At 44.1% G+C, this 69,325-nt stretch overlaps 19 protein-coding genes across 19 annotated transcripts; 11 read left to right on the forward strand and 8 right to left on the reverse strand.

Moving 5' to 3' along the window:
* Positions 1–2,790: 2,790 nt before the first annotated feature.
* Positions 2,791–4,472, forward strand: PAAG_08951 (hypothetical protein; the record flags this gene model as incomplete). Its single annotated transcript, XM_002789076.1, has 4 exons — positions 2,791–3,081; positions 3,195–3,410; positions 3,539–4,139; positions 4,267–4,472. The coding sequence occupies 4 exons, from the start codon at positions 2,791–2,793 to the stop codon at positions 4,470–4,472; spliced, it is 1,314 nt and encodes a 437-aa protein (XP_002789122.1).
* A 2,096-nt stretch (positions 4,473–6,568) lies between these two features.
* On the reverse strand, positions 6,569–7,625 carry PAAG_12661 (hypothetical protein; the record flags this gene model as incomplete). The annotated part of the gene is made up of 4 exons (XM_015848124.1): positions 6,569–6,897; positions 7,084–7,192; positions 7,276–7,354; positions 7,438–7,625. The coding sequence occupies 4 exons, from the start codon at positions 7,623–7,625 to the stop codon at positions 6,569–6,571; spliced, it is 705 nt and encodes a 234-aa protein (XP_015702258.1).
* Positions 7,626–9,218: 1,593 nt separating this feature from the next.
* PAAG_12662 (hypothetical protein) lies at positions 9,219–9,611 on the forward strand (the record flags this gene model as incomplete). Its single annotated transcript, XM_015848125.1, has 2 exons — positions 9,219–9,461; positions 9,570–9,611. The coding sequence occupies 2 exons, from the start codon at positions 9,219–9,221 to the stop codon at positions 9,609–9,611; spliced, it is 285 nt and encodes a 94-aa protein (XP_015702259.1).
* Positions 9,612–12,708: 3,097 nt separating this feature from the next.
* PAAG_08954 (GTP cyclohydrolase) lies at positions 12,709–15,872 on the forward strand (the record flags this gene model as incomplete). The annotated part of the gene is made up of 10 exons (XM_015846678.1): positions 12,709–13,216; positions 13,333–13,743; positions 13,844–14,200; positions 14,320–14,337; positions 14,427–14,473; positions 14,527–14,556; positions 14,665–14,717; positions 14,806–14,927; positions 15,031–15,101; positions 15,726–15,872. The coding sequence occupies 10 exons, from the start codon at positions 12,709–12,711 to the stop codon at positions 15,870–15,872; spliced, it is 1,764 nt and encodes a 587-aa protein (XP_015701599.1).
* A 40-nt stretch (positions 15,873–15,912) lies between these two features.
* PAAG_08955 (40S ribosomal protein S3aE) lies at positions 15,913–17,200 on the forward strand (the record flags this gene model as incomplete). The annotated part of the gene is made up of 5 exons (XM_015846679.1): positions 15,913–15,926; positions 16,050–16,134; positions 16,341–16,847; positions 16,949–17,050; positions 17,159–17,200. The coding sequence occupies 5 exons, from the start codon at positions 15,913–15,915 to the stop codon at positions 17,198–17,200; spliced, it is 750 nt and encodes a 249-aa protein (XP_015701600.1).
* Positions 17,201–18,348: 1,148 nt separating this feature from the next.
* Positions 18,349–19,825, reverse strand: PAAG_12663 (hypothetical protein; the record flags this gene model as incomplete). The annotated part of the gene is made up of 6 exons (XM_002789081.2): positions 18,349–18,377; positions 18,474–18,786; positions 18,886–19,081; positions 19,180–19,304; positions 19,419–19,458; positions 19,590–19,825. 6 exons carry the CDS (start codon positions 19,823–19,825, stop codon positions 18,349–18,351), a joined length of 939 nt encoding a protein of 312 aa, XP_002789127.2.
* A 343-nt stretch (positions 19,826–20,168) lies between these two features.
* On the reverse strand, positions 20,169–21,438 carry PAAG_12664 (hypothetical protein; the record flags this gene model as incomplete). The annotated part of the gene is made up of 2 exons (XM_015848126.1): positions 20,169–21,290; positions 21,364–21,438. 2 exons carry the CDS (start codon positions 21,436–21,438, stop codon positions 20,169–20,171), a joined length of 1,197 nt encoding a protein of 398 aa, XP_015702260.1.
* A 342-nt stretch (positions 21,439–21,780) lies between these two features.
* On the forward strand, positions 21,781–22,339 carry PAAG_08957 (hypothetical protein; the record flags this gene model as incomplete). The annotated part of the gene is made up of 4 exons (XM_015846680.1): positions 21,781–21,825; positions 21,897–22,111; positions 22,197–22,246; positions 22,311–22,339. 4 exons carry the CDS (start codon positions 21,781–21,783, stop codon positions 22,337–22,339), a joined length of 339 nt encoding a protein of 112 aa, XP_015701601.1.
* Positions 22,340–23,051: 712 nt separating this feature from the next.
* Positions 23,052–25,011, forward strand: PAAG_08958 (splicing factor 3b; the record flags this gene model as incomplete). Its single annotated transcript, XM_002789083.1, has 2 exons — positions 23,052–23,123; positions 23,200–25,011. 2 exons carry the CDS (start codon positions 23,052–23,054, stop codon positions 25,009–25,011), a joined length of 1,884 nt encoding a protein of 627 aa, XP_002789129.1.
* Positions 25,012–25,726: 715 nt separating this feature from the next.
* On the forward strand, positions 25,727–27,938 carry PAAG_08959 (hypothetical protein; the record flags this gene model as incomplete). Its single annotated transcript, XM_015846681.1, has 2 exons — positions 25,727–25,743; positions 25,868–27,938. The coding sequence occupies 2 exons, from the start codon at positions 25,727–25,729 to the stop codon at positions 27,936–27,938; spliced, it is 2,088 nt and encodes a 695-aa protein (XP_015701602.1).
* A 746-nt stretch (positions 27,939–28,684) lies between these two features.
* On the forward strand, positions 28,685–29,957 carry PAAG_08960 (ER lumen protein retaining receptor 2; the record flags this gene model as incomplete). Its single annotated transcript, XM_015846682.1, has 6 exons — positions 28,685–28,797; positions 28,878–28,936; positions 29,039–29,122; positions 29,211–29,416; positions 29,512–29,762; positions 29,921–29,957. The coding sequence occupies 6 exons, from the start codon at positions 28,685–28,687 to the stop codon at positions 29,955–29,957; spliced, it is 750 nt and encodes a 249-aa protein (XP_015701603.1).
* A 2,268-nt stretch (positions 29,958–32,225) lies between these two features.
* Positions 32,226–32,603, forward strand: PAAG_12665 (hypothetical protein; the record flags this gene model as incomplete). The annotated part of the gene is made up of 2 exons (XM_015848127.1): positions 32,226–32,358; positions 32,440–32,603. 2 exons carry the CDS (start codon positions 32,226–32,228, stop codon positions 32,601–32,603), a joined length of 297 nt encoding a protein of 98 aa, XP_015702261.1.
* Positions 32,604–33,620: 1,017 nt separating this feature from the next.
* On the reverse strand, positions 33,621–35,239 carry PAAG_08961 (hypothetical protein; the record flags this gene model as incomplete). Its single annotated transcript, XM_015846683.1, has 5 exons — positions 33,621–34,113; positions 34,244–34,389; positions 34,457–34,514; positions 34,627–34,749; positions 34,818–35,239. 5 exons carry the CDS (start codon positions 35,237–35,239, stop codon positions 33,621–33,623), a joined length of 1,242 nt encoding a protein of 413 aa, XP_015701604.1.
* A 1,226-nt stretch (positions 35,240–36,465) lies between these two features.
* On the forward strand, positions 36,466–36,801 carry PAAG_12666 (hypothetical protein; the record flags this gene model as incomplete). Its single annotated transcript, XM_015848128.1, has 1 exon — positions 36,466–36,801. The coding sequence occupies one exon, from the start codon at positions 36,466–36,468 to the stop codon at positions 36,799–36,801; it is 336 nt and encodes a 111-aa protein (XP_015702262.1).
* Positions 36,802–41,376: 4,575 nt separating this feature from the next.
* On the reverse strand, positions 41,377–41,556 carry PAAG_08963 (hypothetical protein; the record flags this gene model as incomplete). Its single annotated transcript, XM_015846684.1, has 1 exon — positions 41,377–41,556. One exon carries the CDS (start codon positions 41,554–41,556, stop codon positions 41,377–41,379), a length of 180 nt encoding a protein of 59 aa, XP_015701605.1.
* Positions 41,557–45,095: 3,539 nt separating this feature from the next.
* PAAG_08964 (hypothetical protein) lies at positions 45,096–48,389 on the reverse strand (the record flags this gene model as incomplete). Its single annotated transcript, XM_002789089.1, has 2 exons — positions 45,096–45,793; positions 45,899–48,389. The coding sequence occupies 2 exons, from the start codon at positions 48,387–48,389 to the stop codon at positions 45,096–45,098; spliced, it is 3,189 nt and encodes a 1,062-aa protein (XP_002789135.1).
* A 1,310-nt stretch (positions 48,390–49,699) lies between these two features.
* PAAG_08965 (hypothetical protein) lies at positions 49,700–51,248 on the forward strand (the record flags this gene model as incomplete). Its single annotated transcript, XM_015846685.1, has 2 exons — positions 49,700–50,131; positions 50,232–51,248. 2 exons carry the CDS (start codon positions 49,700–49,702, stop codon positions 51,246–51,248), a joined length of 1,449 nt encoding a protein of 482 aa, XP_015701606.1.
* A 1,886-nt stretch (positions 51,249–53,134) lies between these two features.
* Positions 53,135–55,975, reverse strand: PAAG_08966 (NADH-ubiquinone oxidoreductase 78 kDa subunit; the record flags this gene model as incomplete). The annotated part of the gene is made up of 4 exons (XM_015846686.1): positions 53,135–53,252; positions 53,336–55,247; positions 55,408–55,422; positions 55,774–55,975. The coding sequence occupies 4 exons, from the start codon at positions 55,973–55,975 to the stop codon at positions 53,135–53,137; spliced, it is 2,247 nt and encodes a 748-aa protein (XP_015701607.1).
* A 1,556-nt stretch (positions 55,976–57,531) lies between these two features.
* On the reverse strand, positions 57,532–59,620 carry PAAG_08967 (DUF250 domain-containing protein; the record flags this gene model as incomplete). The annotated part of the gene is made up of 3 exons (XM_015846687.1): positions 57,532–57,554; positions 57,621–59,031; positions 59,132–59,620. 3 exons carry the CDS (start codon positions 59,618–59,620, stop codon positions 57,532–57,534), a joined length of 1,923 nt encoding a protein of 640 aa, XP_015701608.1.
* Between the last annotated feature and the right edge of the window lie 9,705 nt (positions 59,621–69,325).

The raw sequence follows: 69,325 nt of genomic DNA on the forward strand, positions 1-69,325 counted from the left end.
ATATTATTATAACTACTATATAGATATATTTTTTGATACTTATATTATATTTTATATAAATTTTTTTAATAAATTATTATAATTAAAAATTATTTATATAATAAACTAACTATATTTAATTAATTTAAAAACTTTAATTTAAATTTAATGATAATATTATATTTATTATATATAAAACTATATATTATTATTAATTTTTTTAATACTTTATTTATTATCATAAAAAATATTAATATTTATATAAATTAAAAAAATATTATAAAAAGCTATATTTTAACTTTTATGATATTTAAATTTTATTATTATATAATTTAAATAATACTATTAAAATAATATTTTAATTATTAAAATAATATTTTTATCTTATTTAAATACTACTGAAATAATATCTTTTATATTAAAATAAAATTTTAATTATTTTTATATTAAAACTTTTATTATTAAAGTTTATTCTATATAAAGTTTAATTTTTATATAATATTATTTTTTTTTTATAATTTATTTTTATTTTTATATATATTAGTTATTAGTTATTTTTACTAATTAATTTATTATATAAATTGATTATATTCAATTGATCTAAAAACTTTTATTCATATTAAAAAATAATATTATATTTATTATATATAAAGTTATATATTATTATTAATTTTTTTAATATTTTATTAATTATTATTAAAATTACTATTATTTGAATAATAATAAAGATAATTTTAAAAGACTTTATTATAATTCTTATAATATTTAAATTTTAATTTTATATAGTAAAAATAATATTATAAAAATAATACTATTAAAGTAATATTTTTATTTTATTTATATATTATTGAGATAATATATTTATCATTAAAATAATATTTTAATTATTTTTATATAAATTTTTTTATTATTAAAGTTCAACTTTTTATAATAAAAAATTAATTTTTATATAATATATTTTTTTTCTTTTATTATTTGTTTTTATTTAATTTTTTTTATTAAATTTATAATTATTAAAAAGATATATTTCTTTAAATTTTATAATATTTTTTATATAAATTTATTTTCATTAATTATTAAAATTTTATTATTTTCTAAAAAAAATTTTAATTAATAATTATTTAATATTATCATAAAAAATAATAGGTTAGAATAAAGGATTAAATAAATAATATATTATCATATATATAAATACTGCCGCGAATATCTATTTTAACAAGTAAAATATAATCACTTAATATAAAGAACTAATGTTTGCATTTGAAGACATAGCCACACTTGATGTGTATGAATCACCAATCACTATTGCAGCTGACTTGCCGAATGATCCACTCAATGGGCCTCTGAAAGAGAGAGGATGATGTGATAGGCTACCGCCTGATTGATCATAACCAAAACTTTACGCTCAGATTATTCTGTTTACACTCAGATTATTCTTCTTTCACAACCGATCTGCATAAAACTCCACACCCACCTCTCTAGCTTTTATTCTTCTTTTCTTTTTCTCTTCTAATAAATTCATCCTTTTCATTTTGTAAGAAAGTGCTAGGGCCGTATCCAGCAGCACGCCTGTTACGCTTAGTTAAGAGATCTAGATTAATTCTTAAAATCTGCGAATGTAAAGATAATCACTATCACTATTAAAAAGGAAGCAGTATCAGAATACATTTTGCTGTAAATGAGAAAGAAGAATTAGAAATATACAAAGAGATCTAGCTGTCAAATTCAGCATGACAGAGATTTCACTAGAGGAGAAGCGACTGAACATGCTGTTTGCTATTCAACCCCTCCTCACCCCCGCCAGCAGAGCGTAGGCCACGCATGCTAGAATACGGTGTCCTGAACCAAGTGCAATTTAATTCCAATCATTAACTAGCTTGCTGCTGACGGTGGATATTTTCAGGCGACAATCTAGTCGGTTGGCAGAATTCGAAACTGGTGTTTAGGGTGATCCGCTCGCTTAATGATCCCTGAGGAATCAGCATTTCCAAACTAGCGCCAGGTGCAGAGAGGCTAAACATTCAACTCTATCACAAGATGGCTAACCCACAAACTAATTTCCAATGAGCAGCAGCAGTATTTGACCTTGGGTTTCAAAAGTGTCAGGCCCATGGGTGAAAGCAGCTTGTGTCTTGTTTCCCTCAAAGTGGACACAGACATTCTGAGACAAGATATCCGAGTGTGCCAGCTTAAGGCTTCTTTGAACTAAGACCCTTTTTTCAACCCGCCGACTGTTTGAGAGACGGGGAGTTCATATACCCGCATCTGAACTGCAGCTGGACGTGGTTAAAAAGAGTTAAACTTAGCATAAAAATCGGGCCCACTTTTTAGAAGAACTCTATCACCCCTATCAGAAATAAACACAGGCTACTGGGTGCCACAGGCAGCCGGCCTCTAAAAAATCCAACTTGCCTGTTGAACGGGACAAGCCATGCGGCAGATCAGAAGGCTTGGGGGAGCACCTAGATGAAACAAAAAAATGGGAAATGGGCGTTTTTCTTTTCTTTTTTTTCCTTCTCTCTTGGAAGTTTTCTTCCCTGGGCTGACGCCCTCTTTTCATTCATTCTTCCTCTTCCTACCAAGATTGTTAACACAGGCATCATCTCTGTGTAATCGCACTCCCAACACTCTTATCGAGTGGAGATCGGTCACTCATAAATTGAAAGCTCTTTTCCTTCTTTTCCTTCTTCTTCTCTTCTTTTTTGTATTGTGTATTCGTTGTCACTGCGGTTATTCTTACGTAGCTTCTCCACTTCCCACCCAGCAAGGAGCTGCGTAACGCATGGTGGCAGCAAAAGGAACTTCACTTCCATGGTCTCACTACAGGTATTACGCAGTAGGCCTGCAGTTTTCGCTTTCATCTCCATCACCATTATACTGGGCTTGGTCAAGTTATCGCAGTCGCTGGACCACCGACCATGGACGAGATATACCTCTGCAGGCGGGCGGAAACCTGATGGTAATAGTTATTGGCCGGTTCAGCAGCAACCGCAACATGCACAACATGGAGAGGTCCTTGTTAAACCTACAAACGTCAATATCACAGGCATGGTATTCTATGGACGACGCAGTCGGGTCGAGTCGATGCATTGTTATGTTGAGGTTAGTTTTGGTTTTCTCTTATACTTTCATCGGCTCTCTCCACGAAATATACCATCGATTTCTTCTTCTCTTCTTTTCATTAATTCTTTCATATCGCTGATAAATTTGACTAGAGAAATCTAGTAGAGAATGGCGGTTGGCTGGATGAAGTGCTTTGGTTCGCCAACACAAAGAACAAAGAGGATCTCGCCTATCTCGATGAAATACTTAAGCGGTCCCCGCGTTACAAGAAAATCCCCCTGGACAAAACTGTCGGGTGGCCCGACTATGCAAAACTGTGGAGGGTGGTGAAAAGGGGTACAGTTTATGTGAAGATCGATGATGATATTGTACGCCTCCTTCCCCTGCCCTTACTCTAAGAATGATTCCCATTTTCAGTCCCAGCCCCGTACACGGCCCGCAGTCTCACTCTCACTCATTAATTCTCCAAATCTCATCGCTTACAATAATCAACCAGGTCTGGCTCGCCGACGACGCCATCCCACACATGGTCACCACCAAACTAGCAAACCCAGATAACTTCGCCGTCTCCGCCAACGTGATCAACGGACCCCCACTCAGCTTCCTCCATTTCCATCTAGGCGCGCTGCACCCATTCTTCCCGGAGCTGGAAGAACACGCCACCCACAAGAACCGCAGTGATTTGCAAAACTGGCGCCCGTCCAGCCACCCCTTCTGGGCCGGCAAGTCTGACTTCGAATGGGCGTTAGACGAAAAGCCACCATCTGGCAACACGCATCGCTGGCTCCGCCTCAAAGACGACAAGAGCCTCTGTCGCACCCCCGTCGCGAAACTGACGTATGACTTTTGGGGCCCGACGTATGAAAGTTGGGCAATTGCTGCGCAACAGCATTACTCTCTGCTGGAGAATATAGAACGTAATACAACGCATCTGTATAAGTTCCAACCGCCTTGGAATATGCAGGGGCAACGAATTCGGATTAACTGCCTTGCCATTTTAGGAGATGATGTTTTGGATACCGATGTGGAACATTGGCCGGATAATAGAGGGGATGAAGATATGATTGTTCTGGATTTGCCGAAGAAGTTGCAGAGACGTGAGTTCCCTGCCTTTTTGGTCCTTAAAAAAAGAGAGAAACGAAATATGTTTCCACAAGATTTTCACTCTTTTGGATCTCCTCTGACGAATTCGGGAACAAGAAACTAATGCTATCATATACACAGATGTCCTGGTTGAGGGCCGCGCTCTCGCTGCGCATTTTAACTTTATGCATCAAGCCAACCTCACGTCGACGGATTTACTCTCTCGGTACAACGCCTACGCAAAGGAAATGATCTGTAAGCCGCCGCCAAAACCAACACAGCAGCCGAAACCTAATCCAAATCCGGAACTGAAGAAAGAGCAGAAAAAGGAAAAAGAGCGGAGATAATTGTAATTACTGAATATATTTTTGTTTGTATATTCTATGTCTCCCTTTTCTTTTCACTTAACTCAACCCCGTTACCATCTACCTATGCAAAAATTTTCCAGCTTTGTTTTCGCCGCTTTTATTAACGGGGGATTTTATTTGGCCAAATATATTGAAATATTTTTCTTTTCTTTTTGCGAGTTCGCTAGTTTCGGTCAGACATTTGTTATGTTTTGATGATGTTACTGCACATAAGCAGAACGCCGATAAGTTACAAAAAGGCACTACGTGTTCACCGACAGATTCCATCCTATACACATCCATATTCGGGCAGGGGCATTTTTCATATTTAACGCTCTGACAACTTTTCAAGGACATCTGTGTTGATATCAGCGCAGTGACATAACCTCTTTATGAATGCGCATGCACGCACGAGCGTCCATCGTGTTTATTTTCGTACCGTGGTAATCTTAACCCCGCGGAATTGGTTTATTAGGCATTGTATAGGTATGTTGACTTCGCCCAAAGCATTTAATCACGATCTCATCCACTGAAATCTTTGAACCATGTGTGTAATATTTTCAGCAGGCAGTATGGAATTCTGTGGCTAATGACTCTACCTTATACCCTATTTTGGGGTTTCCGGCCGGCATGCCTCACGGGGATTTGATATGTGAATATACCACTTTATTTGCTCGAAACGGGTGCAACTCATATATTTTTGTATGGAATGAATAGGGCCTTGTTCCAGATTATTCCTCCAATATAGATCAGTCCGACAGGATCTATGAGCTCTCATATAGAGAAGAAGGCCCATAAAAACCTTTATTTCCGCCACATTGGTATTTTTGAAAGATCGTTGGTGAAAAGAAGGTTTGTGGTAGAAGCTGTAGTTGAAGATTCTTGATTTTCAGGTAATAATGAAGTTGATTCTATATCAACTTCTGCCTCAGAGAGCTCCGGAGCTTCATTTATCAGTGTCTCCATCATCTCTTTTCAATTTTGCAAAGAGATTAATGGAATTACTGATATTTTGAAAGCTTTCCTCAGAGAAAAATAAGGTAAATAGAGCGTAGAGACTATCAATATCAAAATTGACAGGGAAGATTGAGAACTGAATCTCACAAAAGAGGCTGCATTGGATGGAATTTTACTGACTCCAAAGATGGAATCTCTGCAATGATATCCTCAATTGCTCATTTTTTTCATCTCTTAGGTGTTTGTGTATGACCTGGAGAATAAATTAATTAGCTGGCCCATAAGATTTAATTTTTATATGGAGTATAACCACTGGGTTTGATAAGGTTTTTTGGATGGATTTCATGATGAAGAGAAGGCACTGAGAGGCAGGCAGGTTGGGCAGCTTCAAAACACGTTGAATTCCTTACGTCATCTGCCAGCCCAATGAGGAATCGCATCGCGAATCAGTGGATTTAAAAGACCAATTACCATCCATACACAATTACATGGGATCTTACTGGTTACTGAATGGCGCCGGTGCAAAATTCCATACACTAAATGAAACCACGCTAATTGAGCATGAACTTACGGACGAGGGATTATTTTGCTCCGCTCGGTCAATGCCAACATTCCGACAGACCATCACCCACTCACTGTAACTATCAGCAAACCTCCCCACTTCCCCTAGCCTTCGCCCCATAAAACCAAAAGGCAAACGGAAGAGAAACATTCATCACCGCAAAAGCGCCAAACATGCTAAACGCCCACTCATTCCCCCAGCCGCCTTATACATCGGGCGGCACAACAAGCGGGAATGCAGCGGAAGAGATACTGTGAGTAAAAGGTCTGAGTAGCCAGCGCTGGCGCTCCACCGCGGGAAAGTGTGTCGATGAGATAGATAGTTTAATGAGCTGGTGAATAGCGTGTGGAAACCGAATCCCATCAGAAAAGCGTCGTCTTATCATGGTAGCTATCCGTGGTAAATCTTCTTGTGAGATTCAATTGATGACGAAGAGACCTCACAGTGAAGATAACAGATGCTATCATCATAGATACCAGATGCACTTCTGGGACGGATTTATTTCCATTTGCGCTGCATGCGTTGTTGTAGTAGGTCTGGTTTCAAAGGCTGACGATTCCACCCAGTTTCAGACTTATTAGGAGTGCGAGAAGCCAGTTCCAGCCCCGAGTTTACGAGAAGATGACAGGGAAAGATACGAGGCTGGCGTCGAATACGCTGTAGATGAATGAAACGTAAGACGGTGATGGCGAAGCAGATTGGTGTCATTAGCAGCTGAAGGGGGCGCAGGCCAAATTTGATCGTTAACTATTAGTTCTTTGACCGAGATGGTGTTTTCTTTCCATTCCGCGTGCAATGAGGGGTTGCCAGTGGGATCGCGGGGTAGTATAAGGATTTGTAGAATCCCGTTGTCGAGGATGGTGAAACTAACTGAAACATCTGATGAACTAACTATCGAAAGAATGACTAGAACTCACATACGTCGCCCAATCTCCAATTAACACCACGATAGATCATCGCGCCGCCAACAAAGCGGGCACAAGTGCCTTGATGTCTCGATGTCTCATACATCCTTGTCAAAGCTGCTGATGGCTCTCTCTCTCCTCCCCCTCCTCCTTTGAGGCCTATGTGCTTTCAAAAATACCGGCCTACCGCAGACAACAAGTGTATAGCCAACAAAAGTATTGCCTTGTTGCGGTATATCCAAGATATCAACAACTACACTCCTCCGTACATGTAATGGGTGCCGATCCAAAGAATCCTGTGAAAAAACTGGGTAACAAGGACGGTCTGGATATCCTTTGCAGTCGCGGTGCTGGCTCCTCTACAAGCGATCTCACGTACCCCAAAATTAAGGAGACTTGTTCCAATTACAGGGGAGACATGGAATTCAGCTGCGATCTGGCTGTTGCTAGAGGCATATCTGCATATCGCAATAGTTATAGTACGAACTTCACAACTAATCTTGATAACTTCTTGAATGCCATGGGAAAACAAATCCCTTACATAGCACAAGCCCAGACAGATCCGAAACTCATCAAGCCGTAAAGCGCACTGGTAACGAATTTTTTGGGAAATGGCCAGTTGGCGGGGTTGAAAGGGTCATCAGATCCATTGAAGTGCACGACATCAGCAGAATGTGAACCGAGAATAATATCTGAGGGGGATTTCTCTGCAGCTGATGATTCGGCCATAATACAAGCGCGAGAAGGCAATTCCGCCTCTCACCCTGGAAAGATGAAGAGGGGAAGAGGGGTAGAGAGCCCTTCACAAAGTCCATAACCAGAAGTTAATTGGGGAGAAGCCGTACTTCATAGCCGCGTAACATACAGGTCAACCGCCCCGAAGATGCACTGATGCACTGTCCGTCTGGCTGCTTGCGGAATTGCTTAGTATGTGAGATAATTTGTTAGCTGACAATTGCGGGTTTTTAACCCTTGCAGGGGAGCGGCATCACGAAACAACGTGCTACAACCCTCCGGCAGAAATACTTGAGATGCCATCAGGGATGTTTTGACGCTGATATCTCACGCAGAGTGGCGAGACCGGGTATTTCGCCGGGTAAAAAAGAAACGTTGATTCCAGGTTCCCTCTCGCAAAAACGCTTCCCGAGTCTCGGGAGAGGTGCATGCATATTGTTACTATCCCATTTTTCCCTGATAAATGCACCCTACTTTCGTTTCCTCTGCGTCACATTTGACTACGATCATGTCTCTGTGTTACATCATTCAGACCTGCAATCTTTCTTCAACCTCGGGAGACGTTAACGTCATTTGCCCAATATTAAATGTAGATTCGAAGTAATATCATCTCACGTCATATCTATCCTTGCCCAATCTCTTCAGCCCACTTGGATGGGTACTACCTTAGAGCCGTTTACCGAGATAGGCCATGTCGGTATCCGATAATTTGCAACGGTAGGACTCTGCGATGCCCATGCGAAGAGTATTTGGACAGTTGATGAGGCCAATGAAAAACCAGGGGGATTTGGTAATACGGACACAAAGGTGGACAACGCACCCTTCAGACTGTTCCTCCTTCCCCTCCGACACTGATACGCGTAGATGTGTCCAGGAATTTCTAGATTCCTTGTCAATATCTCTCATCCACTTCCGGCGCCAAAGCTGATTATCTCCATTTCATAAAGGGTTTTCTTCATAATTTCACCCTATTCCTCCATCCCCCCCTTAGCCTCTCGACTGCTCCAATCATAATCACAATTCAACGACATATATCACAACAAAAACCCTGCAAATGCCAGAATGAGAAATTTCCTAAAAGGAAGTCCAAACATCTGAGGGGAGTCAAATATCCTCGGGATCCTATGGCAACGGCGAGCATGCTCTCATGCAGGACACGCTCTCCATCACAGTTTCTGACTGCATATAATCAAAAAATATATATCAACAACGACAATGACAACGACACCCTCTCTAACTTTTTTGGGATGACCGTCCCCCGCTCGCTGAAATACAAATAGATCAGAACTTGGGCTGTAACACAGCATATATGTCCGTTCAAATATGGGGTTACGCAAGGAAGGCCTGAATTTGCTGAATGCGAGATCCCATATAACTACATAGGGCTTGGAACCTCCCGCACGAAGCCCCATCGCCTCTCCCCCATCATACAAAATTTCCCGTATCTTCAAACCCTTTGCAGCAGGCTTCATCTCTCCAATTCACTCCTCGCCCGACCAAAACTCCACGATGGGCGTCATCACCTAGCCCCCCTCCATCTCCATCCAGCACAAGGGAAAGCAAGTCCCCGTCTGCTCCCTCGAGAGCATGAATCACTCGCGCCTCCTCTCCCAGGAGCCCAAAGAGGTTCAGAAGCTTCTTCGCTGCTGCCAGTCGTCGTCGTTCTTCTTCTATCTGGACCTGCAGGATATCGATGGACGACGGATCATGGGTGATAAAGAGGCATTGCTAAAGGCAACGAAAAGGATTTTCAATAGTCCAATTAAGAAGAAAATGGGTGCTGGACACCCATTGCAGAATCATGGGTATTGTATAGTACATTTTGAAAAGGTATATAAAATATTCAATGCTAAGTTATTTACAATTTTAAAAAGTATTTACAGTAGTTTATAAACTTGTTTTTAGAAACTATCATTAAAAATAAATGAATCTTTATAGACAGTCAAGCAGCAGTTGAAAAACAAAAAATATAAGATTTAAAAAACAGTAAAAAAAATTAAAATTGCAGACAAAGACATTCAGATTTACTTATTTTAAATATCAATATTTAAAAAATAAGATAGCAGATTTGATAGCAAAAAATAATATTGAAACTTGAAAAATAATACAAAATTTATTTTTTAAACTTACATGAAGAGAAAGATAAAAGAACTCTATGTCATTAAATGAACTGAGTTTAAGAAAAAAAGAGAGTTGTTCAGTATATAAAATATGAGATGTAAGTTTAAATAAAGCTTTTTTTCAATAATGTATAAGAATAAATCTTTCTTTTCTATAATAAATTGAAAGTTGAACATGACTATTTTAAATTTTATTGAAAAAGAATTAAAGATTTCACAAGCTCAAATAAATATATTTTCTATATTTTAGTTGAAAATATAAATCATATTATAATGAAATGTTCATTAAATAATGATGTTAGAAAGAAATTAAAGAAAAAATATATATCAGTTAAATATACTATTTCTTTTTAAAATTGAACTGAGAATAAAGTTTTTAATTGATTATATTGAGAAAATAAAAACTATCTCTACAGAATAGTTTTTAAAATTAAATAAAATCTTTATTTAATTTATACTATTAATAAATATCAAAGTTTGAGAATCATCTCATTTTAAATATTTTTATTATTATTATTACACTCTCTATCATTAGTTTATTGATATATATATACATATATTATTATTGATTTCTTTATTATAATTTTATTATTAATAATAAAAGTATGAAGGTTTTTTTTTTCTGAAATTTTAACACAATTATTTTTCCTACTAGTTATATTGTTTTCTTTTACTATTTAATTTTTATTTTCATCTGTTCTTTCTATTTTTATAAATTTTTATTAAATTTAATATGTATAACAATGATTTTTATAATATATCTATTATTGTATTATTCTAAAATAAAAGTATATAACATATGTTCTAAATTATATGTGTATATACTAAATTTATAAGATAATCAAAATCTAGTATAACTAAAATGTCATAGTCATTGACTTTATACACCTCAAATGAATAATAATAATAATAATAATAAATTCATTTTTTGTTTTAAAAGAAGTGCTAAAGCTGTATTTGATAACATATTTGTAATATTAATCATTGAGCAATATGAGTTATTAGATTTTTTTCTAAAACAAATATCTAAGTGAGCAATCATTTATCTACTGTAGCTATTTTAATGCTCAGTTTGATTATCAGAGTATGTTTAGCTTTTCAGATATTTAGCAGCTTTATTGCTATGATGTCATTGTCTATGGCGTTGTCTACTGGGCTACAGAAACTGCTAGCAACCGCCTAGTAACCGCCTAACGGAAATGAGTATATAAGGAGATCCATTCCCAGGCCCCTTCTTTTGGAAATCACCTTAGTATTTGTTGAAATAACTTACCTAGTTGGCAATCGAACTCCCGTTCATCTGCGCTTAGATTGAAGCCGTAACAATTACTAGAAACATTTAAGAATATATTTTATTTTCTTCACTATTTATTTATTTAAATTTTGAAATTATTTAAAATACTAATCTACATTATTATTAATTGACTTAAAAAAATAGTTTTCAAATTAAAAATTATTTATAATAAGTAATAATTATATACTCTATTACATTTAAAAAATAATTATATATTTATAATTAACAATGATAATATTATTAATAATTATTTAACTTAATTATAATTTTTAAATATCAAAAATATAAAGTATAAAAATCTATATTTATAAAAATTTAATTAAAATATTATAAAAAGATTTAAGATAAAGGATATATTAAAATAATCATTATTATTAAATATTTAAATAATTACATTATAAAATTTTTAAATTACTATTATAATTATATATAAAGTTTAAAATATTTTTCTAAAAGAAACTTCAATATTATTTATTATTTTAAAGTTTAAATTTATATTGAAGTTTATTAATAATTGATAATTTTTTTTTAAATATTAAATATTTTCTGAATATATATTATTGACATGATATGATATTTTTAAATTGATATTTTTTATAGACTTTTCGCTAATTTTACAATTAAAAAAAGTTATATATATATATAGTAATATTTTATTAATATACTGGATTTTTTATAAGAATAGAGATGTAGTCTTGTTATTAATATTATTTATCTATGACACTTTTCAAGAGTAATCTAAAATAAGATAAGTGTGCTGATAAGTGATTGTCAAATATTAATATTGAATAAATCAGAAGACATAACTTTTTAGTTTTATTGTTGTCTAACTGCAAGTAACAATTGCATTAGTTATTTAAACTGAGTAGGTTAATTTAGAGCTGACTAGTTGTAGTTTTAGCTCTTCACTTTAATTGAAGAGCATGTTTACGGGAAGAGATAAAATAGTATACAAGTGTATTTATAACTCATTAAACATTAAGAAGAGTATGTATGTACCTAACTCCGATACGCTGTGTCTCCTGTGTCTATTCCTTGAAAGGCAAGAAGAATGTCATTGATTGTGGATCGGATTAGAACTGAGAGCTTGAAACTTGGAACCCTGAGCCGGAGCTGGAGCCCGAGTGGATCCTGGGGAACTAAGTAGTTCGTTCCCGTCATTCTATTTAACTATCACATCACGGCGAATCTGGGGTCAATAAACCCGGATAATGATCCCCTCTCCACCCTCTCTACCCTCTCTACCCTCTCCACCCTCTCTACCCTCTCCACCTGTCCTGTGCTTTGAACAACAGCAACAAACACAGAAGCTAAACCTATCTAACTTACTAACCTGCTATCCTGTTCTCAAATCTATAACCACCCTTTAACTGTCTCTTCAAATAATGCACTCTACATCTTCTGGCTGTTAGAAGCTGCAACCACCAAGCTTAGGCTCCACACCGCAGTCATCGCATACGCCCGCCACGTATGTAATACCACTTACCGTCACCACTCACTCCCTTGCTGAAGCTGAAGGCGGAAATCTAACATTCACCAGTGAATCGTACCACCAGCTCGATATCCATCTCACCATTCCACACATCTGCACATCCATAACCACCGCCATCTACAAACATACATCCATTATCTTTCCACCAAACCCTCAAAATATAACTATACAATGACAACCCCCTCCATAAACCCAGACGACACCCTAGGTGAAATCCTCTCAGCCCTCACAAAGATCCAACTCGACAACTCCCAGCTCGCCAACTCAGTCGAGAACATCAAGGGGCGCGTTGCACTGCTGGCATCCTCATCTCACCGCAACAACTTCGCCGCTGCGGATGATGAAACAGATGCGGATCATGATGCAATAACAGCGAAAGTCGATGGTGGCCAAGCAATATCTAGTAGCGCCTCCGTTGCTATTGGGAATGCAGTGGAGGCGGAACAGGGGTCTACTCCAGTTCCAACCAGCACAAGTGTGAGCCCGTTGATGGGTCTAGATGCTGGTACCGGTACCAGTACCCCTCGCAAATCGACAGCATCGTCCCGTATCATCCTGACAACATACCCCGGGCAATCTGGCATAAACCCCATCGCCATGGATTGGGGGAACCCGGATCCCATCAAGCGGGGCCCTGTCGTAGTGAGCAGGCATCCCAGCACTGTCAAGAGAAGAAACGGTTAGTCCAAGCCTCTCTAAAAGCAGTTTTGATTTCTTTATAACCCTGTCTGCACAAGTGAACACCAGAATATTAGATATACATGAACTAACCCCCCCTGTGTTCAAAATCCACAGCAATCGGCGCCCACGGCGGCTGCTATAGCATCTACTACGCCCTCGCTGTCGCTAGCAAGGACATAAACATCGACCATCGCCCTGACTTCACCAACACTGAGCCCCCGGTCAACCTTGGACCATTCCTGCAATGGTCTGACCGGCACAAGATCGTCTCCATGGATCCATGGGGGCACCGGGCACCCTGGGACTTTACGCATATGATCAAGGAAGGTGGTGTGGATATACGGCCCACCATCGCGATTACAAAGGCGCATATGAAGCTGCCTGAGCTTCGTCAGAGTGTTGAGAGCGGGCGGTTGAAGGTTGATGGGAAGATTTGTCTGAATGAGAGTGGGGAGTTGGCGGTGACGAAGGTTGCTGTTGAACCCGTTTGGTATTTGCCCGGTGTTGCGGAGAGGTTTGGAATTGGTAGGTTGCTCTCTCTCCCCCCGCCTTCCTCCCTATTACGAAATACGCTGTTATCTGTCTCTCCATCTATCTGTGTATATCTAACAAACCCTCAACCCAGACGAAGCAACCCTACGCCGCTCCCTCTTCGAAAACACCGGCGGCTCGTATCCAGAACTAATAACACGGGGCGACATCAAGCTTTTCCTCCCCCCCATAGGCGGCCTAACTGTCTACTGCTTCGGCGACCCAGCTAAGATGTCTGACCCCAGCGTTCGACTGGCCCTGCGCGTACACGACGAATGCAACGGCAGCGACGTCTTCGGGTCCGATATCTGCACCTGTCGGCCCTATTTAATATTTGGGATTGAGGAGGCGGTGAAGGAGGCGCAGCGGGGCGGGAGCGGGGTTGTGATTTATTTTAGGAAGGAGGGGAGGGCGTTGGGGGAGGTTACAAAGTATTTGGTTTATAATGCGCGTTAGTATTTTTTAGCTGGCTGGTTTGCTGGCTAATTTCTGTTCCTGTCTCCGTTCCCTGGTTTTGGGGTGCTTGTTTGTTCCATTTGACTTTTGCTAATGAGGTGCGCATGTACATAGGGAAGCGGGGATCTGATCGTATGTTCCTTTTTCGGTTTCTTTTTTTACCCCTTGTCGGAGGGAGTGTGGAGTGTAATGACGGACACACGGAGCTAATGAGAGTGTAGGCGCCAGCGAATACTTCAAACGAACCGAGAATATCGCAGGCGTTAAGGTACGTAACTCACTGCTCAGTTGCAATTGCTCGATATCTAACATATCCTCCAGGACATGCGTTTCCAAGCTCTAATGCCAGATGTACGTAACTCCCTGCAAAATCTCACAATATACGAAGCATATCCACCTATATAATCCAGTCATCCATCCATTCAACCTTCCTGACCAAATTACCCACAACACCCTTAGATCCTCCACTGGCTCGGCATCACCAAAATCGACCGAATGCTAAGCATGTCAAAGTAAGTCCCGTCCCATCCCTTGCCTGTGAGAGCAGATAAAACACCACGCCACCACTATGAACACGCTACTAACTCAACCGCCCCACAGCATGAAACACGACGCCATTGTCGAACAAGGCATCCCAATCCTCGAGCGAGTGCCTATCCCTGATGAACTGATACCGGAAGATAGCCGGGTGGAGATCGATGCGAAGATACATGCCGGTTATTGTAAGGAAGGGAATATTGCATCCCAACATCCCTTCAATTTCCTTTTATGGGTTTGTTATTGGGTTCAAATTGCTAATGGCGCTGTTAATGCGCGATGATGCAGTTACCACCGGCAAAGTCATGAGTATGGAAGAGCTTTCTCAGGTGCAGGGGCGGGCGTGGGAGGATGTTGATGTAAGTTGATTCCATTTTTCCTTTGGGGTTGAGATCCGTATGGTCGTTTACGGGTGAGCTTTGTATTATTGATGCTGAATGTCTCTGTAGCATTGAGGGGGAGGAAGATCTAGGTCTAGGTCCAGGTCTAGGTGCGGTCCGTATATCGTTGCAGAGGTGGTGTATGGAAGGCATGAACCGTTCGCAGGAACAGAAGGTGTGGGACCAAGCAATGCCTCTTAACGACGCATATGCCATATGCCACTTTTTTTTTCCACTTTCCCTTCTTTCACGATCATTTGCATACCATTCGGGTAGAACTTTTTCCACTATTTGGATATCCGTGAATTCGATTAAGATACGATACCCAGGGTGTTCGTAGATGTTTAAAATGGAAATATCTGGACTTTAGACATAGGCAACTAGAATTACGTTTTAATTACTTTGGATATCCCATGCATTGACTCCATTGTCCACCAATCAATCCGCACAAGAAAGCATCATAGATATATTCATCCAACTGTTATCCCGCCCTTCCCATCTCCCGATGTTCTCTTCTGAGGCCCATGCCAAGAAATAGGGTTAGCTGGATAAGTTGCGTCTTCTTACATAATACAAACTAACCTTCTATGGCTAGCGGCCCAGGGCTCGCTTAGCGGGAAATTTGTGTGGGATTTTCCTTATTCAACATCAAGTGGACGAAGTCCTATGATTGTCCCTAATCTCCAACATCTCGACAACCCGACCCCTCGACCCCTGGCTCCATTCAAGGCCCCGGATGCGATAATCTGATCTGTCTTTGCCAGCTGCAAGATAGGCCCGAGTCGCAAATATGGCTGTCGGAAAGTATGTTCATAGTGTTTATTACCCTTTCTCTTTGGATGTGGGATTGAGCATGAGGATGAGAATGGGGATGGGAATGGATTAGGGATTAGGGATCATTGATATGCTGATGGATTGTGTGTTCAGGAACAAGCGTCTGTCGAAGGGTAAGAAGGGCCTGAAGAAGCGGACTCAGGATCCCTTTTCGAGGAAAGATGAATATTCTGTCAAGGTATGTGATGTTATATCGTGATCACCCTGGGGTGGGGAGAGTTTAGACGTGCATATGTAGAAAAATACTAATAATCTCTCTTTTCAATCCATCAGGCTCCTTCGACCTTTGCCATCAGAGAGTACAATAATCCATCCACCCCAATCCATAACACAGAAATCCACCGAAAAAGAAACCCACATAAAGGAATGCCAGGATGCTAACAGATACCCAGCGTTGGCAAAACTCTTGTAAACCGCACAACCGGCCTTAAGAACGCCAACGACGCCCTAAAAGGCCGTATCTTTGAAGTCTCACTTGCTGACCTCCAAAACGACGAAGACCATGCCTTCCGCAAAGTGAAACTCCGCGTTGACGAAGTCCAAGGTAAAAACTGCCTCACAAACTTCCACGGCCTCGACTTCACGTCCGACAAGCTGCGTTCGCTTGTGCGCAAATGGCAGACCCTCATCGAGGCCAACGTCACCGTCAAGACCACAGACGACTACCTCCTGCGCCTGTTCGCCATTGCCTTCACCAAGAGACGGCCTAACCAGATTAAGAAGACGACGTATGCGCAGTCGTCGCAGATTCGAGCTATTCGGAAGAAGATGGTGGAGATTATTCAGCGGGAGGCGGGGACGAGGAGTTTGGCGCAGCTGACGAAGCTTATTCCCGAGGTTATTGGGAGGGAGATTGAGAAGGCGACGCATGGGATTTATCCATTGCAGAATGTGAGATGTTACCGCCTGTTTCTAATGGCGCTGTTCGCTGGATGTTTGTCCTAGTTGGAGCGTTGATGCTAATTTCGTTCGTCTATCTTTGCGCTGTATAGGTCCACATCCGTAAAGTCAAGCTCCTCAAATCGCCCAAGTTCGATCTGGGTGCTCTACTCGCCCTCCACGGAGAGTCGAGTACTGATGACAAGGGACAAAAGGTAATGCCCAATCCAATCCAACCCACCAAACCAAAATTAGCATACCTTACAATCCTCCACCATTTCCACATCAGCATTTTACTCATACCATTTTTCCGTTGATCATAGGTCGAGAGAGAGTTCAAAGAGACCGTCCTCGAAAGCGTTTAAGCAGTTGCAAAATGAAATAGACGTTGGGTTGTGTGGGGAAGGGCGGAAGGGGCAAAAAGGGGAGGTGATAAAGGGGGACCTGCAAGTCGGGACATTAATAAATATAAAGATCATGTAAACCCCCCTGAGGAGCTTTTCTACCTTAATAGCCTTCTTTTTCTTCATGTGCTACTGCCGCTGTCGCTGCTGCCGAGGTCCTCTAGTCTACTTTTCTCTTTTTATTCTCTTGTTTTCTTGTTTTTTTAACGTGGAATATGTCAACTTTGTGTTTCATGTGTTCTTCCATTTCGACTTAACTTTTTTTTCCCATTCCATGATTGATTGGTTGAGATGTCCAAAAGCGCCAAAACGGTGTCAATTCAAAGGTTCTTTGTATTTCTCATATTCAATCCCCATCTCTATGTCCCATCGGTCGACCGATCAGCGAGCGAACGGAACGGAACGCTGACATGAGAGGAAAAGTATTTCCACAAAAAGCCACACCCAGATATTACCCATCGTTGGCTAGAATAGTTTCCCATTGTTTTGTTTGTTGCATTTTTCCAGCTGCTTTTCAGCCGCAATCAATGGGGTATGTGGCACGGTTTACTGATATCTTCTCGCCCTTTTTCTATCTTACCCTCAACCTCCCTTCCCATAACTCATTCTCTTCACCGAATGTCACCTGCATGACGATTTCAATCAACTCACCCAGAGATATATATAAAAGTAACATGTCAATGTCCACCGCTGTGGCGTTTAGGCTTGTTAGATGCAGCCCTGGCATCTTGATTTTATATCATGAATGTGTTGTTACTGTTAAATTAAAATGTACTGTGGACGTCTATAATCTCTGCGCACCCAACATAATCTACCTACCTAACCACGCCCTCATTTTCAGGAATGTGATGAAATTGCAGTCGCAGAACTGAACTAAATGTCTATATAGCAGAAACCATTTGCTCTAAGTAAGTATCTATCCGTACATAATAACCTCAGCTGTCTTCAAAAGCCAAAAAAGGAAATAAATTCCATATACCAACCCCCTGTTCCCAACCAGCGTCAAAGGACATATTTTATTATATTATTAATAGCCAGCCATATCTCCAACAAAACACCCAAACCAAACCCAAAATCTTCACAAAACATATTCGCCGCCATCGCGCGGTCTAATTATCCTTCAGGAACTCCGTAACAGCTAAACACAACATCCATCTGTTAGCAAAGCTCTCCCCTTTCAACCCCCCACCCCCAAACCGGAAAAAAAAAAAAAAAAAAAAAAAAAAAATCTCACCATCTTTAAACCCCACCCCATTCTCTGAAATAACCCAATGCCCCGCCTCAACATCCACAATCTGATACCTAGGAAAAAATCTCTCGATAACCGGTAGCGTGCTATCCTTGACATACCCACTTCTCGTACCGCGGATGAAGAGTGCGGGTCCTTCGAACTTCAGGTCCGCGGGCGCTGTGGCGGGGTTGTAGGGGAAGGAGGCGAGTTCATCGAGCGAGGAGGCGAGGGTTGAGAGGGGGATGCGGAATTTTAGGATGTGGGATGCTGGATTGCGGGTTAGGTTTGTTAGGAGGAATTGGCGGATTGGGAGGGACTGGACGGTAGCAAATATGGTTAGAGATACGGTGTGTGCGTTGAGAAGAGGGAGTGTGGCAATTGTGTGATAATATGTTGTAGATGTTGGTATACGCACCTCTTCATATCGCTCCAATATCTTATCCGCCTCACTCTGCTTCGTGACGCCCGCTCTCTCAATCTCCCGCATGGCCTTTACATAGTTCACGAACTGGCTGCCCAACTTCGCGGAGACGGGAGCATTGTCGACAGATATCAGTGATGAGATGAGCTGCGGGGAGCGGAGTGCGAGGGTCATTGCTGTCTTTGCGCCCCTGGTTTCAGCTATATCAGATACACATCAATTGGATATTTGCCTTTGGGGATTGGGGATGTTTGGTGGAGGGGTAGGGGAGTAGGGAGGAGGAAGTACATGGAATGCCCAATCAAAGCCGGCTTGTGCAGTTTGAAGCGCTGGATAAATGCCTCGACGTCATCTGCCATTGACATGTAGTCGTGCGGGGACAGGTGCGGGGAGTCTCCGTGGTTTCGTAGATCCTGTATGTTGAAACCGTTAACCAAAATCATAGTCAATGAATGCATATTACCCTACACCACGATGCCGGCATGCATCAAACCCCCGCCCAGCGGAAGCTAAAGAAAGACACCTACAATCGCCCAAATCCTCCTCCTCAACTTCGCCGCCAACGCTCTACAACATCACCGGTATCACGTATCAGTTTCGCATCCTCCCACTTTCCACTTCCCACTTCTCACATCTTCCTTCCCAGCCTCCGCCACATGGATCACCACGTATATTTGCATGTAAGGTTATTTGCTTACTTACTGATACTCCTATTGTTCTGTTTGGAGCCAAAGAGTCCATGCATGAACACGATCGGGCTGCGGTCTTCATCGATTGCGGCAGAGTTATCGAGAGAAGGCCAGATTTGGTAGGCGAGCTCGGGTTTACTTCTTAAGGGTGTTGATGGAATTGGGGTGGAGCTGAATTGACGATAGCAGTAGGGGATGGTGCGGCGGAGGGAGACGCCACGAGGGATGGGGATGCGGAGTCCCATTGTTGTGTGGTATGTGGGTTTGTCGCGCTGTGGTGGTGTGGGGGAGGGATATTATTCCTCTGTAGGCGGTGTTATGGTGATGGGATGGAAGGGGAGTTCGATTTCTTTTCTCGGCGGGAATGTCGAGGGGGGTGGATTGATACCACGTGACCGGTATCTGAATGGATGGATGTGACTCCAAGGGAGTATGTAGGTGGATGAATAGGGGGTAGATGCTATCTATTCGGGGGTAATAAAAAAAGAATTCGTTAAGATAGTGTAGTTTCATAGCATGTCATGGTCTACCCAAGGCATCATCATGCCAAATTCGCAATTAATCATACAGCCGCCTTCCCCCTGCTTCTCACCCCCTCCCTCCCTCCTCACCACTCCCCTTCCTATCACCAGCATGAAACGCCCTCTTCCTCTCCGCCGCCTCCCTCGCAACCGGATTCTCTAAAGCCTTCCTTGCCGCTTCATTCCCCGCAATAACCTTACTCATCCCCGTACCTGTCCCAAGACAAACATCCCGAAACCCCCACCCGTCCAAATAAACCCCCACAAAAAATGTCTGCAGTCCCCCCTTCCTCTGCACCCCCTCCCTCTCATCCACATACCTCACCCGCACCCCCTTATCCATAACCATCTTTGCCAACTCCTCCTTATACCGCAGCACAGGCCTCTCCCTCTCAACCCCCTCCAACCTCGGAATCCACAACTGCGTCAACCACTCCTCAACCATCTCCACCCCGCGCTTCGGATGCGATAATATCACCGCAGCAACATACGCCTCGAACAAATCCCCACGCACCTTCGTCCACGTCTTCGCCTGCCGCCGTATCTCCGCCGCAACCTGCAGCCTCCTATCAAGCCCATACCGCGTCGCGTATTCCGCCAACGTCTCATTTTTGACCAGCATTTCTCGAATCTGAGACAGCCGGCCGGCCCGCAGACGCGGGAAGGTATCCCATACCAGCCGCGTGGCGAAGATCTCGATGTAGGCGTCGCCCAGCAGCTCGAGGCGTTCGTAGTTTTTCTCTGTTGAGGTGGTGGTAGTTGTGGTATTTGTGGGGTCGTTGACTCCTTCGTGAGTGAAGATAGCGGTTTGGAGGGATTTGTCGGGAACGGGGGGGAGGGGGGGTAGTATGTTTTGGGCGTGGAGGTGGAGGGAGGGCGTGTAGAGGCGGTCTAGGGGGGATTGGGAGTAGTAGGACGGTGGATCTTGGGGATTGTGGGTTTGGGGAGAGGAGGAGGAGGAGAGGGAGAGGGAGTTGTTAAGCGCTGTTAGAGATTGTAGGAGGTCCGGGCCGGGTGCTGAGCCATTTATGGGTGCTTCTAAGATTTGTTCGGGGTGGTTTAAGAGTTTGCGGGTGAGCTTTTGGAGTTTTTGGAGGCGGGATTGGGTTTTTGTTCTTTGTTTTGCTGTGTTTGAGAAGGATGGGGATGTTGGAGTACTGTCCGGTTCCGCATCTGGGAAATTTTTCTTCTAGACAGATATCAGTATATTCTCCGTAGTTTAACAGTGAAGATACTAACTTATAAAAGTGTTGGTTACTCACCTTGCGTTTTTTCACGCCATTCCCCGCGGATGTCTCTTCGGAGGTACAAGGGTCCAGTTTCCGCTTAGTCTCCATTTATAGGTGTTCCTCGTAGTGTCTCCTCTACAAATGATCAAGGGTTGAAGCAGTGGTCAGTGGCCAGAGGCCAGTGGTCGGTTGCTAATAGCTGTTTAGTTGCTGGTTGACTCCAGTTGTCAATCGATGTAATGAATATGCTGTAGCCCAGACAGGACTAGCGCCCACCACCTCCCAAACATTTCCATTCCCTCCCTCACTTAACTGCGTACCTCAAAATCTAATCTCAACCGTCAAAAGAAAGAAAGAAAAAAAAAAAAAAAACCACCGCCAGCAATTTACTGTTCACTGGCCCACCGGCCCACCAGCCCACCAGCACTCAAACACAACCCACAGCCCGCCATGGCCCTCTCCGTTCCCCGCTCCCGCCTCCTAGACCTCGTCAAGGTAAATTCCCCCCTGCTACCCCGTTCCCCCCTTCCAATTGCTCTCCCTATCTACGTCCATCCCACTCACAGCAACAGGCCCAATGCCGCATCTTCTCCCACACCTACAACCCCGACCGCCAACGACTGGGCAACAAAGTCCTCCGCCAGCGCCTGCGCGGGCCTGCTTTGGCATCCTACTACCCGCAGCGAATAGGCACATTGAAGGAGCTCGGCAAGGCATATGAGCATCTGGGACTGCGGATGGTGGATTATGAGGAGGGGGAGAGGTTGGAGGTTATTGAGAGGTATGTTGTGCAGCATTATTAGAATTTTCTGGGTGGTTGAGGAATTGGTGATGGAAGATTACTGACTTGGGGAACATTGATATAGGTTGAAGAGTCGTGGGAAGGGGAATCCGAAGAAGAGGAGAACTGCTGCTGGTAAGATCACTTCTTTAGTTGCTTGTGCTTTTGCATTGACTGACGTTGGTTTCTGCGTTGACAGAGTCGAGATCGGCGAAGAAGAGAGGTTAGTTGGAGTCGGTACACTTGCCCGTGCTGGATGCCACGGGGGGATAATTGGGCATGTTATTAATATATATGTACATGTATATGGACATCGCAATGGGTCTTCTTCCTTTTTGTTTCATGGGACAATTCTACCACGGGGTTTGTTTTCACATTTGGATGGGTGTTTAAAAGGAGCATGTCTGGGATTTTTTTCTTTTTCTTTTCTTTCTTTCTTTCTTCCCTTTTTTTATTTTTTATTTTTTTCGTTTAGGCAATGGTATTTCTAGAGGGTTAATTTCTTATTGGCAGTCTTACACACGTACATATATATATCCTGAATCATCACCTACAATACTGCTGACTCCCTGCACTGCAAACTGCCTGATCTCTGCAGTATATTTCTTTTTGCACGAATATCTATATCACGTGACACTGTCGAATATCGCAGCTTTCTTGCCTCGCAAACACCTGGTTAAGACGACCTCAGGACACAGGACAACAGACAACTTAGCCCTCCCATCTATGCTCCATCTATACTCCATATACATACCTCGATTTACTCCTGGTACAGATACAAACCGCTGCTAGCTTATCCATGCGTCCTGCTTACCCATCTATCAAGCTTGCTTGACTGAGCTGGAGAGACTAAAGGGGAACCTGGCACGCGATCCGCTCCTCACCAGCCTCTGCTCCGATCAAGCCATATATCTAAACGGTAATACTTTCCGACATCATCATGCCTGCCATCACTGCAAAGCCAACTAAGAATCAGCTGAAGAGAGCGAAGCGGAAAGCGAAGAAGAATGAGGTATGTTTGTGTTGTTCAGTCGCTATATACTACTTTTAAAGTGAAGAAGTGTGGCGCTGATTTAACATTCTTACAGCTAAAACCTAGTCAAAATTCTCCTGCGCCGAAAGGCGATACGGTGGAGGAGGTTGTTGAGACGAAGGATTATAAGCAAAATTGCCCTCCGTCATCGGAAGCTCCTCCATCTGAGGCTGCTCCGCCAGAGCGCAACGACAGCGGCAACGCCAATGTAGACGGAAACACAAACACAAACGCAGACACAAACCCGACCGACCCTGAAAACCTCTACGATTCTCTCGACCCCCTCTACGAGATGTACAGAGACGTCCTCACCAAGTTCGAAAAACTGGAAAGGAACGAAGACTCCCTTTCCAAAGAGCCCGACAAGCCCGAAGTATACTTCGACGACGACAATGACATCCCAGACGAAGAAGAAGAAGCCACCGGCCCCAAACTCTCCAAAAAGAAACGCAAGGAAATGAACAAGCTCTCCGTTGCCGAACTGAAAGCCCTAGTCCGAAAACCAGAAACAGTCGAGTGGACAGATACCTCCGCCTCCGATCCGCGACTACTAGTGCACATCAAAGCGTACCGCAATGTCGTCCCAGTGCCAACCCACTGGTCCCTGAAGCGCGAATACCTCTCCTCAAAACGCGGTGTCGAAAAGCCCCCCTTCGCCCTGCCCAAATTCATCCAGGAAACCGGCATCGCCGAAATGCGCGACGCAGCCCTCGAGAAACAGGAACAAGCAACCCTAAAGCAAAAGCAGCGCGAACGCGTCCAGCCCAAAATGGGTAAGCTGGACATCGACTACCAAAAGCTCTACGAAGCCTTCTTTCGCTTCCAGACTAAGCCCGAATTAACCCGCTACGGTGAGGTGTACTACGAAGGCAAGGAATACGAAACGAACCTTCGCCACCTGCGGCCTGGTGAGCTGAGCGATGAGCTCAAAGACGCATTGAATATACCACCCGGTGCACCCCCGCCATGGCTCATTAACCAGCAACGCTTCGGCCCGCCTCCGTCGTACCCTGCGCTGAAGATACCGGGCCTCAATGCCCCGCCACCCCCTGGGGCTATGTGGGGTTACCACCCCGGCGGATATGGAAAGCCACCCGTCGACGAGCATAACCGGCCGTTATACGGTGGTGATATTTTCGGTGTCTTACAGACGCAGTCTAATGTGCAGCTAGGAGAGCCTGTGGAGAAGGAGTTGTGGGGAGAGTTGCAGGCGCCGGAGGAAGAGGAGGAGGAGGAAGAGAGTGAGGAGGAAGAGGGTGGGAGTGGGGATGAGGGAGATGAGGAGGAAGGGCGTGTGAGGATGGGACTGCAGACGCCTAGTGGGCTGGAGACGCCGAGCGGAATGGTATCGACGATTCCGTCGGAGTTTGGAGGGGCGGAAAGCGTTGTTGGTGCCAGCGGGGAGTTTGATGTGCGGAAGCATACGCGCGGGACGGAGACTGAAGAGTCGCCTGCTGCATACCATAGGTCGGCCTATACAGTTGTTCCTGAGCGGGCAGCGGCTGTTAAAGGGTTCTTTGGCGGGGATCGGGCATATGATCTTAAAGCGGCGGGTGCATCTGCATCTACATCTGGCGCAGCTGCGCACGGTAATCTCCCCGTGCTTGGTGTGGATGATCAGAGCCGCAAGCGGAAGAAGCCCGGTGATGTGGACGTTTCTGTGGATTTGGATGCGCTGCAGGGGAGCGACGGGACTGGGATTGATAAGGAGAGGTTGAAGGGGTTGTATGAGAAGGGGAGGAGGGAGGAGGGTGTTGGGGGGGTGGGGAGTGCGAATTGGGGGTTTCAGGAGGATTTGAGTGATATGATTGCTAGTGAGAGTCGGAAGAGGTTGAAGAAGGAGGAGGAGAAGAGAGGGAAGAGGTAGAGGGAGAGGTAGAGGTAGCGGTGAGAGATGGAATGTGATGGTGGCTGGGAGTTTGGAGTTTGATGGGTTTTTGGCGTTGGGGAAGGGATAAGTGGGAAAATACTATGTACCAATGTCCAATTTTCTTGTTTGATTGTGGGTTTGAGATAAATGTTTTCCCAATTGAGTTCTGAAGGTGTTTCTGACACATTTTGCTCCGTGCTGATGTGCGCATGTAGCAGGCGGCATAGAATGAGTTATGGATTGAGGAGGTCGACAATCAAACATTCTGCCTCGAAAACGGATAACCGTAAGCACATTGGATGTACATATTTCTTATCCAAATCTGAATCTTTCCTCTCATTTCATTTCATTTCTTTCCCCCTCTTTGTATGTATAAATATTACCCCTATCCATGCAAGCTCCAATGTCACGTGCCACAGACCTCCCCAAAATTTCATTTTTATTTAAACCCGAAAACCTCAACGAACTACAACCACAGAACAAAAATCAGAACACAGAACACAGAACAACAGAGAACACAGTGCAGGATCAAAATCCGGCACTGTAGGATAATATGCTCCATACGTCAGCTTCTAGATTATGAGTTGATTAAACAACACTCTGACTCTTACCCACTCTTCACCTCGCCGCCGCCGCATTCTCTCCTGCTTTATCTCATCTAGCTGCCAAAGTCCACTCTCAGCCTTGCACATCTACGCAATTAACAAACACCATGGATCGTGACAGAAGGTTTGAAATCCTCCATCCCTAACCACCCATTAAACAATGTCCCAATTTCTTGCCTTTACAAAACACCACTTCTTTTACTCTAATTACAAACAAACAACCAAACTAACATTCTCCCCGTCCCCAGATACGACGAAACCCGCCGATTCGGCGAGTCCTACCGCCCCTTCCCGCGCGACGACAACCGCTATCCCCGCTCCCCAACCCCAAGAGCCCGATCTCCCCCACCCCGACCAGCAGCAGACACCTGGGCACCCTCCGACCGTACCAATGGGAGACCACGCAGCCGCTCCCCGCCAAGCTTCCGACGCCGCTCACGAACCCCCCCGCCCTTTCGAGGACGAGATAGAGATAGAGATCGAGACAGAGACAGAGACAGAGACAGAGATGCAGCGTCCAGTTATAACCCCAGAGCAAGAAGGCTATCTCCAGTTCGCGATAATGTGCGCCGCATCTCCCCGCAGAGATTACAGAGGCGCTCGCGCTCACCACCTCCGTCGCAGAGATATACACGGGAAAGAGAAAGAGAAAGGCAGCGGAGTCCTCCCGTTTTAAAGCGGATGAGAGACCCCTCGCCACTGAACAGTTACCACCCCCGCTCTCCGAAGCGGGAGCGCCTTTCCTCCCCCTTGCCCGCGACCAGAGGCAGGTATGAACGTCCTCGCTCACCAGAATACCCCCGCTCCGCCCCACGCGCTCGTTCGCGCAGCCTAGATCGAGATCGAGATCGAAATCGAGACAGAGACAGAGACAGAGACAGATGGGAGCAACGCCACGAGCCTCCCTCCACTGCTGGTGAGCGGTCATGGCGCCGCAGGTCTCCGTCGCCCCGTACGCCGTCGGGACATAACAACTCGGGCCCGGTGTCGGCGACTACGTCGAGACGGTCGTCGCCGCCGTTACATGTGGGGGTGGGGAATATGTTGTCGCGTGCGGGTGCTGTGACTATGGCGCGGTCTCCCGCTAATTTACCGGCTAGGGTACAGATGCAGTCGCAAAATGATGCTAGTTCGCCTGCTGCGCCCGCTTCTACAGGTGCAATGGCACCTTCTCCTTACCAGGCAATTAGATCTCCGCCATCACGGGCTACTGAACCACCACGCGCGCCATCGTCTAGCAGACCAGCTTCACCACCGAGGGGGCCTAGTAGAGGTGGTCCATCACCTCGATTACCTGATAAACTACCCAGACCGAGTCCTGGAAATGGAAACGGAAACGGCAACAGCAATGGGAACAGGAATGGGAACGAAAGGGGTGAAGACGCATGTCAAAATTCAAATTTGCAACAACAGCAACAACAGCAGCGGCCCTCTCCGCCATCACCCGCGCTGCAGAATGGTACACAGCAGCCATTTCGAATCCCCAGCGCACCTCAATCTCTCACCAAGCCACAATCCACTACGCCACCGTCGGCACCTTCTTCAACAGCCCCTGCCCCTACACCTACACCTACACCTGCGTCTGCTCCTACGCCAACGCCACCAACAGGTCCTCAAGGCCGCGTGACGAATCTCGCGCTTCTTTCCGCGCCCACGCGACCAAGGGGTAGTGTCGGGGGTGGTCCGTCGCCGGTTAGTTCAGCCAGGGACAGAGACAGAGATCGGGACAGGGAAAAGGACAGGGACGGTCCCATATCCAGGTCTGGCTCCGGATCTGGATCCGGGACATCGAGACACACATCCCCGCCCATGGCAGCCCACCACAAAGCACCACCCACGGGCCCACGGGCAAGTTCGTCAAGCTATGACTCCCACCGGCCCCCGTTTCGGCATAGCAGTAACTCTCACTCGCACTCTCATACCTCCACACCACACCCGCATACCTACCTGCACTCCCACTCCCACTCCCACTCCCACTCCCACTCCCACTCCCAATCCCACACCCACCCTCGTACCCCGCACCAACCCCGCACAACAAACCACCTCTCCTCCCTCCCCCCGCTGATCCCGGGCGGCAAACTGCTTCCCCTGCCGCCGGCGCTGGATCCGAGTCGGGAAAAGAGGCTGGTGCAGTTGGAGATGGATCGGGAGAGGTTGCTGGAGCAGATTGAGGAGAAGCAGAGGGTTAAGAGGGCTGGGTTGAGGGAGTGGGAGAGGCTTAGGAGGGAAAGTGAGAATGGGGCATTGAGGAGTGAGCTTGCTGAGGGGCATTTGGGGAGGATGGTTGGGGGGGAGGGAGGAGGGGGAAGGGCGTTTTAGGGGGGGTTGGTGGGTTTCTGTGTTAGGGTGTGGAGTGTTGGTAGGTGCATTGTGGGGACGGGTGGTTGCGCTGGTTATGTGGATGTTTGGAGGGTGGAATTGGTTAGTATGTGCTTTCTTTTATTTTTATTTTTACTTTTATTTTACTTAATGTATTATTTCTTTTCCCCTATCCTGGAGTGTCTTTGAGCAAGCGATTCAGGGGTAGTTTAAGGGCTATAGATTGTTCGAATGAATTAGGTTAATAATAATAACACATCACACGCTGGCGAACAACGAGACTACGAGACTTACTTCGGTACCTTATACGTATCTCTCTCATGTCGGATGCCTACATGGATTCATAGCTATGTATACCCAGTCCTATACCATCTCCTCATGCTTCAAGTCAGGGGCTGTTCAGTCCCTGTTATCACGTGACTTGGCCTGGACAATTCCTCCTCGAGCTCTCTCTCTTTCTCTGGCTGTTTCAGGCTTCGTGTCAACAACCAGCAGCCAGCCAACACCCAGCCAACAACCATACAGCAACCAGACAACATACAGACAGCACCGCATACACCTTGGCTAATCTTCCTCGCACATCCAAACCCTGTTTCATGGCGCTCTCCTTCCCTCCCATCTCCCCACCAGAGACTGACAGACAAGCCGCAGTCTCAATTGACACGCCGGAATCAAATTGAAATACATACATATACAATATAGATCAACCGCCAACTAGCGGTTAGACCCGATTCCCACAGCCCAAGATGAATATCTTCAGGTTGGCAGGTACGTTTTGCTTGTCCCGTAGCTTGATCGGAAGTGAGGGCCGGGCAGTTTTGGCTTCGATTCTGGACCAGCTTTCATCGGGGGTTAAGATGTATAGGAGATGGGATGGAATTCGTGCAATGGGAAATGACGACAGCAATGGCTAACTGACTTCCTCTTTACTATGTATAGCGGATTTCTCCCATCTGGTGTCCATATTGATTCTCCTCCAGAAGATGAAGTCGTCCAGTGTACGCAGACCACTCTTTTTTTTTCATACATTGCAACAATCAAATTCTTTCCTGATACACCGTTATCTGCTATACCACCACCACTACTACCAATGCCACCAGCTAAAAATTCCCTCTCTCCATCCAGAGCTGCTCAGGCCTCTCTTTTAAATCGCAAGCGCTATATTTCTTCGTCTACGTTACGCGGTACCTAGGTAAATGCTCTTCTATATCCCTCTCATCCAGCTCCAAAATTCCGCATCAAGAAAACTCACTCCTTAAAACATCATAACAGACCTCTTCTGGACCTTCACCGACTCCGCCTATAACACCATCTTCAAACTCCTCTTCATCTCCTCCTCCGCATACACAATATACCTCATGGTAAACGACTATAAACCCACCCACGACCCAAACATCGATACCTTCAAGGTGCAATACCTGCTCGGCGCATCGGCCGTTCTGGGAATACTCTTCCCACCCAGATATGAGTTCTCAGAGGTATATAAAGCCCCTCCCTATCCTCCACGTCCCTGCGTACTTTCGTTGTAACACCGCTGACTTATTTTTTTTTCCCCTTTTAAAACGTGCTCCAGATCCTCTGGGCCTTCTCCATCTGGCTTGAATCCGTCGCCATCCTCCCGCAACTCTTTATGCTCCAGCGCACCGGCGAGGCGGACACGATAACGACTCACTACCTCTTCGCGCTGGGGATTTATCGCGCGCTATACATACCGAACTGGATCTATCGGTATTTCGCAAATGGGTTCTTCGAGCCTATCTCTGTGATTGCGGGTGTTATTCAGACGATATTGTATTCGGATTTCTTTTGGATATATTATACCAAGTCAGCTTCTTCTTTCCTTTTTTTTTTTTTTTTTTTTTTTTTTTTTTTTTTTAAATTTGCGAGCTCCCCTTTCTTGGGGGTATTTGAGCTCTGGCCTGTCTAGGTACCCAGTATTGATGAGTTTGAACTAACCAACCATCCATTCTCGAATGTGACAGGGTTCTAAAGGGCAAGAAGTTCACGCTGCCCGTATGAATATGTGTGTGACGCACAAAATCGTGGGAAGGATTTTTTTCTCGCTCGCTATGCAATTGATATAATTATCCGATATCCGATATTCGATATATATATATACGTGATACGTCATCTGTTGTATTGGGTATTAGCGGGAATTGAATTTATTACTATCATTATGAACCTTTTTTCTTTCTTTTTTTTTGAGAAAAGTTGGGGGGGTGGGGAAACGGGAAGGGGAAGAAGGAAGGGAGGACTCTTTCTTATCGTGGGAGAGTTTTTGAAGGTGGTGAAGTGAAAAGCAGGGTAAAAAGTGGTGTGTGTATAGAGGGAGTGGGTGTTCTCATTTGTATGCTGTACTATCAAATTGGCTGATACGGGCAGCCAATGTTGTATCAAATTCTGTTTTTTTCGGATTCGGCTGTCATTTTTCTTTTCTTTTCTTCGTTTTCCCTCCCTTTTTTCCTTGGATGGTTTGGTTTGATGTTTCCTTGGTGATAACTTTTACCTCCTTCTTTTCCTCATTACTATGCCTATTTTTTGTCCTTTTTCCTTCTCCTTTTTAGCTCTTTTATCTTCACCTTTGTCATTTCATTTAGACTATGGAAGGTTCTCCTTTTTAGTATACATTTTTATCTATATAAATTTTAATGCCGTGTCATGTCATGTCATGTCATTTGATGAGATGGGGTTAAGGTAGGTGATGATCATGATGCTGGCTTCATTTATATGAGAGGCAGGTTTTAAAAAGGTTTTATAAAAGCGGCTGGATGAAGGTTAGATATACAAATTATGTATGTACAGGACAGCTGCACTGCTTTGGCATGTTGCAATGTACGGAGGTTCAGTTAGTTCTTAACTCCTGGAGTTGGAGTAACTCAACCCTTCTTGCTATGGTTTATACGTTAACCGGGCCCTAGTGGTTGATTTCATAATCAACCTCCGGTCGGACCCTCAACGTGAAATATTTTCTTAGATACTCTATTCCATCTTCAAAATTCTATAACCAGTCAACGCAATGACTTCTTCATATATTTTAATAGAGAATAAGATCACAGAAGCTCTAGAATCCATAGCCAATGTTGAAAATCCTAATATTAGTGCATTGGCAAGAGAATTCAATGTTCCTTACTCACATTTGATCAATTGATTCCATGGCCCCCTCCCTCGCACCAAAAGAACTCCTGCTAACCAATTACTATCTTCTGGCCAGGAAAAATCACTCTGTCAGTATATAGAAACACTAGATAAGATAGGCCTACCTCCCAATCAATCAATGATACTTGGTGCTGCCCGATTTGTCCTTGCAGAGAGTCATGAAGATCTCATTGATCTTTCATCTGAGATTGGAGAACATTGGATCAAAAGATTCATCAAACATCATCCTGAATACAATATATGATGGCAGAAGACCATTGACATGGCAAGGAAGCAAGCCCACAAGTTGTCATTCATACTTGATTGGTTTAACCTTTTTAAGGAGACAGTGAATAAGTTTGAGGTCCAACTCAGTGATATATACAACTTTGATGAAACAGGGTTCAGGATAGGAATCAGACAAGATCAGTGGATAGTGATGTGAGATCCTCAAAGACAGACTTGTGTTGGAAGCTCAAATAATAGAGAAAACCTTACAATCATTGAAGCAGTCTCAACAGATGGCTTCATCATCCCTTCTTTGTACATTCTCACTGTGAAGCAGCTACAGGAGCGCTGGACCAATGAGATTGAGAAGAATGTCATGATAGACATGTCAGACACTGGCTATAACAATGATCAAATCACTTTTTCAGTGAATTCAACACTTCCATCACTCTATGAAGAGTTGCATCAAAGAATCTCATTGTTTGCTTCTATTGGATGGCTTTGACTCCCACTGCATGTATGAGTTCATGGATTATTGCAACAAGAATAACATCATCCTCTTCTATCTTATTTCACATACAAGTCATCTATTACAGCCTCTGGATATAGGGGTTTTTCAGGTGTTCAAGCATCATCATTCATTGGCAGTTGAAGAAGCAACAAGATGTGATTGTGAGAAGTTTACAAAAGTTGAATTTCTTCATGCCATCACCTCTATATGAAAGGTGACATTCAGAATTCATACAATCAAGAGAGGATGAAAAGCAACAGGCCTGGTTCCATTCAATCCATTCATCATCCTTAATAAATTATGTGAGTTTGAGATAACTCCTATGAGTCCATCTACATCTGTTTTCATCAACTCCTTGACCTGGTATACTCCTTCAACTGTTCATCAATTCAACTGATATAAGTGCAAATTCTATGGAGGACATCAAAGACCCTGAATATATTCAAATTGGGCTAGAGAAGCTCTATAAGGGCAGTATCATGATGGTCAATACAGTGACTCTTCTGCAGGATGAGCTCTCAAAAACTGCCGCAGCCACTGCAGCTTGTGAATGCCGCTGGCAAACATCCTGAAGAGTAGTACATAAGGGAGGGGTCATATCCGCATCTAATATATGCAAGATGACAGTCATTCATCAAAAGCTTGATAATCAGGAGGCATTAGAGAAGTTGCACTCAAAATGGAAGAAAGTTATGGTGGAACTTAAAAACAATATTGTAGAGACAAGGGTATTAATGTTAGAGCCACCAAATTCACTAGGAAGAGTCATAAATGGATTGTCTACTGCATAAGCAAGTTGTATTTAATGGATCTTGCTACATTCATTGATAAATTAATTTAATATCCTGGATAAAATAATTTTCACATTGAGATGGCAGTTCACGTTGAGGTGGCGGACCCTTGTATGCGAGGGTCCGACCGGAGGTTGATTATGAAATCAACCACTAGGGCCCGGTTAATAATACTCACCGGCTGACTAACTAGTAAGAACCACTCATTCCATCGTTACCAGATGCCGTAGGCAAATTTATATAAGCTTTAGATAGAGAAAAGCAATAAAAAAACAAAAAGATATAAGAATAATTCTTTCATACATAAAATGAAATGAAAGGACAGATAAATCTAGAATCATATGAGTAAATAGAAGTTCTCAAGAAAGTAAGAGGGACTTATTGAGTTAAGAGCAACTTCATCTCAGTCTTGAAGAGACGGTAGCCACATGTCATCGCCATCCATGCCAAATATATAAACTTCATACAAAGGAGAAAGCAAAGATAAAATGGAAAATGAAAACGAAAAGAAACACAAAAAGTATGCCTTCGTATAAATAAATACGAAAAGTCTTTAATCTCCCCTCTTTTTTAAGCTTTTTTTAAATTTCATTTACCCTGATTAACTACCATAGTTAACAAAATAAAATGGCTTTCAAGCATATCGTCAAATAAAAGTCGAAAAACAAAACACAAAGAACATAGGGAAAAAATGACATCAAATATGAGCATAATATAAAGAGTTCAACTGCCATATTCATATCCCATCCCCCCATTATTTGATACTCATGCCCATTACCATTACCATTACCATCGCCATCCTATGCCAATCAGATGCCCAATGCCCAATGCCCAAATGTCAATGTTCAATAATGTGATTCCCAGTCCTAATATCAATTCTCATATTCCCAAATGCCGACGTCGACGTTTATATCAAAAGCCCAAACATTCTGCTTTTGCCACAGTCGATGAACTTCCCAACGTTAAGCCCTCCTTTCAAAGCTCCCCCTCCGAACCTAAACCTTCCCCTCAACCGCCTCAATAATGCGACTCAGGAATCCCATGCCCCTCGTCATACGAGGCATGATAATCCAAATGACTTGTCGATGCCAAATGCATGCCTCCCCCAGATATCTCATCCATGGCACCGGACATCGATCTCGGCAACGTCGCCAGTCCCGTGGGCGCCAAAGGGTTGACGTGATGTTGGTAATGGCTGTGATGGAGATGGTGACCGTGGCCTTCGGGACTATGGCTGTGGCTGTGGCCGTGGCTCTGACCCCAACGCGAGCCCTGGACGTGGTGATGGGATGAGTATTTCCTCTGCGATCGTCCCGCGGTGCTGGCGCCGGCACGACTGATTACGGAGTTCCGTCTGGAGCCGGGCGGGGAGAGAAGTTGTGGGTTTGGGAGGGTTGTTAGTTTTGGGGAGTTTTTGCGGGAGTTTGGAGGGGTGAGGCGGCAGCCGCCGCGGCGGACTTGGCAGGTTGGGCAAATTTTGACGAAGCGGGAGATTAGTTCTTTAGGGACCCTGTTGGGTTATTGGATTGGTTAGTTGGGACTTTTTCTTTGAGGGGAAGTTTGTTGCAATATTTGTTTTTTTACTTTGTGCTTCCTCTTTTCTTCACTCTTGCCCCCTTTTTTCTCACGAGATGGGTTACACATACCAGGAATATAGCCTTCGAACCTGTGCTGAGGTTTTGTCTCGGCCGCCATGCTGACATTGCTGGTGTGCCTTTGTCAGAATTTTGAACAACTTCTCCCGGATTGCGACTGGTTTCCCTTCATGGCAGATGAACCGTTTTAACTAATAATCGCTTAGAAAAATACCCCAACCCATACACTTGAGTCAAAAACGGCAAAAGGGGCCATACCTCATATGCTCTGTTATTATCATTTTGCTCAAGCTTGAACATCTTCTTGACCCAGAAGCTACAACACATAATCAGTCAACGTTTACGAGAACGTGCAAGTCTGACTATGTGACTATCATCTTCCTCTTCATGGACAGAGATAAGAGTAGCAAGAGCAGAAATTCTCTTACCGAAACTGCGCCGACTCTATTGCCGTATTTTTTGGGTCAATGAGTACCGTTCTGATGTTTCGTGCCCTACTTGAATGTATCAAGGCTTTATCCTGCTTTTTGACCGATAGGTCTTGGACGTAACTTCGAACAAGGAAACCCCATCAGCAATTTGACCTTTTGAAAATACAAAATAAGGATTGGATAATCACCTGGCCACGAGCTGGTCGAACTCTCCAACGTCTGGAAACCCTTCCAGCGGCGGTAGCACTGGCTCAGAAGCCATCAAGTGCTCGTTACATGACTCTTGCCTCTCAATCTCGACATCTCGTAGAGGGTCAGGAATGGAGAGGTATCTCTGGGATGGAGGATACCTTGACTGGGCAATATAATGAATCGGGTACTGGTACCCATGACTCGGCGGAGAATGCTGTTGCGTCTGAGCATACACTGATTGTGATGTTGCATAATGAGGGGGTAACTGGGAGCCCTCAGAGGAAACGGAAGAATGTTGGCTGTACGGGGAGAGAAGATGAGTCGAGTAGGAATGCAGAGATGGCTGCGAAAGTCCATATTGACTGCTAGAACTGTAGGTATAGTCCTGCTCTTCGCTAGTGGAATACTGATGGTTCATCGTGAATGAAACCGGCTGAATATATGGGCGATTGGTTGACTCTTTTTTTTGTTTCTTCTTCCTTCCTGTAAACACGCTATTGTCAGGAGGATTCTAAAATGTCCCAGTCACAATATTGGAGCCGCAGCAGGGCTGATCTTGACAGATAGTGATGACAGAAATCCTGGCGCTCCTTGAGGCTGACGAACGAGGGCAAAGGAGAAAGGTGAGAGATTCAACAGTTTGGAAATCAGAACAGGTTTCTTCGCTTGTTAAAAGGTTGGAGGATCCCTCAGCCTTACCAGGGTATATTACAACCACCAATTCTAGTGGTTCTTTTGGAAAGATTGCAGATGGAGGAAAAGATGTGCAGGCTCGGGACCAATGGATTAAAAACCAACGAACAAGGAAGAAATAAAGAGGAACTTGGCTCTCTTCTTATAAAAATTGAAGTCACAAGTGTCTGAACTAATATCAGATGTCAGGCAAAAAAGGGAGGAAAGGAGGATTAATAACAAGTGAGAGCTTTCACGGCTGAAATGAAGTCCGAGGTGCCTCAGGGGCAGAGCCAGCAAGACAAGACAGAACGAGGGAGTATTTAAAGACAACAGAAGAACTTACTGGATACATCTAGAGCTCAACAACATGGAGGACAGTACAGGGAAGAGAAAATGAAACAAAAGGGGAAAGAAATGGAGCAATAATTGCGGACCAATGCCTGCGAGGTACCACGAAACCACGAACTGATTTGCACCGTAGGGGGGCACAAGCAGATATCCAGTGAGGGGCAGCTATTTATTGGTACGTACAGTGCATTGACAGAAGCAGCAGACTGGCTAACTGGCTAAACGGTATGGGATGTCTCTTTGTGGCTGGTGGGAGGGTTGATATTCGTCAGGCAAGCCGTTGGAAGCATTGGCTTGGTCCCATCCGTGTGCTCCGAAGATTTTTTATATATGTATTTGTGTATTGTGTTTGTTTTACTCGAGGATTATAAAATAAAAATAAAAACCAGCTGTTTCCACGGGGCTGGATCAGGCACGAGGTTCCAGAGAACAGGAAGCTCTTATGTGTCTTCTCGCTGAATCCCAAAGCAGGGCGATATTGTCGTCTTCGGTCCCTGGGATTCTGCAGGACACATACTTCCGGCAGAGAAGCCCACACAAATAAGCCGGGAAGGGGGGTGGGGCGGTGGGGCGGCGGGCTGAGGTGGCTCGCAGTATTAAGTGTGAATCGATCATAGACATATGGTTCTATGCTTGGATAATGGGCTTGCGGGAGACAGCCACGTTGAGATCTGCTCACCCAGGAATTTTTCAGGCTGGCGCTCCGGCATTGCTCGACCCAATGAAGAGCAAAAGGCGGTTGGCGCTGTCAGTTGTCACCAAGTGTCTCAAATAATAATGTGCCAGGGTTTAGCGTTGCGGGCGGACGCTGACGGTCAGTCGCCGTTGGCGGGCAGACGTGTGCATCGATCTCTGAAACCCAGCACCAGGAACGCCTTGGTTGGCCTGAGTCTTTTGTGCGTGGATGATGGGCCTGCTGTCGCTGCACACGATCTTCCTGGTGGGGGAAGTTGGTGACAGTGGTGATTTAGCTAGAGCCTTCGAGGGGGAAGAGGGAGAAAAAGGGGGTTGATGTGATGTCGTTCTGCTCTGTCCACGCATTGATTGATCTGTCCGTGTATAACTTAACCAACAACTCTAACCAGTTACATACTACAACATCGTGATGCATCTTCCTGTTCCATGAGAGCTGCTCAATGGCCTACAGCCTAAAGAAAGTTGTGTAATATCTGTGTTCATGTCATGTCCAAGGCTTTCTATTTGTCAAGAGGTCAATCCGTCTTTCTTGGAGTATTGCCCCTTATTTGACTGGAGACATGTTCAGATAACTACACGTATATCAGCAGAAGAAGCCTATAGTCCATAGCCCATGGTCCTTGCACTGTTGGCAGACAAACTCGATCCAGCATGCAGACTTGACTTTGTGGGCATGCATATCGGATGTACCCATCCATCTGTCCAGAGACGTGGGCCGCGGGAGGCTACAGATGAACCAAGCTCTGTCTATCTATTTCTGTCCTTCGAGCTCTCGCTAACTGTGATCGGTGAAGCAGTCGGCGTAGGCGCCTTCTGCAGCCCTTCGACGAATTGGCAGAAGAGCAGCCAATGAGGTGACATGATGCGCTCTTGCTGGCAGCACCCTCCGGCAAATCCCACTGATCGATCCTTGCTCCCCTTCCGGCTTCATGCCGGGGGAGACCATGGCCTATTGACCCTCCCCATGCTTCCCCGACAAGGTTTGTGGAGGACTGGGATTGCCCATCAGTCGTCACTCTTGTGTCCGTCAAAGCCTCAGCGGACATCCACGTCGGAATATGCATGTTATATCGCTTGCGTGGCTTGAAAGTATGTCTGGAGATTGAATTCAGGAAATTAATAATAATTATTATTCCTCCACATACACAGAGAATCATAAAACTCATAAGCATGGAAAATGGCTTTTTTAATATATTTTCTTTTTCAATATATTTTCTTTTTTTCTCCTCTTTTCTCCTTTTTTTTTTTTTTTTTTTTTTTTTTTAGAAGATATTAACATGCTACTTGCAAAATTGATTGCTGGAATAACTAACTAATGGGAAAAATGGCTGGTTGGCTCTGCACCATGAGGAGAGTCAGGGAGAAGACTTCAGGGAAATTCAGATGTGTCCCCACTTACCTATGTATCCTTATTTTTAACTTACATAAAGTTCTTCTCCGAAGAAATGTGGGTAATAAAAAAACTCCGCGATATGCGTGGGAGTGAACAGCGGTGTAGGTGTTCCGAGTTTGAAGAAAGATACAAATGTGACAGAGACATTTTCGGCATCATGCTGCATATACGAGACGAAGAAATGGGAATCATTCATATCCTGCAGTATCCGTTTATTTGGCGGCATGTAAATATATTCGTAGAGGGCGGAACCCTTTTCCAAGGCTCTCTGCTCTCCGGGTAATTTAAAGCTGTTGATCAATTCTTTCTTTTTTGAAAGCTCGACCTGTCCAGAGGAATGATTCTCATCCAGGCATTGGCTAGGAGGAGGAGATTAGGCGCGGTCTTTGCATTGGAGCTGCCTGCGTAATATTCTTAAAGGATATAAGCTCTGTTCCTCTCAAGAGCGATATCCACAGAGCGCTGTCCAAGTATGTTTTTTTTCGTTTGCTTCACTGATCAGACTGAAATCGATGTCTGTTTAAGCCAGTCCGAGAGGCTCGTTGGGCACTAAAAGTGACTTTGGATTTGCCTGCGTTTGCTGCGGCTGACGAGGTACACCTTACCTTTTTAGCGACTGTCCCCCCACTCACCTTGATGCTTTCTTTTTCCTCATCGTTTTTGCCCCCCTCCTTTTTGCTTATGCCCGCCCTTTTCGACTCGCCAGGGACGCTGTCCTGTAACGACCTTCCTTTGAACTTGCATCGCATCCGTAATGGATGGGCGGTGTTGTCACTGCTGCTGTTGACTTGGCCGCAACACACTGCTTGATAGCTGCTTGATTATGGCCTCCGCCTTCCAATACACACACACACACACACACACACAGCATTTTCCGTTATTAAAGATAAAATACTATGCTTGGCCTTGTTTTTTCTCCACCGAGGCGAAAGAGTCGTAGCAGAGAGAGAGAAAGACATGGCTGAGCTTCCATAGGAAGAGAGCGTGGCTTTACTGATGTGCAAATGTACACCGACTGAATGGATTTGATTTGTTTTTTTTCGCCCCCCACCTTTTTCACCCGCCTACCAAATCCAACCTTGGAAAGATATCATCGTCATCATCACCACCCTTGGAGCTGGCTCTGTGCATTGATATTGTCGTTCAGGCTGTAAGGACCTGCATGTCATATCGGGGCCTCATGCATGGACTGCAGCCGCCGAAGAGCCAGAACCTCTTGAAACTAGGCCCATTTTGACAAAGGTCTTCTTCTTCACAGGGCCAATCATAACTACTGTGGCTTGCCGGTTCGCAATCTTCCCTTGGTTCCTGATATCGCAGGCATCGGCCATTGTCTTGCTGCCGTCAATGCGTTTTTCTAACCAAGCAGCAGGCAGCACAGGCGTGGACACCAAGCACGGCGACAATTGAACCTGAGTGGCTGGGAAAGTTCAAAGTTGACGCAGAGTTGGAGACATCCTCTGCTGACAGACTCCCCTCCCTTGTTTCATTTTTTTTTTTTTTTTTTTTTTTTTTTTATTGCATCCAGTAGTTAAGTGACTGGATATTTCTTACATCCGTCCACTTTCATAAGGGGAAAATTATAGAAGATTGAATAAACATCAATCAATCTACTTGAAGACTACAAGGGAAGCCAGCAAAGCAAGTACCAAAAAAAATCTCCCTGCACGTTTCCGATGACTACCTGATATAAATAGCTCTCTGGGTGTTATTTGGGTTCCATTTTGCTCCGGAGTTTTTCTTCCAAATGACTATCTACCCTGGTCGGTTCATCACGACTACGGGGGCAGCAGTCGTGGGGACCATTTTTCTAGCAATGACCGATTATACATTGATTAACCAATCTATCGGCTTATCATTATGAATTGCTTGCTATGCATTCTCTATTACGTACCAACCAGACCGCAAGAAACATAAGTTTCTATTTTTGGGACACCTGACGTTTGTTCAAAACCGTGGCAGTTGTGTGTCTCGACCATTTAATCGTACCTGTACCCTCGGCTTTAAAAAAGCAAAAGGTACGCTGCAGGTCCTGTTAGAAGGTTCCAAGCTCCAAAGATTCGGTATCTCTGTGGAACATATCCAGCAGCACCATACAACCCGCGCTCTCCTGCACAACATCGTGCAAATCTAAACCCTAATCTGGCTCCTACAAATTTTTGCGGCTTTTGGGAGGATGCTCTGCACGGGCAATCTCAGCTATTCCTAAGAGATTCCTGCAATTCGGCCTTCTTGTCACTGGTTGGGAGGGAGTGCTTATAAATTAACTACCTCTGGCTATTGGTTCTCAGCCATTGTTCAATCCCATAGGACTTAACAAGTGATGCTTCAACGTGATGAGCAAGCATTCCAATGACGAATTGAACCACAACCATCCGAGAAGTCCGTCTCAGCATGTATTCACGTCTGCAACGTTATTCCTCTTCCCAGAGAAACCACCCACACTTCAATAGTCAGAGTTTATATCTGATAAAATTCACCTGGGTTGTTAGAGCTTTCTTAACAAAAAAACTTATGTGACTCGATGTTTCTAGTAATACTACTCAAGATATTTTTTTTTTTAAACGGCTTTATAAACTAGACCGATGAGCTGATCGGCTTCATTGTTCGGGTGGACTTTATGTGCAGATGGTGTCTCGGCTGCCGTCGCTTGCATGGTGCTATACCATACATCCCCAGGCATGTTTTACCCAAGCCAGATGACGACCTGCGCCATCATGCCTCGCAGTCAGTCAACGTTCACTGAAGTGTGACAACGGGCTACTGAGTGTTTTGGCAAAGGTATCATTGAATAAATGTATTTCGTGGTTGCCTTTGTGGTATTGAGCTTCCTTTTGAGAAGCGCTTGAAATTTATCTGGACTGTGTTTGTGGCTACTATGAATAACCTCTCTATGAATTACCAGCGCTGGATGAGATCAGCAAACTTGTTATCACGAAAAGGAAAGCTGATTTCTCTATACATTTTGTCGCACCTCCGGGAAGACAGGGCGCAAATAAATATTGAATTACTAACCTATTACGAGGGCCTCCTGACACAATCCGAAGCCCAAAGACAGCAGATTATTCGATACATAGACGGGCTAATGGAGCGTATAGGGAAGATTTACCATAGTCGCCACTTAAACGTCATCTACAAGCCTCCACCTCCAGGCTGGAACTCGACATGGGTCAGATTTCGATACGGCTGGATGTTGTGCAACACGATCAGCAGGCGTCAATGCGTCATTGTGTAATGCGCAATTTTGTTTAACCTATCCAAGCAAGGAACCATTCTCGAAAATCAGATCTTCAATTTTCTGAATCTAGGATCCTTGAACTTCAAGCTGCACCACTCTTATATACGGCATGGTTTCTCGGATTTATTCAATAAGGTCTCCATCGTGTAGGGAAATGCAACAACAATACCAATAGCCATCTGACGAAACGCAGTACAGTCACAAATCAGTCATTTCCCTTCTCCTCCATTACCACCTTCCCTTTGACCAAGTCATCCGACGAAGGAAATGAGAGGATCTCTAGCTCTTCCGAAGCAGAATGATTTTTTCGTTTAGACTGGGCCGTCTCACTATGCCCCTCTCCAACGGCATTGGGATTCGTCGTACGGTGGCCCGCGGGTTGCATATGGGGGCGCTGCTCAATTTCAATTCAAGCTCAACGCCATTGTCCAATGGCAGAAGGGAAAGCGCATTTTCGTTCCCATGGATGCCAATCTTTGGATTACCATCGTCAAGCCACTATTTGTTCAAGTGCGTCTCCCTAGTTTCTCTCTCCTCTCTATTTCTTCCCCTCTTCACATTTCTCAAGTTCCTACCTATGCCTCTCACACACGTAGATCACGGGGTGAATTAGGTCTGCCCATGGGGCGAGCTGGGTTTCCTCAGCAGTAGGGGAAATGTTGAGGGGGAAACCCAATAACAGCTCCGTCGGTTAGATTTACTGTGTTGGTTCGATTCACATCTACAACTTGATCGAAGGGGTAGTCTCGTCCCCACGGAACTGAGTAGGTCTAGATTTAAAAAGTTCAACTTAATGTTGCAGTTATTTTGGCAACACTGATATCCTCCATTCAAAGGATTCTACCTCCAGCTAACCAGGCAGCCAGCCAGCAACGAAATCGGCGCCAATATTCAGCCCTCCTCGCCGCTTCCCATAGAGGAAGGATTGGGAGCAGGCCGTAGCTGACGGTCTCGTGCTGCTCCTTTCTTCTCCTCTCTCTCTTTTTGGCGTTGCTGTGAGAGTGCACAGTCTGATGCTGATATTGAAGGACCAAATTACTATCAAATAGCATACCCACATCTCCTTGTGAAACAAACTACCTGAAGAGCCATTCCGGCAGTGATGGGACTTTGGAAATTAGATCCGGATCTACTCGCATGTGATCGCAATGCTACCCTCCGCTCCGAGCGAGTACTCCAATATACTGAAACGGACTGATAAAGTGGGAGTGGCTAAGCAGCGGTGTTAGTCCGTTGTGAGATTTCCATGCCTTCTCTCAGTTTTCTGTGGGAGGAAGCTATGCTTTTATAGATGCATTTTCTATGTAAGTAGGTAGCTTTGTTGCATAGGAAAAACGTGTGTGTGGACTCTATACCCAAGTTAGTCCCCCTGTCATTTCTGCATATTCGTGTAGTTGTATTGTAACCATCTATATGGTTAGAGAATGAGAAAAAAATCTTCTTGGCTTTGCCTTATGTACCCCCGTGCCTGAGGTTGTTTCCTGACAGTAACTACTAATGTATATCACGCAACCTCGTACATAACTGTCTTCAATGTAATATTGACATCGAGTAGGATCCGAGCCGTTGGAAAGGTGGCGGATATCCAAAGAGGAGGAAACCGGAAAAAAAATAATAAATAAAAAAAATAATTAAATAAATAATAATAATAATAATAATAATAATTAATAATTAATAATCGTAGCTCCTATTTTAAAACTCATCATAGGGATGAGTTAAATGCTAATTCATCAAAGAACATAAGCTTAAGAAATGAATCACTAAAACAAGCAAAGGATAGAATAAACAACACAGAATAAAAAAGAAAATCCCTTCCCAAATACCCGAGAACTTTGTGCATCACATAGAGCATGCATACCTTGGCTTGCAGTAGCCGGTCCGATAGAGAATGTGGACCTCTTTCCCCTCCCACCCTCAGAGAAATGAAAGCACCGCCCTGTCCTCTAAAAATTGCAGGCCCTAAATGCGTCAGCACAGCCTCCATTACGATCGAGTCTGGAACCGCTCCCTCTTCATTATCTCGGCTTCCGTCTGAAAATATTCTCTCAACTCCACTCTGGATTGTGGTCATGTCAGCGGCCTAATGGACGGAATTAATCTCGGCCCTTTGCCGATTCGTTTCTGCCGGAGATGGATATGAGATTGTTTTGAGAGGAACAGGGAGCAAAGGGGAGGGAAAGCTTGAGAATTCAAGTTGGAAATGGGGACGAGTTTTAGTTATTTGCCAGGACACGCACCCGATTTCGTTTTCCGGGGAGCCTGTGCCGAGACGTCCGCCTACCCCTAGACGTGTCTGTTCGCACGAGATTAATAGAAGATGAACATATTGTACCTCACATATGTGTAGCGTGCATCCTTCCTATCCATCCGACCATCAGTAATAGTAGAGAATCTCAGAGTCGAACGTGGAAGAAGGGGACAAGTGATGAAAAGCAAGAGGCCAACATCCCGGCCAGCTGCCCCCGCGGACCATAAAATACCCAATTATATGTATATATGCCATGCCGTCGATGCCTCGTATACATATATCCGACCACACCACTTTCCCCCTTCTCAACTAACAGCCAGCCAGCTGTCGGCCATATACCATCTTGCTTCCGTGCCACCAATATGAAAAAAAGGAACAGACGGACGTCGGATACTGTCCCATACTTTCGTCGAGTCGGCGTTTGCTTTTGAGGGGAGGTCCTCGGTAGATGTCAGTGTAATAGCCACACCTCCCCCCAACCTTCACCAGTTGCATTTGAATGGCCTGTGCTAACTCAAAGAGGGGTGGGTTTTGGTAAATCTAAATGCCTAGCTAGGTATTTAGAGATCAATGTGTGATTTTGTTTCCTGGGTCATGAAGTAGTTGTCACATCGGGAAATTCAAGACAGCCCCAGCATGCGTCCAGCGAGCGCGTTGAGATACACACAGCACCAACCACAGTCCATACGCCATGCACCGTAATGGAGATGGATAACTCGCTGATGTACGTCATTGACTAGTAAACGTAGAAGGGGGAGGGGGAATGGGAAGTAGCGGAGATGTATAGAACATACATCTGAAGGCTCTGTTGGAATAAACCCAGGCCAGAAGTGGAAAGAGGATATTTTAATAAGCGAATTGGATACGTAGTTAAAAGGGCTACTATATACAACACAGAATACACGCATTGAAGTAATGAAGTAAAGGGGGTGGGAAGCAATAATAATGACAGATAGAGAACAGCGATAACAATAGCAATGATAAATTCAAAAGTAAAGGCAAAAGCAGGACAGGAAAAAGATATCAACAAACCAACAAGGAAAACAATATATGATGACAATGTAAAATTCATTAGGGGATTATATGCGCATGGTGGATGCATGGGTGTATAACATAAAATAGATAATATACAATTATCAAAAACAGGGTACAACTTTTCTTGTTTCGGTGCTTGGAGTTTTTGAGTTGGGTGGATGGGGCGTAGATCATCAAGTCATGAAGGGTGCACGCTATGATGTGATATGTAAATCAATCATCATATTATACCCTGGAAAAAATCGTGGCGGCATGTTCGTCGTAAAAATGTCCATCGTAACCAAAGGCGGAAGGAAAACGAGGGAGTCAAGGGAATAAGATAAACAGAGACACACAGAGAGGATCCCACAGTTGAAAATGAACCCGTGCTACTATAGAGATATAGCTGGCTAGAGCCATTCTTCTCTCGGAGGGTTTTCAGGGGGGTGGGCTATTAACAGAAGGGAAAAAAAGGGAGAAGAAGAAAAGGGGAAAGGGGGGGGGAAAGGAGGTAAACGCCGTTCGTTCAACATCTATCAACAATACCCGCAGACTAATATCCGCAAACGAGGACAAAAAATGGAATAACAAATTGTTATATAAAGGGGGATTATTCCAAGAAAGAAAGAAGAAAAAAAAAAAAAAAATCAACATACGCACAATCACCCACTCCCAACCTGATGTTGTTGCTGCTGCTGCCCACCACCACCACCAACCGCCGTCTCAGCCCTCACCAAATCGCGAATCGCCCATCTCCACCCCTCCCCCACCCCCTCCCTCTCAGCACAAACCCACTTCCCAACCTTCCGCCTCCACTTCTCCTCCTCCGCCCTCTGCCTCCTAATAAACTCAGGCCCCACATCAAACTCCTCCGTAATCGGCCACTCATCCGAAGACTCCCCGCCACTCCCGCCGCTCTTATCCTCTACCCCTGCACTCCCAATTCCAATAGCATCCAGCAGCGCCTCCTGCGCACCCGCGGCAGTATTACTCGGTTTGGATTTAGTTTTAAGTTTATCCTCCAAATCATCCAGGCCGTGAAGCAATTCTTCCTCGTCAGGCGCAAGGGTGAGGTTGCCCTTGCAGGATTGGGTGGCAGAGGCGTTGATTTTTAGCCAGCACATGCGGTGGGGGTCAAAGGCCATGCCGCCGACGACTTGGACGCCAGTGGAGTTTATGTTTGTGATCAGGGCGGGGGATGGTTTGGGGGATTTGGGTTTTGAAAAATTGTAGTTTTGTTTGTGAGTGTGGGTGTGACTGCGGGTGGGGGAGGGGAAGGGGACGGGTTCAAAGTCTAGAGTTGCATTTTCGTTGCCTTCCCATTTGTAGGTTGTCGGATTGTAGCGCATGCCCTTGACAACTAGAACATCATGGTGTGTAAGCTTTATGCGAAATTATGCAGACAGCAGCGAAGGTTATATGACGCTATAAAATTAGAGATGTAGACTGCGGATAAGCAACTTACATTTCGCCTCCTGCACCCCCGTACCCAACGGTTTTATAAGATGCGGCTTGACATCCCCAGACCCCCTCACCCGCCTATTCCTAACCACACCAAACGACGGCGGCTGTCGCACAGCAGTCGTGGCCGTGGTCGCCATTCCCGATCCCGCCACCGCCGCTGGAGACTTTAAATTCGTGCTAAACAGACCTAACGTCGTAACGTCCCGACTCTGCGCCGCAGCAAACCCCGACGACGCAATCCTCTGCTCCCGCGCATTCCTCGACGCATTCGTATCACGCGCAAATCTAGGCGTAAACTCCTGCTTCGAGGGACTCGTATGAGGCCTGGGAACAGGATTGTTATTCTGCACCATAGGCATAAGAGGGGGCACGATGTTTGGCTGGCTGAGTCTAGAGCGCACGGAGCGCGGCGCGCCGTAGCGGATGGGGTGTTTGACGAATTTGCTCTCGTGGGAGGCGGAGGTGGGGAGGTCGTCGAAGATGTCTAGCTCGGAGCCGTCACCGAAGTTGCGGCGGCGGTTGGGTTTTGTGATTGCTTGCTTTACGGTTGCGGGGAGAGTGTCGGCGGGGGCGAGGTTGAAGTGGAATGTGTTGCGGCCGGGGGCCTCGGGGCGGTCTTGGTTTGAATTTGAGAGGCGGGATGTTGAGCGGGGGTGTGAGAAGGGGTCGCTCGAGCTGTCGGAGTCAGTACGTCGGTAGTGACGTGGGGTTTTAACGTTTACATGGTGAGACTGATTTTGTGAAGCTCCGGGTGGGAGGAAGGGGATGGGGGGTCGACGACCGGTGGGAAGTCGAGGTTCAGCGGTTGGTGTTTTAGGGCGAGATGAGGGCAGGGGTCTGACAATGGCCCCATCTTGGCGGGATGGGGTCCGTGGAATCGGAGGTGCTATTCCGGCTTGATGGACGTTGCGTAACGCTGGCGCGGATCGTTTCGCCTTCAGCAGCTGGGAAGTGGTAGTCGTCGGTACACCTCGTATCGTATTATCAACTGAGTTCCTATTTCCAGGAGATCTACGACTTGGAGTCTTTGGAGTCATTGAAGGTGGGGACATGGCTGGTGGGCTGGAGATATTCGACAGAGACGAATGAGCGCTGTGACCACTCAAACGTGAGTGAGGCCTTCGATATTTGGGAAGAGGCGCGCCGCTCTCTGAGACGGGCTCAAGCTGTGTAGAATGAGGACGCTCATGGCAAGATAATCTAGGAATACGAGTAGTCGGGGGTGCTGGGGGCTTATTTGTGAAAGTTATGCTGGTTGCGGTGCGTCTTGCGGGGCTTATTGGCCTGGTAGTTTTGCATATAATATTGCGGTTTAAGGTCAGTTTGCCCGAGTCAAAAACCTCACCGTCGCCAATTTCGATTCCTGAAAAGAAGTCATCGTTTGGCGGAGGCACCAGATTTGGACCCTGCTGCTTTGGCACAGAAGTTGGGGGTGAATGTGACAACTGAGATTGCTGTCTTTTCTTGATAGCCTGGTCAAGGTCCAGCGGCCCATCCGGTAAAAGTAGGCCATCAAGGCCGTCATCACTTCCAGCTGTCAGGCAACTAGAAGGGCTTGGGCTCATTGCTGAGACGGTGGAACTACGATTGGACAATCCTTCCCTTTTCGTCCCACCAAAACGCACTCCAATACTTCCCTCCGCCCATTCAGCATCGAAGTCATCAAGCGAGGGTTCTGGGGATTTGACCCTATCCTTTCTTCCTGACAGTTTCAGAGTTTCGCAATTAGTGGGGAACTCCAGATCAGCCTCGAAATTGTCATCCTCTTCGCTTGGTTTCTTTGCAAATTTGGCGAGAACAGTCTGCTGCGACCGTGATTTCGCGATCTTGATAGTGGGAACATCATGGAAGGAACTGTCATCATTCGTATCACGAAATTGTTCCAAGTTGGTAACATTGGAGGATGATATTCGTTGCGGGTAAGGACTTGCGCTATCAGAAAGAAACGGATCCGGATCTGGGAATTTAGAGGGGCTAGATTCAGGAAATGAGCCAAGAAGTAGTAGCGAATCTGGAAATGCTTCTTTGTGATTCAGTTTCAGCTCAAGGTCCCCCTCCACGCCAGGAAATTCGAGGTCTTCTGACCAATCATCTCCAATAGCCCTTTTAATCTTCCTGCCCCCAAGTCGTTTGATTGTCCCGCCAAGCAAAGCCGAACGGGGAACATTGGCAGGAAGTGGAATACCAGCGCTCTTTGCTGACGCGATAGCATCCTTCATCGCACCCTCATCATTGTCATGTAACAGGAGCTGCCAATTCTCCTCTTCGCCTCCATTGGAGTCCAGATCCGACCTGCAGGAACGGCGAGAGGAGAAGGAGTCACGATGGCCGGATTGCCGGAGGGAGGATGACCCTGCCACAGAGGTGCCGGCTGAAACGGTACGAAACTGGATGTCATCGTTACATTGTAGATCTTCGTCGTCATCCCAGCATTCAATGGATTCTTCTGCTTCTCGAGTTTGGCGCAGCCTCAGTGGAGAAGATGTCTCCATTGCTGCTGTGCCGAGCTGAGTTGGTACTTTTTCCCAGCCTGGCTGGCTACCCTTCCTTCCGTAGCTTCCAAGTAGCCTTATGTATTCAGGACCTGTTCGGACTGTCTAATCTATATAACTTTTTTTTCCTTTATCTTATCTTAGAAGATAGTTTGGGTGACGCTTCTCGCTTTCGATGGTGAATTCTGATGACGTTGGACCTTGACAACAGACAGAGGCGAGGGAGAAAGAGAAAGTCATTCCGCATTTGGAATCTCATCTGTTTGTGAATGAGATTTTCGGTGGGTGGATGGTGTAAATCTGAGGGTTGGCTGGAGCTGAAGCAAGCTTGCAAGCAATGGTGGGTTTGATGAGCAAATAAAGTTTTATAATAAGATGGATCTTAAAAATGTTATATGCGTAAATTTTGCACTACTTGTACTTTTCGAATGTGTTGTAACATGCGATAGTCGAATATTCTCAACTTCTCGATCTGGCTCTACCCATAGAGATAGAGATAGATAGAGAGAGTGTGTGTGTGCGCGCGTGTGTGAGAGTGAGTGAGTGAGTGAGTGAGTGAGAGAGTAGAAGGGTAAATAAGTGCCCAGCAAGGCAAGCTTTACTCAGGTAGAGATAAATAGGTTATACAGGGGCCTGGAGCAGATTGTGCTTTTTGTAGGAACTCGTCCTGAGACTGGGACTGCAGCTGAACTGGGATAATTGGGCAATGGAAGAAGACAGCTGGATATAGATGAGATCGAAATAGTTGCGAGGCGGACGTTGAGGAGAGAGAGGATGTTCGCAGGGAGTGGTGTAGGAGAGGGTCCGCCAGCAGTACACCTGCAGTTCACCAGCAGTATACCAGAAGTATACTCGCCGTAAGCTCTCCGTGTATATAGCGAGGTAGTGTCGATGTCCCGTTTACCCTAACTCTCTCCTCTCCTCTTCCACTCTGCGGTTGTCGTCGTCGTCGTTTTGGCTTATCCCTGACTAAGGAGGTTGGGGCCAAGCCCGGAGTTCAACGCGCTTAGGCGCCAAGCCCGATGTGGTGCGCTAAGCGAAACCCTGGCGCGTGGCAGCAACGCGTCTCCCGGGGTAGCCGAGCCTGCTGTCACGTGTCTATGTTGCAATACAGTATCCATTGTTGTAATGACAATACCATTACATATATGGGGTAATTAATTACATCACTGCTGTTGCTGCTGCCTTCAACAATAAGCCGAAGCTAACGAACATATTTGAACATTGGGCATTTGGACATGGAATATTCAATGCTGGTTATTACATTTGTAGACCTCACACCTTTATGAAATATTGGTAATCCAACGAAAATGCCCAACCAAAACCTCCTGCGCATCAAGCGCAGCGACAGTCCCGGCGATTACATCTTGGTCCACGTAACTAGGCCGGGAATTGAGGACCTCGATCTAAAGCTCGTCGCCACAGAAGGGGAAGCCCCGTACAGAGCCTCAGGTCTGTATACAATATACCCATCCCCTAGGGAATTGCAATATTCCCCAGCTAATGCCATTACTGCAGTAAAATCCGTGCGAGTAAACAAACTTCGTGCCAAAAATTATCATGGCGATGACGATGAGTGGACGGGCATTCTTGCGTATGTGCTTGGGCAGAGACAGTCAACCTCAGTGCCCGAGGAGTATAAGGCCGGATTGAAGGTCGTGGCGGCTGTGAAGCAGGATGAGGATGATGAGAGCAGGAATGAGATTGTTATTACGCTGATGAAGAGGATTGATACAATTACGGTATATAAAAAAAAAACTATATATCCCCGTCACTTCTTCACCTTCTATTTGCTTTGAATTTCAGAATACTTCCTAACAACCCACCCTCCATCCCCTTCAGCAAAGACTAGGAACGATAACCCTCAAACGAGATGACGATCAAGCCATCCAGCTTTTCGACTGGACCGGCATCGCCATATCCAGAGCAGATGAACTCGAGAACCAGCTCCTCTCTCTAACGGCCAAATACACTGCCGCCGAGAGCACCATTAGTAAACTCAACGCACAGCTGCAGGAGCTAATCAAGGAGAAAGCGGAGCATGATGATCAGCTCATCGCCAAGTTCGCCCAGTTGCTCAATGAGAAGAAACTGAAGATTAGGAATCAGCAGCGGCTGTTGGCGATGGTGAAGGTTGATGGGGGTAAAGGTGCAGTTCATATTCTTCTGAAATTATTTTGCAAGTTTTGGATATGTTCGATAAATATCCACCCTGCTAATCTTCGATATGCACCCTCCACAGAATCCCGTGTTAGACAACGCCATCCCAAGCGAAAGGCGCCTGAACCGTCCATCTCATCTGAAAGCGTGGATGGCTTTGATACCATGGACGTAGATCAGGTTGAAAACCCAGCAACCAACAAATCCACCACCACCACCACCACCACCACCACCACAAACAACAGCAATAACAACAACAACAACAACAACAACAACAACAACAACAACAACAACAACAACAACAATAATAATAATAATAATAATAATAATACAAATGACACCTCCGCCGCTAACCCCGACGCCGAAGACGACCTCTCGTCCACCTCAGAGCGCCAAGATACCCCTGACCCCCTCGAAGACGAGGATGAGGAAACTGCCACGGAAGATGAAATGGATGCGTCACAATCACCTCCAGCACCAGCAGCGCCGGCAGCCACAGCTGCGAGAGATGACAGGAAGCGAGGCGCGTGTGCATCGTCGAAGCAGCCCGTGGCATCATCACCGACGACGAGGACGGCTAGAGAGCCGATGGCAAGCCCCCCCCCGCGTCGGGAGTTGCCGTTTACGAGGAGGATGGGGCGTGGGAAGGCGCCTATGCCTTCCCGGGATGAGGATGAAGATGAGGATGATGAACTGTGATGTGATGGGCTATGCAAGTGGTGTAGCCAGCACGGGCCGTTTAACACTTCCCGCTTCCCATGTCCATTAGGGAATTTTCCAGGATTTAGGACGTATGCACTGTACCGAGGTTTGAGAGGACCTGGACGAAGGAAAATGTAACGTGGATTCGTGGTTCTGGGGGTGTGTTAGTGAGACTATCTACATCTACATCTCTATCTATACCAGTATCTACATTGCATCCATTGATGGTGCGCCGGACATGAACAGTGCTTTGAGTCTTCGGGAGATGACATGAACTGCATGCATGAGCTGCCCATGCCTCCGCCTCCGACGTATGGCTGTTAATTTTCCTTTTCTTTTTGATATCTGTTATTGGATGAAAGGGGAGGGATGGTGGTGGTTAGGATGGATATTATACCAGAAATGGATAATAGCATTCCCCCCTCCCCTTTCCCAGGGGAGTTCACTTGTTCAGTGTCTTGATATGAGAAGATATGATTTTAAAATCGTGGTTTTGCTGGGAGGAAATGATGTTTACAGGATACGCTCAACTCTCTCTCCCCTTCTCTGGGAGACAACTACAATATATAATCCATTCCATTGCTCCTCCGCTCTCACTGCTTGTTTCGAAATCCATTTCACCCCTGTACTCCATTTGAAATACAACCTCCAATCCTTCAAGACTACACACGATCCCCACTTCCCTCCCCCGCAATCCTCGCAATGCCCAGATGCAGATAGATAACTAGCACACGCAGCATAAAGGAGAAAAGAGCTTACTCTCACTCCCAACCCACCAGCAAAACAAATGCACACATAAAACCTGATCTCATACTCCGCCACCCGTCCCCGGCCTCCCTCCTTTAACCAAGACCTACAACGTCCGGACGCTCAATTCAATTTCAAACTTCATTTCCTTCTCTTAACGAAAAGGCTTTTACATATAATTTTTCACCTTCCATACAATCTCCGCACAAGCAACCTTTTCTCCACCCCGTCCTCTGCAAATCCTACCATCCCCTCAGTCTCAATCTCAATCACAGTTGCCTCATAGCATACACCTAGATGCCCCCGAACATCCCTCAACTTGTTGGTATGGTATGAATTATGTTATCTGTGAAGTTGTATCCACCCGTGAGTGGAACAGGTAAGGGGTATAGGATATAATGTTCCTTGTTCTTTTCAGGGGCTGGGTTGAGCAACGAATAGTCAAGGCCTTCTGTTTGTGAAATAGCATCTCTGCCACATAATTATCCGTAGAGGTATATTTTAATATTACTGACATTGCTTGATGTCGGTTCTAACTTGCCAATCAGCCTCTTTATCTATCTTTTAGGAATTTACCTAGATACGTCCATTCCACCCAACCAACCCTATAATGATGGCACCAACCAACTACTAACCACACAAACAAACATTTGCCCCTTTTGCCAAGTTTTCTTCGAATGTCTAGTTACGCTAAGCTTCCCTTCCATCGCCATACTGTTTGGGAAATGTTGTTTTCGGGTTTCCTGCTCCGCTTGCCGCTTTCTCTGACCCACTCTTTCTTTAATCCATCATGGATTAATATGCTTCTCCACCTTTTCCTTTTGAATATACAAGTACATGTTATATCACATGGACTTCTTATACACATTAGAACAGCAAGGGAAACGGTTCAGGCACAAGGAACAGGAAAGAAGAGAGAGGAGAAAGACACAGACGAAAACCTCGCGTGACGGAAAAACGAGGAACTATATCACTGACATGAAAAGTCACAAATGTAGAACAGAACGGAAAAGAGAAGAAAAGAGTGAGAAAAGAGATAGAGAAATGCTAACCAGAAGGGTCATTTTTAATGTTGAGAAAAGGAAAGAAACGTAAATACAAGAATGAAAAGAAAAAATAATAATAAGCCGGCTATTTTAAGCGCTTGATGCACCGCTCATACGCTCCTGTTCCTCCACTGCACTTCCGATCATGAAATTAGTATCTGGATTTCCCGTCCTCTTGGCCGCGGAGCAGCGGGCCATCGTTGGGGAGCTATTATTTCAAAATTAGCACCGTAATACACACTTACAAATTAAAAGGGGAAAAGGAGACCACAGAAATCTCTCTCAACATACCTCCTCGAAATAACATCCGTAAAATAAAAATCCTCCACAACCCTTCTAAACCCATCCCCACTCTTCCCACTCCTCACCTCCCCACTCCTCCCCCCATCTCTATTCCCATTAACAAGCTGTACCCTCCCCAACGCCCCCACCACCCCCGACACCCCATCAACAACATCATACCTCCTAAGAACCGGACTAACCATCTCCATCCGATCCCTCAACATCTCCACATCATCATACGCCAACGGTACCCCCAAGTATTCACTCGCAGCCCGAATAATCTTCCAATCCTCCCTCGCCGCCCCTGGCGCACTAACCGCCGCCCGCGTTATTTGCACCCGTCCTTCGGTATTAACATACGTCCCCGACTTCTCTGTATACGCTGTCCCCGGCAACACCACGTCCGCAAGCGTAGCACCCCGATCCCCATGGTGACCCTGGTAGATCACGAAGGCAGACTTGGGGATGTCGGACTCGGATATCTCATCCGCGCCCAGCAGCCAGATTATCTTCGGTGTCACGTTTGCGATAGCGGGAGAGGGCGTGGTGAAGCCGACTTCATATGCGCCGGCGCGCGACGCGGCACGCTGCAGCACGTTATATCCCGTCCATTCCGGAGTGAGGAAGGTAGCTGCATTCTTATCGACGAAGGAGCCAACCGTTTCGAAGATGGCGCGCGCATCGGGGTGCTCGGCCGCGGCGGAGCCAAGGATGATCATCGGCCGCTTGGCGGAGGCCAGGGTCTTGCCGAAGGCACCCGCGAGCGCGGCCTTGAGGTCCCTGAGAGAGTTGCCGAGGTGTTTGTAGGCGAAGGTGCTGTCGAATTCCTCGCCGATGAGGGCGACCTGCAGGTCTGTGCGGAGGAACTGTTTGCGGATGCGGGCGTTGAGGACAGCGGCTTCGTGGCGCGGATTCGTCGCGATGAGGAGGATGGCGTCTGCTTCTTCGATGCCGTAGATTTTGGAATTGAAGAGGTAGTTTGAGCGGACGTCTATGCCGTGGGCGAGCGGGAGGTTGCCGTTGGGCTGGTCGAGGGCCAGGTTGTCGGAGTTGAGCCTGTTCGCGAGATCTTTCATGGCGACGAGGGATTCGGTTTCGATGAGGTGGCCAGCTACGGCTTTGAATTCGTTGGCTTGCAGGGAGAGGGTGCGGAAGACGTTGCCGATTTCAGTCAGGGCTTGTTCCCAGGTTACGGGGTGGAATTTGTTGTCGCGGCGGATTAGTGGGGTGGTAAGGCGTTGGGTGCGCAGGCCGTCGCAGGCGAAGCGGGTTTTGTCGTTGATCCATTCCTCGTTGACGTCGTCGTTTAACCTGGGGAGGATGCGCATGACTTCCATTCCGCGGGCGTCGATTCGGATATTCGATCCAAGGGCGTCCAGCACATCGATGGATTCCGTATGTTGCAACTCCCATGGTCGTGCGCGGAAGGCATATGGTTTCGACGTCAATGCACCAACAGGACACAAATCGATAACGTTGCCAGATAATTCCGAATCCAAATTCTTTTCCAAATACGTGCCGATCTGCATCTCGTTTCCTCGGCCCGTCGTTCCCAGCTCAGGGGCACCAGCAATGTCATTGGCAAATCGAACGCAGCGTGTGCAGTGGATGCATCTGTTCATCGAGGTCTTGATCAAGGGTCCAATATTCTTGTCCTCCACGGCGCGTTTGCCGCCTATCTCGTGGAACCGACCACGGTCAGCACCATATCTCATCGACTGATCTTGCAGATCGCATTCTCCGCCCTGGTCGCAGATTGGGCAGTCCAGGGGGTGGTTTGCGAGAAGGAATTCCATGACGCCTTCTCTTGCTTTGTGTGTGATGGGGGAGTTTGTCTTGACGACCATTCCCGGCTGGACTGGCCATGCACATGATGCTACCGGTTTGGGAGCTCGTTCGACCTCGACTAAACACATTCGGCCTGGTGAAGGTTAGCATTGCATTTATTGAACACAACGGCTGTGGAGAGTGAGGGGAGGACCCACAGTTTCCTGCAATCAATAGTTTCCTGGAAATTTACTTAACAATCCAATTTTCATCCTGTGGTAAAAGAAAAATTGCGTTCAAAAACTAAAACTTACTCGTGATAGCAATATCTGCGGAGATCCAGCCAGTCAGTTAACGAAGAAAAACACATCCAAAGATTCTTTTGAACCTACCTTGGAATTGTAACGCCAGCCTTCTCACAAGCTTGAATTAAAGCGGAACCAGCTGCATGTCCCAACCGCCATCAGCAAACCAAGCAATTCCACATACCCATCACCAAAAGTAATATATTATCCACTGAATTCATCCGGAACATATCCAAGCGCACTAACCTTCAATCGAAACCTTCTTCCCATCTACAAATCAAAAACACAAGTCAGCCAGTCAATCCATAAAATCTATAACCAATTCAATTCTTAAATATCACAACCCATCCTCCCCCGTTCCCTGTTCCCCGTCACTCTCCACCTCCACCTCCACCTCCACCCCTCCTCCTTCAACCAAGCCCAACAAAAACATACCAATAGTAAGCTCAACCTCCGCCCTCCTCTCTCCCGTACTCGAAAACCCCCTCTTCCCAGAAACACATCTAAACCCAACCCTCCCGAACTGAACCCTTCTCCTCGCCCGTGCCGCCGCACGGAGGTACAGCGACCGGATCATTGCCAGCGGGACCAAAACCACGCACCAGCTCTCGAGGACCAATTGCAGAACAAAAGGGGGTGGAAAGAGCGAATTGAGCAGCGAATTGGATAGGGGATATTATAGGATTGGGCCCCGTGGAAGAGGGACGGATCAATGGGGGTTTTGGTTTGGAGTGTTGTAGTAGGCATGAGATGAGCTCGGTATGTTCCTCTTTTGTCTGTGGTTGTTTGGGGCTACTAGCACGCTTAGTAACGCATAATGACCGCCGCTGATTGGCTAGGTCAGCTGATATTTGCTAGCTACATATCCCGGAAGAACTGTTATTCCACACTCCAAACCTCTATTCCGTTACTCTTCTTCCTCTTTCTTCTCTTCTATTTCTCTTTTCTTTCTCAATTAAACTCATTCACGGACATGATTTATTGTAGGAGGGAGGGATCTTGACTATACTCTATATATATATATATATATGAAGTATATTCAATGCCCGCACCCTTCTTCCTCTACACTATGCTCCCAGAGAGATTAAAATATTTTCTCTTTTTGCTTTTACAGGAAAAATGGAATGTTTTTCGGCGCCGTAGCTGGAGCGGCTTAGGGTCTCGCTTGGGCCCCCTGAGGGTTACTTTGTTCCTTACCGACGGTTGCTACATACATTGCATTGCTCTGCATATTTCTGGGATGGATGGTTTGCTGTTGGTTGGTGAAGGAGAGGCTATGTTGATTTACATCGTGATACGGGCTTGTGCGGAGAAGGCTTTGCTAGGAGTTGATAGATGTATCTGTCTGGCAAACTGTCAAATAGAATTGGAACATAGCACAGCTCATAGGATCCAAGTGGGACAAAGAAACAGTAGATTCCCAAGTCTTGAAGAATAAATATTGAAAAATTCTATGTGCTGTGCGTTGTGAAATTAAGCAGAGAGAAAAATTGGTGTAGAATGTTGCATTCAGAAATTTCTCATTATCTCTCCTCCCCCTTCTCAAGCCAAGGAAATGTGTACAGTCGTCGAAGAATTTCACTTCCAATCCGTCCCATCCCGTTTTCACACAGCACGGCGGGACTGAACAAACAGGCGAAAGTGTATTAAGGCACTGTACAAAGTACAATACAAAAGGCACAAAGAAATCTGGAAGAGAAAAAGATAGTTCAAAATAAAAAAACAGGAAGATATAAACCACCCATACCTATCTAGGATTCATCCCACGTATATAGTAAGTAGAAGTAGCAGAAAGAAGCAGTGAAAGTCAAAAAGGGGTAAAGAACTGTACAAGTAACAGAAACATAAAAACTCCGTTGTCCCTTTTATCACTTTTGAGAGAGAGAGAGAGAGAGAGAGAGAGAGAGAGAGAGAGAGAGAGAGAGAGAGAGAGAGAGAGAGAAAGAGAGAGAGAGAAACAGCAAAATACAAAAGAATTAAAACACGGAGCCGTGTTTCAGTTCATGTGCGGAGGAGGGATGGAAGGCGGAGCGGAGGAGAGGACGAAGGAGAACAATAGAACAAATCACCAAAAACACCCCGATTCATCCCTTCTTCCGCCTATAAAAATCCCTTCCCAACCACAGAAGATTATCAAGATAGGCAAACAACAATAGCTATATCTGGCAAGTTAAGGAGGGGAAAATAGGAAATAAAAAAATAAAGAAAAAAAGATAAAACACCTAACTCAACGCCCTCGAATCCCCCTCCTTCCACGTAGACTCCTGCTTCGTCCCCGGCAGCAGCCAGCCAGCACCAGCACCAGCACCCAGCACCAGCACCGGCACCGGCACCAGCACCAGCCCCATCAACCTTCTTCGCATGCCAGTGCACATCGCCATCATCCTTCTTCGTCACATTACTAACCGGCGGTGCCTTCGCAGCCGGATGCTCCCCCCTTCTCGACCCCATCATGGGGAACGAATACCCATTCGAGTCCCAGGCTTTGCCTCCATTAGCAGTAGAACCAACGCCAACACTACCAACGCCAGCGGCATTACTAAGTGGCAAAAGCGGCGACTTCTTCCCCGCACCCCCAAAATCACCACCATGAAACCGATCATCCCTCGCCCTCCGATCCGCTGCATCGTCATGACTATTCCGATCATAAAGATACAGACCCAAAAACGTCAGTCCAATGCCGATGGCCTGCACCGGGTTCGTCGGGCTGCCGAACCAGACGATCGTTGCGACGATGACGACGACACGTTTAAGCAGCGAGGCGACGGAGTATGAGACCGGGGAGACCATGGAGAGAATGGAGAAGGCGAATATGTTTTGGGCGAAGTGGGAAAGGCCGTTGAAGAGGAATTGGAGGAGGAGGGGCCCGGTCTCGAGGGGTTTGGTGGAGGATGATTTGCTGTTGGTGGGGAGAGGGATGGTGCCGGTGCGCAGCAGGTCGGAAAGGAGGGTGTAGCCTTCCGACACGAACCAGATGGGGAGGGTAAGGAGGAAGGCGAGGGCGGCACAGTAGTAGAGGAGATTTAGCTTGTCGAGGTTTGCGGATGTGTTCTTGTTCCTGTAATAATGGTGGTCATCCGCCTCCGCACGGGCAGCTTTATTGAACAGTTTCTTGGAGAAGATGTTCTGCGACACGAAGACGATGGCAGCGGAGAAGGCACAGAGGATTCCTAGAAGGTTCGTGCTGAAGCCCGATGAGCATGCCAGCATCACGCCCGCCGTCAGCGGGATAAGGGATAGATACGTCGCCATCGCGTACTTGATGCGGAAGATGCAGCGGTATGCCACCACTGTGAATAGTGGCGATAGTCCCTTGATAGTATGAACGAGCGAAACGGGGATTTGTGACGTGGCCATCGAGCTGAGGATGTGGCCTAGGAGCGAGAAGATGGCGAGAGGCAGAGCGGTCTTGATGACGATGCGGGAGGGTTTGCGGAGGCCATTTTTCAGCGGGGGAACGGCGTGGCGGAGGGAGGGGAAGATAGAGGCTAGGCTGGCGAGGATGAAGCACCAGAAGGAGACGAAGGCGAATTGGATTATGGTTAGGGTTATGGGTTTTGGGAGGGTTGTTAGGATGGATTTTGAGGAGGTGTTTGTTAGCGCAGAGGTGGTGTACCAGATTATGCAGAGGACCTAGATTAGAAAGAGTCATGACGAATAATATTTAGTTACTTAATTTCTTCCCCTTTGCTCTCATCTAAAGGTAACGGGTATTGCGAGTGAGGGTACATACGATGAGCTTGTACGAAACAGGCGCCTTCAACGCCTCCGCCAACTCCTGCGCATTGGCACTGACGCTCGTCCCCCGATTCCTAAAGCCGCCAATGGCCTCACTGATACTTTTCCGCGGACGCTGCTTGGAACCGGTGCTGGAGTTGGTGTCAATGGAGAGGATGGAGGGATGTTTCCGTGGCGCCCATCTGGGCAGCTGGTATTGCTGCTGTTGCTGTTGGTGATGCGAACTGCGCAGAGGCTGCGACAGGTGGGAAGGGAATGAGGCGAGGTTGTCGTTGAAGGGGGTTTGGTATGTAGTTGTGGAGGATGGAGTAGAGATGGAGGGTTCGTCTTCGAAGACCGGGAATTTGTCTAGGGGGGATTGTTGGGATACGGAAGCGGCAACGGAGGTGGAGGAGGAGGGCATGGTGGAGGGTATTGGGAGTTGCAGGATTGGCGACAGCAGAGTCGAACGCTGCGCCGTGTTGATGAGGGTTGTAGTGCTCATGCTCAGCGGAAGTGTGAGCTGAGAAGGGAGGAGGAGGAGGAGGAGGAGGAGGAGGAGGTGGTGGTGGTGGTGATGGTGATGGTGATGGTGATGGTTGTGGTTTGCGGAGTCCCAGGTGAGGTGGTTTTTGAGGGTTGGTCGAAATGGTTCCGAGACCTGGTGAGGTTGAAACCCTGAAACCCGGAACAAGCTTTCGTCGGCGCAGGCCTAGCTAATTAAAGAATTCCTTCGGGCCAATCCAAGTTACGCCCCAAGCCCGCAGCTAGGATGGGCGTTGCGCACGCGTCTATGTTGGACCATAATTTTTTGCATTGACGGGAAAAATCAAAAGGCTTGCTTGCTTGGCTTTATTAATCCCATGTCTGAGGCTCGGAGACAGTACAATTCTCCACGTCAATTCCTCTACACATTATAGTTTACTAAACAATCGACAGCAACTAGTATGAATAGATGTCCTCTGATGCATCTACCTAGGCAGTTATTTCTTACCACCAGTCATGGAGGGTGTGTAACTGGAATATTTCAAGAAACTCCTACTGTCGTCCGCAACAACTAACCGATCAGATATACATACCACCTAGCACGAGAGAATAGTGTTAGTTACTAGTGTTGAAACTGAACTTACTGAATGCTTCAATGCTCAGTCGGGCCAGCAATGATTGGAACAGAATTCCATGGCCTTTGCAGAGATCAGTCCATCCAGTGGAGGGGGGAAATTTCCCTGAGACTTATATAACAATCATGACAATATTGCCAAATGGATTGATTAAAAGCTCGGTTCCCCAAATCATGATCCGCGCGACTAATTACGATCACCGACAGGACATATGTGGATTGTCTATCCCTTGGTTAACTTCTTGTACGATAGCAGAGAGACATAGGCATCCTCAGCCGCCATTTCCCGAATCATAGAGGAAGAGGACATTTGCATTTGTTCGGAGTTATGTTGTAAAAATTAACCCCTTAGGGGAGGCTTGCTGCTTCGTGCCGATGGTCTGAACATATAGCAGCCAATTTTCTCTGCCTAATTTTCCTTGGAGGATGTCGGAGAATCGATAACAGATATGGAATTCGCGTGGTATCTATCCATGTTCATCTGCCCTGATACTCAGATTAACTAATGGATCGTAATGCCTGCCAAAGCATGATTCTTAGGCATTTGATATAGTTACTAATCGTGCCGCTGCGCAACCCATACCTCGTGTGGGTGCGCCACATCAAAACAATAAAAACACCAAAATGATAAAAATCTTGCAATTTCATCATCTTCATCATCTTCATCAATTAATAACTCACCACAATGTCAAATAAGGATAAAAATATTGAAGACTGTATTCAAAAAGCTGTCACTTATCGTCAAAAAAAAATCAAATTTCAAAATACTATCTCTGTTATGAGAATTTGAAGTTTTTTATCAATATCTCTAAACAGATATCAATGAAAGGAATTCAAATATTGCAAAGATTTCAGTTAACAAGAGATTAAATGAGAGTTAGAAGAATGTGATTAAATGATGAGTCAAGCTGCTTGATGAAAAGAATTGTTCTTTCACAGCTAAATACATTGAAGATTTCACAAATTCAATACTTAGATATCAGCACATAGATTCTACTACCTCTTCTTTAAAAGTTAGCAAGATGTGAATTTATAGATTCATTGAACAACTACCTGAGTATAAGAGAGTGAAACAGAAGTCAACGAATTTAAAGAGAGTGACAGTTAAAGATATTGAATATATTAATATATAATTTAAATATCTTCAAATTCTATTTGAGCAGTATTAATTTCATATCTATGACATATACAACTTCAATGAGATTGAATTTCAAGAAGGATAAAAACATGAAAAATAAGTTATAACTACTTTTAAAGAAGTTAATTTCATTATTTTTTAATTTTTTAAAAGATTTAATTATAGTTATTGAATGTGTATTCATGAAAAATAAGTTATAACTACTTTTAAAGAAGTTAATTTCATTATTTTTTAATTCTTTTTAAAAGATTTGATTATAGTCATTGAATATGTATTCATAAATAATCATGTTATTTTATTATTGATAATCTTAGTCTTTAAAACACATTTAAAAAATTAATATACACAAACAGATTTACTCAGTAATTATAGAATTATTATATCAGATATTAAATTTATAAATAATAAGATTAAATTTGAATGACTCAAATATTTTAATACTGTTATAGAAAATAGACAAAAAAAAAGTCATCAATTACTTTTAATAAATAATCATGAATCTTATATCATTAAGAAGTTCATATAATATATAGATTTTTATAAGATAATTCTATATAAATTTTCATCATATGTCATTTATTTACTACAATCTCTGAATAGTTTATCATTTCAGCAATGTAAATATTATCATTTAAAAGCAGTTAACTACACTGCACATTATGATCTTGTTAAGTATAAAAAACAGCAGTTTCTACAATATTTCTCAGCTATATAAAAGTAGATTTTAAATCTGATACAATAACTGCAAAATGAGCTTAATATGATATATATTCATAAAATTCTGACTGAGTTTTTGATACTTTTAAGCAGTAAATCTTATTATCTTCTTTACTGCAGATTTATGAAGATGAGAATGATTCAGATTACATATTTATCTCTTCTTCTTAATTATTCTCATCAAAAATAATTCAAAAGTTAAAGTATCATATTAATATTGCAGAAAATATTATACAATATATTAGAGATACTATTAAATTAAAATCACTCATTTTGACATGTCATTTGAACAAGATATTCAAAGTAAGTCTAATTCATGTAGAACTTAATAAGTAATAAATCACTGAATTAAAAAATTTTCTTAATGTCAATAAACACTGCAGAGCTAAAATAACTCATCATCAGATTCAAGTAAAGAGAGTTTTCATTATTAAAGATGTTAATAGAAAAATCAAGTATTGTAAGAATAATGAAGCTGAAAAAGAGCAGAATAAGAAGTGACAGAGACTTGAAGTTGATTTCATGAAAATTGATAATAACTCATTCACATTACTGATAGAAGAGAAATTAAATCAATTTAAAGATGACACACATACTGAGAATAATGTAGATAATCTTTTATTATAGATTAGCTACTGATTGTTGATATAGAGTGCAATAATGAGAATGTGATTCAAGATTTTTATCATTTTGATGTTTTTATTATTTTGGTGTGGCACACCCACATGAGGTGTGGGTTGCACAACAGCACGATTAGTTGATTAAAAGATGTGAGGTGGACTCCGGCTGCGGATATTTAAATATACACGCCACCCGTCCAATTACTTGATGAAACATGATGTAGTATTCGGACGATGCTATGTCTCCCACACCGGCATGTATCATGCGTGGTTCCCGAGTCCAGTTTCCTGATTGTAGCAATCCTGCGATTGCAATTGGCACGCGTTAGTTAACTAGGCAGGGAGAAACGATATGCTGACCCGACCCAGCTTACTAAACTAGTTAACTTCTTAGGTTTAAGTTAAAGAATTAGTTGTAACTAGTTCAAATCTATTAGATATATTGTAAGTATGTACTTAGTCTCTATAAAATTTAAATGTAAAAATTTTAAATCATATAATTTTCACTTTTTATAGATGACTAGGCTGAGTCAGCCAGCCAGAGCAAACAATGACTAGGCTGAGTCAGCCAGCCAGAGCAAATGATGGCTAGGCTGAGTCAGTCAGTCAGAGCAAATCTAGAGGTTCAACTCCTTATAATACCCTCCTTCTCCCTCTTTGTTGCAGGCCTTTACAACTATTTAAAGCTCTCTTTACATCTAATTTTGCCTGCTGAGAGGTCTCCCAAGTGTTCAAGACCTTCACTTCTTGTAGAAGACTCATGTCATTCCATGTAGGCTCAGCTCAACCTACTCTTTTAACAAGATATTGCTTTTTCCTTTGATAGGTTCATTCATCTCAAATTTCCTCAATCTCAAACTCAGGTCCTTCTGGGATCTCTATAGCAGGTGGCTGTCAGTCAGTTTGTCTCTGACTAAGCAGAGAATCTGTTGCTGCAGTATGTAGAAGCTTTACATTAAAGATATTGTGAATGTCAGATGAGATATTCAGTCAGTAAGCATGAAATTCTATCTTTTCTAGCACAGTATATTGATTGTATTTCACATTCAGCTTCTTGCACAGGTGATTAGTTCTCATGTTCTCTAAGCTTAATCAGATCTTATCTTCAGGTTGAAAGCTTGAAGCTAAGTCTCTTCATCTATTCATATATTTCTCTTGAGATTGCTGAGCATCTATCATTTTTACTTGAGTTCACTTCAACACTTCACAGATCTTCCTCATATAATCATCTGCAAACTCAATGAAATTATGTGATATTTCAATGAGAGGTGCATCAGCTATATCAATGAAGGAGATGTGGAAAAGATGTGTTAAAAAGAATGAGCTCACATCTGTTGAGACAACATCTCTATTATTGATGGCCAGCTCTGCTAGAGAAAGTCATTCATGTCAGTCATCTTGTTGAAAGCTAATGTAATTGTGTAGATAGATTTTCAGAGTCTGATTCATTTGCTCTATAGCTTTATCAGTCTCTGAGTGATAGACTGTGAAGAGTCATCTCTTAATGTCTAATTTTTCACACATTTGAGTTTAAAACATGCTTGTGAAAGCTAACTCTTGATCTAACACTACTGTCTTAGAAATGTCATGTTGAGAGATGATGTTATGAAGAAACACTCTAGTCACTATCTTCACATCAGTTTTCTTAACTGCTTTTAATATAATCTTCTTGATCAGTCTGTCTGTTATAATCATGATGTTTATATATTCTTTAGAGCTTGATAAGTTCACAATAAAGTTCATAGAAAGCTCCTGTCACATGCATTCAAAAATGAGAAGAGGCTTAAGCAGTCTCTGACATCAATCTCTTCATGCAGTATTTGATCTGCAAAGATGATAGTTTCTGATCATTCTTCTCATATCAGCAGCATAGCCTGATCAGTAGAACTCATGTCTTAGAACTTCTGCTGTTTGCTCTCATCTGAAATGACTGATAAAAGATGAGTCATGAGCCTCATATACTAATCTAGTTTGAAGAGGTTTGAAGTCTGGCACTCACTTATAATCTCAAAAGAGAAGCTTCTTATTCTCATTTAAAGAGCACTCAGAGACAGAGGTCTTAATGCTGAGTTTAGAAGAAAATCTGAATCTTCTCTCATGAAGAATTTACTTCAGATACTGCAGAATCTTATCAATTTTGCAGGCCTCATTTCACTGAGCTTGAAGAGACATCTCAGGTTTCATACTGACAGTGATCACTATTGATTCCATTCCAGGTGCCAGTACATTAAACTTAAGTAATTGAGCTTGTCTCTGCTTGATTCTCTCATCATCAGTGCTCTGTGACATGTTCTGCTCTCTTTGTAATAGAGCATCTGATTCAGCATTCAACTTCTCTGGCTGATAATCAATTCTGAAGTTGAATTGATAGAGAATATCCATTCAATATAGCTGTCTTTCATTTAGTCTGTGTGTAGTCATGAAGTATTCTAGATTCTTATGATCTGTGAGAATCTTGAATTCCTTTACACTTTGTAGCTCAGCATCTCATTTCTTTAAACACTCAATTATTGCTAATAACTCCTTATCATGAATCTCATAGTTGCATTCTACAGGTGAATGCTTGCAAAAGAAGAAGGCACATGAGTGTAGAATACTCTGCTCATCATATTGTAGCAGCACTTCTTCTGAGATGTAATCTGAGAAGTTCATTTTCAATATAGTCTCACAGTCAGAGTCAAATTAAAGCAGGATTGGAGCAGAGATAAACATTGATTTTAGATGCTTAAAAGCTTTCTCAGCCTTGCTTGTCTACAAAAAAGAAATATTCTTGCATGTAAGAATTGTCAGTGAGGTTGCAATCTTTGAGAAATCTCTAATAAATTGTCTATAGAAATTGACAAAGTCTAAAAATCCTCATACATCTTTCAGAGTAGTAGGTGTTGCTTATTTCAAAACAGCTTTAATCTTCTCTAGATTTATTTGTATACCCTTACTCACTTCAATGATAAATTCAAGATATTTTGTGCTGTTCATCTTGAACTCACTCTTTCTAATGTCTGCCTGCAGGCCTGCTTTCTGTAGACATATAAGCATCTTTTGTATATGCTCACAATGCTCCTGTAAGCTTCTTAAGGAAAATATCAAGATGTCATCTAAATAGACTGAGCAGAAGTTGTCCAGATATTCACATAATGCTCAGTTGATATATTTTTGAAACATGCTCAGAGTATTGACCAAATCAAAGAGTGTAATCAGTCACTCAAATAGCCTGTATCTGGTTCTAAAGGCTGTCATTCACTCATCACCTTCTGTGATTGAATCTTATGAAAAGCTGCAATAATGTCCAGCTTAGTGAATTATTTAGTCTGTTCAATTTACTGTAGAGTCTCATTGATTAATGATATAGGATATTGATTCTTTCAGATGATTTTATTAAGAGCTCAATAGTTTATACAGAATCTTAGCTCACTCTCAGACTTCTTTGCAAATAGTACAGGGGCGGCTGCAGGGGAGTTGCTCACTTTAATAAAATTCTTATTCAGATAATCTGTAAAGGTCTTTCACAAATCCAGTAGTTTCTTTTGAGATATATTATATAATGAGCCTCAAGGGGGTTGTTCTGTACTACCATCAGTCTTTTTAATCAGTTCAATTCCATGATCTCTATCTGAGTCATGAAGTGGGGGTAGAGCATCAGTAGCTTCCTTATCAAATATATTCAAAAACTCATAATAATGTTCAGGCAACTTTTCTCTAGGATTAATCTTTGATTTCACTTCTAGAGTCTTTTGAATGTCAGTCAAACTGACAGTGAAGATCTTGATGTTTCACTTCTCTTGAGTGCTCACAAGTCTAGAGAAGCTTATAGCAGAGATGGGAATCACATCAGCTTTTGCATTTGAACTAGACTCTATCTCTATGCCACTCTCTTCAAATCTCACAATTCTTTGATGAGGGATCATGGTCACCTTTTGCTGGGCCAGCCAGGGGTCATCTAGATACATATCATGACTATGTAACTCATTCATCATGTAGAGAAAGGCTCATTCAGTTACATGACCATCTATATCAATTTGAATGCTAGTCACCATGCTTGTGGAGAGTCTCATGGAGTCTTCAAAGCCAGTTATTTTAACAGAGGGAATTTCAATGCACAGGAGCTTATGCTTGTTAATATAGAATTGAGAAATAAGATTATAGACATTACATTCACTGTCTATCATTACTTTAGTTGAAAAGACATTATCTACTAAAGCATCAACAGTGAAGGGTTTGAATATCATCTTAAATTTAAATCTTCTTCATTGCTTTCTCATAAGCTTCTTATTTCACTTCTTCCAGTGTCTTTTGGTTAGAGCTACTCTTTTCTCAAATCCTCACTCATATTCACATTGTCGTTGTCCAGTATCAGCTCAGAGATCATCTTAGCTATTGTAGGAGTGACAGAGTGTCTGAGAGGTTTGAATGAGCAGCTCTTAATCATATGACCTCCAGCTCCACATCTCAGGCACAGGCCTTACTCTCTTTATTGATTAACCTCTGTCTGTTTTATCAATTTGGCATGGTGAGTGCTTGGAATCACAGCATCAGGAGAGAGATTCATCAGATCATCAGTGAAAGCTTGAGACTGATTTCATCAGTCAAAGATAGTATGATGAAGTAGAGAGTGTGAATTAGATATTGTATAATCTGAAGAAGATCTGCTCTCATGATGTTTAGATCACTGTCTTAAAGTCTTAAGCTCAGAGAGTTGATGATCAACTAATCTAAGCTCTCTGCAATAATTCTCATAGAGAGATGGTTTTCTTACACTCATCATGCCTTCCCTCAGCTCCATGCTTAGAGCAGATTTCAAATACTCCTTTTTAATATGATCATCTCATTCATGACCATCAGCTTCCAGTAGTAGCTGATTAAATTCAGGCAGAAAGTCAAAGAGAGCTCTTCTACTCTGCTATAGATTATTGAGCTTTTGCATAGTCTTTTTCTGTCATGCAGAATCACTAAAAAGCATGTGTGTCTGCTTCAGTAAGCTCTCTACTGTGAAGTTGATCTTGTCCTTATTATTCTTAACTCAGGAGTAAACTCAAGCTGCTGCCATTTCTTTCAGTCTTGAGTACACATATCAAGCACATTTCTCATTATTATCTAAAGCTTTCTCATCAATCTTAAGTTTTGATTGAAGCTTTAGCTCTCACTGAGGGTAGTGCTTCAGATTAGAACCATCATACTTCTTACAGTCTGGTAGCTTAGTCTTTGATCTTCTGACTGCAATGAGTGATTGCAAGTTCAATTAAGAGAGAGTTGATGTTGAGATGTTCAAAGCTTGTTGTAGATTAGCTATATCAGCTTGCTGAGCTGCTATTAAATCTCTGTTCTCATGCTGGACCTGTTCCTGCTGTTGATGAAAGGTCATTTATTATTGTTCAAAGTTGCTGAAGATGTCCCTGCTCATTGCTTTGTGTTGATTTATTTGTTGTACAAGTCTGCTGCTTTATCTCATTCAACTAGATATTTTCAATGTTGCTCATTCATTTGTTAGCATAATTGCTAACCCAGTCTATTCATATATCAGTGCTATCACTGAACTTTGTAATGCAGGATTTAAAGCTCCCAATAGTCTATCATATGTCAGCACATTTGCTGAGCTTTGTGATAGAGAATTAAAGCTCCCAGTGACCTATCAATAAAAGAAGTGAAGCAATTTGTAATGTAAAGGGTTAAGCTCTAAGAACTAAAGGCTAGTCCTCCTATATAACAAGGATGAATTGCTTGAGAAAGGGAAGAAAAGAATGAGATGAGAACTTGAGCTTAAGCAAGCTCACGTAGCATGATCACATGCGCACATGTGAATGATGACTAGGCTGAGTCAGCCAGCCAGAGTAAATCTAGGGGTTCAACCCCTTATAGAATAGAAGCAAACTAGAACTAAGTACATACTTATAAGATATTTCATAGGATTGAGCTTTAACTAATTCTTTATATAATATCAAGACTCTCTATATTAGTTTTTTACTTTTATACTATTTATTATATTGCTTATTAAAGTGCTTATCTTCTTATATTATTTATCAAAACACTTTATAATCAGCAACTTCTAAAGAATTAACATCATCTCAAGATTCAGCACTTAGAATCAGCACAGATCAGTATTTCTTAAAAATCAGTTCTTTGAAATTAGTACTTTTTGAAAAATAGAATCAGCACTTCATAAAAAATCAAATCACTATATTATTAATTTCTTATTTCATGAAAAATTAAAAATAAAATCTATTACTATTTATTTATATATATAAATACTCTAAATTTATAAAGTTTCTTCAAGAAATTTAGTGATTAATTATTATTCAATTCTATATCTATATTTTTATTCATTGCTATTATCTTTTTTCTGTAGTACTCACTGTATCTATACATCTACTCTTTTATAATTCTAGTTATAGAGTATTTTTATACTTTTTTTCTAATATTCAATTCATTCATTCTAAATGTTCTCACAGTTTTTAATTACTTTAAAAAATGTTATTTATTAAGTTTATAATAATAAGTTCAAAATATAACCTATAAACTGATACTCTACATGTAATATTCAATTAAGAAGTATATATAGAAGAAACTCTCTATGAACAATCACTAAATCTGATTTCAGAAAGAAATACTAAAGTATCTATT

This window comes from Paracoccidioides lutzii (assembly GCF_000150705.2).
Source record: "Paracoccidioides lutzii Pb01 unplaced genomic scaffold supercont2.56, whole genome shotgun sequence".
Classification (NCBI taxonomy): Eukaryota; Fungi; Ascomycota; class Eurotiomycetes; order Onygenales; family Ajellomycetaceae; genus Paracoccidioides; species Paracoccidioides lutzii.